This window comes from Tiliqua scincoides, chromosome 7, assembly GCF_035046505.1.
Source record: "Tiliqua scincoides isolate rTilSci1 chromosome 7, rTilSci1.hap2, whole genome shotgun sequence".
Classification (NCBI taxonomy): Eukaryota; Metazoa; Chordata; class Lepidosauria; order Squamata; family Scincidae; genus Tiliqua; species Tiliqua scincoides.
Window position 1 is genome coordinate 45,506,177 of NC_089827.1, and position 60,948 is coordinate 45,567,124.

At 44.8% G+C, this 60,948-nt stretch overlaps 1 protein-coding gene and 3 pseudogenes across 1 annotated transcript; 2 read left to right on the forward strand and 2 right to left on the reverse strand.

Moving 5' to 3' along the window:
• Window positions 1–4,963: 4,963 nt before the first annotated feature.
• LOC136657868 (5S ribosomal RNA) lies at window positions 4,964–5,083 on the reverse strand (annotated as a pseudogene).
• A 6,678-nt stretch (window positions 5,084–11,761) lies between these two features.
• On the forward strand, window positions 11,762–11,881 carry LOC136657913 (5S ribosomal RNA; annotated as a pseudogene).
• Window positions 11,882–33,123: 21,242 nt separating this feature from the next.
• LOC136658229 (5S ribosomal RNA) lies at window positions 33,124–33,243 on the reverse strand (annotated as a pseudogene).
• A 7,780-nt stretch (window positions 33,244–41,023) lies between these two features.
• STMP1 (short transmembrane mitochondrial protein 1) lies at window positions 41,024–60,650 on the forward strand. The gene is made up of 3 exons (XM_066634291.1): window positions 41,024–41,115; window positions 56,968–57,021; window positions 60,135–60,650. Exons 1-3 carry the CDS (start codon window positions 41,101–41,103, stop codon window positions 60,210–60,212), a joined length of 147 nt encoding a protein of 48 aa, XP_066490388.1. The 5' UTR covers window positions 41,024–41,100; the 3' UTR covers window positions 60,213–60,650.
• The last annotated feature ends 298 nt before the right edge of the window (window positions 60,651–60,948 follow it).

A 60,948-nucleotide genomic window follows, 5' to 3' on the forward strand; every position in this document is an offset into this window, starting at 1 on the left:
TCGTGAAACCGGAAGTGGGTTGCAATAGTTACTTTTAGTTGTTGTGAGGTGTGGGGATCCCAGCAGAGGGGTCTGTGGACTCCCCACATCCTCTGGAGCATTGGCGCTGCCACTGGTGGGTACAAAAATAATCCTTTGTCCCGAGCAGTGGCATGATTGTGGTGGCCTGGCAATCATGTCCCTGCCGTTGCCATCGTCCTGCCCTTTAAGGGAGCAGAAACAGGGCTTCCATGGCTAGGGAGTCATGATGCCCCAGTTTGGGAACCCCTGATGTAGAGTAATGTAGTTTCTGAGTGTGCAAAGTACTTCTCATGATGTTGCCTTGATAACTGTGTGGAGTGAGTGACAGCCCAATCTTATTCTGGGTCATCCCAGAGCATGCAGGAGCCTGGTGAAAGAAGAGTTAGGTTTGAAGGGGGGGGGAACTTTCTACTTACCCACTCTACTATTGCCTAGTCCCCAATGGGCTCTTTGGCTGCTGTAAATTGCATTCAAGGGGAAATGTTGACCACAGGCTGGGGACATATAATATCAGTGCCACTGCTACCACTCTCACTGATATCTACCCCCAGCCTGCCCTCAACACCCCCATCACCCAACTTAATCCCTGGACCATATTTATTATTATCCCCATATTTCAGACATGGAAGACTGAGGCTGAGAAGAAGTATCTTGCCTAGGGCTACTTCCTGTGCTTATGGCAGAGGCTAGATTTGAACCAGGGAAGTCCTGACAGTCTCTTAGCCATTACACTACACCAGCTCCATGAAACGTAACCTGCTAACTTGGCAAAGAGACACTTTTTCAAGTGGTGATCCTCTTATATGTGGCAGGGGAGACTAACTATCCCTCTTCACCCCTGCATGGTGTCTTTTCTCGTGGTGTTTCTTCTGCATGTCTTTAGACTGTGAGCTCTTTTGGGACAGGGAGCTATTAGTTATTTGATTTTCTCTGTAAACCACTTTATGAACTTTTAAAAAGTGGTATATACCGTATTTTTCGCTCCATAAGACGCACCTGACCATAAAACGCACCTAGTTTTTAGAGGAGGAAAACAGGAAAAAAATATCCTGAACCAAATAGTGTAATAAAATATTTAATAAACTATAACAGAATAACATTTGAACCATGTAAAGTGAACAGCAGTCAACAGTGGCATTAAGAACCATTATCATTGTCATTAACAAATGGAGAGACTTAAAGGTTTGAGTACTCTAGTTTTCTGGAAACCCCAAGAACTCATCATCGCTAGAGTCAGAATTTATGAAGCTCACAAAAGCAGGTGCACACAAATAGGGGATCACATCATCTTTCTACTACAATGATGTTCTGCCAAATCCCAATCCACTGGGCCTTGTGCCCGCTTAAGGCTGATCAGTCCCCCTTGTGCAACTCACCAGTGCAGCAAGCAAAAGTGAGTCCAGTTCTAGTCCACAGATGCCAAGTAAATCAGTCCCATCAATCAGAGTTGCCAAATCAGAGTCCAGAGCCAATAAGCCAAATTACAGTCCAAGGTCAGGTTCCAGGTAGGTTAGTCAAATCCCTCAGGGTATCCAAGTCCAGTCACAATCCACAGTCAGATTCCAAATTCAATAAACCCAGTCTCCTCTCCAACCTGCACTCCTTCAAAACCCACAAACCCTTTCTGCCTCAGGTACTCCTTATATCCCTGAGGGCCCTATTGCCTTCCAGTGGCTGCAGCTGTGCAGCACACTCTGCTGAATGCCCAGGCCTTACCCTTAAAGGGGCCACTGCTGACACCACATCTACCTCCTCGCCAGTTCTTCCGTGATTCCAATACAAATGAACAAGTGGAAAGTCCAACCACAACTTGAATTCTCAAGACAAAAAAAACCTCTGGATTTATGGTGATTTACCTGGGGCTTGTGCAATAAGCAAACACTGGCATTCTGACCAAGGAGACAATTTTTCCTTTGTGATGGGGGGGGGAGGGCTTACATTCAGATGCTGGATGAGGTGAGTGAAAGCGCCCCTCCCCTGCTATGTGAGTGTAAGTGAGTGAGTGTAAGTGAGTGAGGGGGGGCAGAGCATCTGTGTGTGTAAGAGAAGGGGGCAGCCTGTGTGTGTGAGAGAGGGGGGAAAGTGTTTGTGTTGCAGAGAAGTTGTGATGCTCCAGGCTTGGGGTGGGGGGAAAGAGAGGCTGTGATGCTCTAGGCTTGGGGGGGGGAAGAGTCTGTGATGCTCTAGGCTTGGAAGGGGGAAGCAAGAGTCTGTGATGCTCCAGGCTTGGGGGGCGGGAAAGAGAGAAGCTGTGATGCTCTAGGCTTGGGGGGGAAGAGTCTGTGATGCTCTAGGCTTGGGGGGGAGCAAGAGTCTGTAATGCTCCAGGCTTGGGGGGGGAGAGAGAAGCTGGGATGCTCCAGGCTTGGGGGGGGGAGAGAGAGGCTGTGATGCTCCAGGCTTGAGGGATCAGAGAGAGAGGCTGTGATGCTCCAGGCTTTGGGTGGGGGGAGAGAAGCTGGGATGCTCCAGGCTTGGGGGGGGAAGAGTCTGTGATGCTCTAGGCTTGGGGGGGGGGAAGCAAGAGTCTGTGATGCTCCAGGCTTGGGGGGGGGAGAGAGAAGCTGTGATGCTCCAGGCTTGGGGGGGAGAGAGGCTGTGATGCTCCAGGCTTGAGGGGGGAGAGAGAGAGGCTGTGATGCTCCAGGTTTGGGGGGTGGAAGAGAGAAGCTGTGATGCTCCAGGCTTGGGGGGAGAGAGGATGTGATGCTCCAGGCTTGGGGTGGGGAGAAAGAGAGGCTGTGATGCTCCAGGCTTGGGGGGGGAGAGAGGCTTTCCTGGGAGTAAGCCCCCCTGACTTAATGGGATTTACTTCAGAGTAGGCATGCACAGGATTGGGCAGCGAGACTGCCACCCCACCCACGCTTTCCTGGGAGTGAGCCCCACTGATTCTGAGACTTACTTCTGAGTAGACACGCGGGCTTGGGCTCCCTCCAGTGCTGCCACAGTCCGGGGGGGCGCTGAGGGAATGCAGGAGCCCCCCAGCCAGCTCAGCCTCTGACTGCCCGGGCAAGCAGAGCAGAGCAGAGCAGAGCAAGTGGCCAGGGCCGGGGTGAATTTTTTTTTTTTTTTTGCAGTATTCGCTCCATAAGACGCACACACTTTTCCCCCCACTTTTTGGGGTGCGTCTTATAGAGCAAAAATACGGTAAATATTCTTATTACTAATGATAATAAATGTACAGTATAACAGGAAAAAGTTAGTATCACATAGGTGACCACAATTATTACGAATGTCTTAAGATAACTGGAAATGCATTAAACCACACACAACATTTTTGTCAGCCAGAACATTAGACCTAATTTATTCTATAAACAACCCCAGTTATAGAAGACAATGTTCTGAACAAGCTATAGAACACAAAGCAGTTGGGCTGTGAATAGTAAAAACTGTTTTGTTTCACTACCATATCAACGGTACTTGGAACTGAAATGGCAATTTCCTGATGTCCTTAAAGTGCTTCCCATATTACATCAGTAATCTTTTGTACAATTGTGTGAGGCGGTCCTCAATTTTTGGGTCAATCATATCCTCCCCTCTGCCAGTGCAGCCACACTGAAAAGGTTTGCACTGTGTCCAGCATGGGGGGAGGTGGAGCAGGAAGCTTTGGAAGGGAAAGGGGATTAACAGCACATTCATGTACTTGGCCGTGGTGCCAGGTGCAGCAGCATCAAATGGCTTGTGCTGTATCCAGCTGCACAACCAGGGCCACTGAAGGTCTCCTTGGAGAAAGGGGATTTTTAGCCCCTTCCCCCAAGGAAAGCCCCAAGTCCTGCAATGGGGCTTCACAAGTCTGAGCTGGCTGTTTTGTGGTGCAGACTTCAGAAACTCTGTGTTGGGCTTTGCATCCCAACATGGAGGATAAGATATGGCAAAGCAGGTCTCCAATAGTCCCACACCCTCCTGTCCCAGTTCCTCCCTTGCCCTGCCCCCCCCATCCTGGAACACTTCCCCCCGCCCCCAAGTCCCTCACCAGCTCTTACTGTGATCTGGGTGGCATCTGCGCAGTGCTAGGCCCAGTGCCAACTGGCGCTATGCTGGTGCTTCCTCCTCTCCGGGTGTTGTGGACATGCCTTACAGCACGTTTGCAACATGCAGCACCGGTGCTGGAGCTCAGCATCGGCACTCAGAACCCATAGGTTTGGGATGTAAATTGTCTTTCCCCTCTGTAAGTGTCCTGCCCCATAATGGATCTCATCAGACCTACACCAGTGAGTTCACTGGTGCAAGTCTGAGGAGAGAAAGGTTTGCATCTATGTTTTTCCCCCCTATTGGTTCATGATGGTTGGTACCACTAGGCCTGACAGCCATCCCCACAGGTAAAGAGAACATGAAAAAATGCTACAAATGGTGCAAAACTTCCTTCTAAATTGCAATTGCAACTGCCTTCTAAATTGCAGTCTCAACAGGTTCTCATAAAGATGTCACTACTGAGGGATTGATACCATGCAAGTTTTTCATTTCGAGGCCAGACATTGTTAAGCGTACATGTCTAATTGGCCGACCGCCCAACTATTTATCAGTCTTGACCACTGTTGTGAAGTTCATTTTATCTTGTGTATTTTTGTGCCTTGAGTTCATCTTTTACCCTTTTATGCCAAATGCTGATTTATTTATAACTTCTTCAAATACCATTCCATGAATAAATTATAGGAATGAATTTGGATACTTCTGAGAAACCGGCAATGTGCTTATGGTTAGCCTCTGCTCCTTCCAGGAAGTAAGCTAATGTTCAGAAGTCTAATAATTGGTTCATTTTCTCCTGTTTACCCACCTTGAAGGCAATATACACAACAAGTTCAAGGCTTTGGGGTCAGTGAATTAATTATGTTTAGCCATTCCTTGCTCTGTGCTTCAAGCAGAGCAGGATTAAAAATAATATGTCTTACATAGTGTCGTGCCAAATGGTTGGCAACCTTCAGTCTCGAAAGACTATGGTATAAGCCTACAGCACCCGGTATTCCCAGGTGGTCTCCCATCCAAGTACTAACCAGGCCTGACCCTGCTTAGCTTCTGAGATCGGACAAGATCAGGCATGTGCAGGGTAACAGTTGCTGCATTTGCCTGCAAATATCTTCAGGATGGCAGGGGGGCTGAAAGCTGATCAGAATATTTCCTGGAAAAAGGAGGTGGGGAAGTGGGGGTGGGGGAGTTTGTAGAGATCATTCTTTCCAATCACATGCCTGCTGTGAGCTCTGTTGTTGCTTGGGGGGAGGAATCCCCATTGAATGACAAGCTGCAGTGGGACTACATCTGTGTACAGCTGCTAAGGATTGGGTCAACCAGGTAAGCCTCGCAGCTGCTGCACATGACCTTCCTCCATCTTGCTGCTTCTGTTCCGGCTCCCACACAGTCTGTCCCACCCCCTCCTGCTCTGTTTATAGATGGGATGGGATAGCAGGGGAGTGTTTAAAGAGAACTATCACACACACACACACACACACACACACACACACACACACACACACACACACACACACAGCAACTCTGTTTCCCCCCCCCCCCCGAGCCTGACATGTACATCAAAAAGACTCATGACTTGAGTCTTTTCGAGTTGCAAAAACACTCCAGGGGACTTGGAAAGTGCCCCCGTTAGGACTCTTTTTGACTTGAGCCATGGGGGCGGCAGAGACTCATGACTCGACTTGAGTCAAGCCATGCTGGATTTGCCCATCCCTGGCAAACACAGTCTTATCCTTTTCACAACACTGCCCTCCAAGAAGTTACCCAAAGGGGCAGTTCCCTGCTGATAAAAGCAATAGCTTGTGTGTCCCCTGTATTTTAGCAGAGCACTAATCTTACATAAACATTAAGGTGATACAGTCTTACTCCTTCAGGACACACAGTTTTAGGTGCCTATACTTTATTCAACTCTCTCTCCCCCCTGGTGGCCCTTTAACATCATCTTCTGAATTTCTTGCTGGAAACTACTTCTTTTGACCATGGCAAACAGAAGCCAAAGGAAGTAGCAATCAGACATTGCATTGGTCAATATCACCTGCTAAAGTGAAGTTACAGAAGTCAACAGCTTCACAGCTACACACCGGATTCCCGGGAGAGATTAAACAGTAATATAAGTTGTTTATAATGTACAAACATTTCAACACTGAAGCAAGTCAGTATAGCTAGAGGACAGATATTTCAAAGATGGGATTGGAGAAAACATTCATAGGTTTGTGAAAGACTTTACCATTGCTACTCAGCAGCTAATGAGATTGGCCATCAAACTTCACCCAGCTCAAATCTGATCTGAATCCAGATGTTTTTATCCTGGGAATTTGGAAGGAAGTGAAAAGTTTCTATAGGGAAATGTACTGTGAAGGTTTTGGATCTGTCTATGTTGCCACAGAATTCCGCAAATTTCAAAATGTTTTCTGTTTCAGTCAGACATCTGGGTATTTTTGAGAAAAGCTTCAGGGGTTCCAATGCTACAATTCTGGAGGAACTCTGGCTTGCACACTCATAGTGCAAACATGACAGAGATGGCTTCTACTGCTAACTGACAGGAAAATGCAAAGCTGTTATAGCTCTGTCCCTGGACCACTCTGATAGTGACATGGAAGGACCCATCCCAGTCAAACTCACTTGAGACAATCACTGATTAGGAGGACTGGGGGTTTAGATCCTTCAGAAGATGAATTTCAAATCATGTTACAAGACTGCTCCCTGTAACGAATGCCCCTGGCCCCATCAGCTGCCTCTGGGTAGCCCACAGGTAGGAGTTGAAGAAGGCATATATCTCTCCCACTGTTGCATCCCAGCAATTGGTATTCCGAAGCATGCTTCTTGAGGCTGGAGGTAGCATACAGTCATTGTACATGGAACTCTCTGTTAGGCTTGACCCTATGAATTTGTCTAATCCTTTTTGAAGTCATCTAAGCTAATGGCAATTGCCGTACTTTGTGGTAGTGAATTTCACAGATTAATTATTAGGCAGTGAGTGATAATCAACCCACTCGACTCCAAATCTGAAGCCCAGGAAAGACTGGGGGAAGTCAGAAGGGAGGACAGAACTCTTGAACAAGGTCTGGGCAGATGGACCCCTACAGGACAGAAGTTGAGAGTAGAATGTCTCACCACCTGGTAAAATAAAATTCAGGTGATTTTTAGGCTGATATAACAAGATAAAACAGTGGTCGAATTACAATTTTGCTGTAAGAGGTGTTACATATTTGTCAAAATACCTAATCATACAAGGACAAAAATGTGATGCCTGGAAAAAAAAAGAAAAAAAGAAAGGTCCGTGAACTAAAAGGCAACTTGCACCAGTGTACCTGAGCAAATTAACACAAGCCTCAATAGGAAACCAATGAGAAAATTGTGGCAGTACAATTCAGCCTTCTTGTTAGGTAATGTACATTAGTACACAAGCTCATTCTTCCCCCAAAACATTACTGGCAAATAAACAACAGACACCACTTGCCTCAAAGGTCACTGACAAATCGAAAGATTATGTAATTTTTTTTTTTTTTGCATTGGGTCTAATACCAATTTAGTCAGCACAGCCTCAAGCTTTCGCATGACTTGAGACGCGCTTAGAGAGACGACGAAGGACGGTGAGAGAGAAGTGCTGCGTCTGTAGGCGAAAATTACTGCTTGTGGAAAGCAAGATGCAAAATCAGTATACTAGATCTACATCTGTGCCAGCTCCCCCACCCAAAAAAGGAATACATCCAATCACCCATCATTCTGATGAGATTCAGATTGGCCCCATTATCATGTAATATCATCCTTCTACAACTGACCCTTGAAAAAGTTCTAATATTCTGTTACAAGAAACAAGTCGTTGCCCTTGCTTAGTGCTGGGCTGCCCCCTGCTTCAGCTGAAACAACGGTCTTAAGAAAAAGCTTCATCACCCACCCAGCATTTACTGTACAAAGACAAGTAAGTAATTATACCTTCTCACAAGTTTAGGCGATCAGGTTTCGTAGATTACACAGGATCATGGTTAGGTTAAACTGTAGAACAGGACGTTCAACCTCGCTTGTACTTTTCTTTATAGTAACAAAAAAAAACAAAAAACAGCCTCTTCAGTTATGACTGGCTGTTTTCTCAGAACACGTTTTTGTGGAGAAGTAGAAAGAAAATTCAGCCTGGAGCTCTTTTTTGAGCTCAGTGGGCCACATAAATGCCAGCTGCAAGGGAGGGCACCAGGATGCAGGTCTCTTGTTGTCTTGTGTGCTCCCTGGGGCATGTGGTGGGCCACTGTGAGATACAGGAAGCTGGACTAGTTGGGCCTATGGCCTGATCCAGCGTGGCTGTTCTTATATTCTTATGTTGTTGTGCCCTAGCAACTTGACAGGGCCAGTTCTGTGTTAGGGAAGCCTTATCTGGCTGCTACCACCTCTCCATAGGCAATTGTCCCAATGCTCTTGTGGGCCGTGTATTGGCAGATTTCTTATGCATTTCAAGGGTTTAGTGGTCTGCACAAGTTCTTCCTGACAGTCTATTCTGTCACGTTTTGGGTTAATCTTTCCAAAATGGTTGAGTCAAGCATTGCTAGCTTTCACACCTACTTGTAATGATGCCTCCCTTGCCTTTATCATATCTTGAAGTGTTCTGGGCTAGAGAGAGCTCAGGGTTGAATTTTCTTTCTACTTTTCCACAGAAATGTGTTCTGAGAAAACAGCCAGTCATTCTAATTGAAGAGACTGTTCTTTTACTACAAGCCAAGCCAAGGTCACACACCTGGATGAGGCCACATCTCAGGAGATTGCATCACACACTCCGCCTTTGAAGTTGTATACAAGAGACTTGGAAACACCATTGGTCATACATCTGGTGTCTGCATGGAACAAATGCAGATGTGCCCTGCAAACCTGCCCATGGGAGGAAAGGGTCCATAGGAGGCGGTACCACTTCTATTTTGAGGGATGTAGGTACACTGTATTTCATTCTATTTGTCTGGGGGGCTGTTCAACCCAGTCCCCCAGAGCGAGGCTATTACATCCACTGTCTGTCTTTCTCCCACTGGTCTGTTCCTGAATTTCCTTATGGGTCCCTTTTAGGGAGAAGGGCGGGATACAAATAAAGTTGTTTATTATTATTATTATTATTATTATTATTATTATTATTATTATTATTATTCAAAAAAGAACCTTATCCTTCTGGCGATACAGACCCTTTCATCCATCCTAGAGAGGGGAGGGGGTCACAGTGTTATTGGTTACTGCTCTGCAGGTCAGAAGGCAGTGGTTGGCCCTTTCAAGATGCTGAGGATTCTTGGTTGAAGAATTCCTGGTACTGGCCCTCAGGGCCTCTGAGAGGAGTTTTATCAAAGGATATAAAGTTTCTTTTGGGCCCCTTCCAAAAGGGGGAGGGGGCAATGGAGGAAGGCAGAATGGGGAAAAAAAATAGGGCAGGGGGAGGGTGCTGACAGCCAGAATAGTCCTTGGAGCCCAGGTCTACCAGGCTTCTTGATGTGGAGCCCAGGTCTACCCAACCATGAGACATTGGCAGCTAGATAAAGTAATATGGAAAACCAAACACATTCCTAAGTTTCTTTAAAATCTTTGAAATCCACAAAATCATTGCCAAAAATTAGCATCAATGTATTTAGGTTCACACTAGAATGGACAGTGTCCTGTGTGTACCAAAACATACTTCTGCAGCAGCTGTAGCTTTACAACTGTGCCCCTGAGCCCCTATACACTCCTTCATGGTTATCAGATCCACAAGTCAAAGAGCTACTGCAGCAGGCCAGTTTACTCCCAGATTTGACACTGTGTTAAGGAGGGTCATGGATGCATTTCTGGGCCCAGTGCATATGGTTTGCAGCAGCAGTTGCCACTGCATGCCCACAATTGTGCCCCCAGCATCATGCATATGCAGTGAGTTTGGATGAGATCAGAAAGTGTAAGATCCCAGGAACTTTCTGGGCCCCCTCCTTTAACTCCTAGGCCCCCTTTCTGACCCTGGACCCGGGTACAAATTACCCCCTTCACCCCCCCTTCCTAGGCCCTGCTGGCCCTGTAACTAGCCCTATCCAACCATAGTAGATGTGATTTCGTTCCATCACAGACAGCATAATGGGCTGATGCCATACAGTGGCTACAAGCAGAAACTATGAAGCAGGAAGTCTATGATACAAGTCATAGGGCACAATTCTAACCAGGTCTACTCAGAAGTAAGTCCCGTTTAGTTCAATGGGGCTTACTCTCAGGAAAGTGTGGTTAGGATTGCAGCCATAGCCTCATTAGACCTCAAGCAAACCTCTTCTGTCAGCTTCAGGCCCACTCACCCTCCTGAAGTGTGGGGATAATCAGCAAGGCTTGGTCTACACTCATAGGAACTGCTGACCACTGCTGTGATGTGATTGAGGGATCCTTCACCCTTATCTGTAGCTAATCAATACTGAAATGTTGCAATGGAGGCAGGGGATCAATCATTCAGTGCTGTGCCCCAGGTCCAATTTCTGCCATCTCCAGATGCAGTCTTGCCTATGGGTAGTTGTGCCGTGGCACACAGGTGGGCCACAAATGATCTGCAGGTGTGCCACGCTGGTTGGAGTTTGGGGGAGGTCATTTATTAGTAGGGCCATTGGGGGATGTGAGCCCCCTCCCCCACCAACAGCATGGTGTGCCTTGTCAGTTGTCAAACAACTGATAGTGTGCCTTGACAATTTTAGTACCTTGTCAGTGTGCCATGAGATGAAGAAGGTTGAAAATCACTGTACTGGGGATTCTGGAGTCAACAGGAGGAGAACTGCAACATATAGGAGTACAAGCTCCATGCATCTTTCAGCCAGCAAAACTAAATGAGAGAGAGAGAGAGAGAGAGAGAGAGAGAGAGAGAGAGCAGTCTTGAAAATTGCATCATGAATGGCTCTTTTTCATTGAAGGCCTCACAGAACAATAAACATTTTATCCAGAGGGTCTATAGATCACCGCAGCAGTAAACAATCTGAACAAAGAGTTCAAGTCCAAACATTTGCTTTCCTGTCAACTTGAGCCTAAGTAAAGATAACATCTGGAACAGAGTGTGAGAGTAGTATTGTTGTCACAGCATCATGCTTGGGATCAACAGTGAGATCCTGCTCTACACACAGAGGCTGCAACATGGAAACCATGGTCACCTCACCTCTGAAAAACATGACTTACCTATCAAAACATTTCCAGCTTTCCTTCAACTGCCTTGGCTGCCTCTCATGGGAGGAGGAACCTCCACCTCAAATGCCACTGAGGAAAAACTCAATAACAACCTAGGCTTGTTTAGTACCCACCTGAGAACTACTGCAATAGTCATCATAACTCTGTGGTTATTATTTGGGATCCTTTTGAGACATCACTTGAAAAAGAAACATCAAGTTTGTTTCAAATGTGGTGGAATGTGGGTGGCCACTTCAGTTGCAACTATTGCAAATCTCAGCCAATGGTATAACATAGCCAACATCAGGGATGGGCATCATTGAGCACTTGAAGAGGCTTAACATCCCATTGGGAGGTCCATTGCTGGAAGTCTTCTGGCCCTGCTCCTGCTCTTCTGCCTTGTCACTGGGACCCGCTCACTCACATCTTCCTCTGGCACAGAAATAGAAAGTGTTAGAGCATGAAGTGATGGCAATGTGGAGAAGGTGCAGCAGCTGTGGCCACCACCCACCACCCTCTCTTCTGGGTGGCAGTGGGGCTTGGGCCAAGAGAAAGAAACCAGGTGGACAACACCTGCGAGGAGGAGGTGGGCCCACTGATGGGTTCACAGAACTTGGTGGAACTGACACCACCAACCATATGATTGCACATAATTTGCAGCAACTGTTACCCTGCACATGCCCGATTTTGTCTGATCTCGGAAGCTAAGCAGGGCCAGGCCTGGTTAGTACTTGGATGGGAGACCGCTTGGGAATACCAGGTGCTGTAGGCTTATACCATAGTCTTTCGAGACTGAAGGTTGCCAACCAATTTGCAACATGTAACGTGTCAGGTTCAGCACTAAGGCTGCTGTTGAAGACCCTAACAGACCTCCTGCCTCCTGATTCTGTTGAATAGTCTGGGTTTCTGTTAACCTTTGCTGAATTCAGTTCAGAAAGGAGTGGTGTTGAACTTATCCGACAATAATAATTTTTATTGCCTCCTTTGAAAATGGAATCACCTCCAGAATAATCCAGAACAGCCAAAAATACATCAAGGCAGCATGACTCCTGTTCAATCTCTGTTGTAGGTGGCCATGGTGTAACTGTTTCTTACCTTAAGAGCCCACTCCTATCCATCTCACCCACCCCCACTGGGGCAACTTTGCCAAAAAGCACAGGCTGTATCCAATGGGGAGAGGGGTAGATGGGGAGGAGATTTAAATTCCCTTACCTCTCTGTAAGCCTTCTGCTCTGCAGTGGGTCTCCTCGAACCTGCGCCAGCTCTGTAGATGGTGCAAGTCTGAGGAGTGAAAGGCAATGGGGAGATTGCTGATGGAAGGGATAGGATCTGTTGTGTGCCATCACCACCAGATCCAGTTCCTCCTGCAGCCTCCCTGCCCCTGTTCCTCCCTGCTCAGTTTCACTCCTTCCCTGCTCCTGCAGCTTTCTCACCTACTCCAGCAGCCATGGTGGGGACCTTCGATGGACACTGGACCCACCTCTTATGACAACATTCCCAAAATGGCTGCCGACACCGTGTTCTGTTGGTAGCTATTTTGTGACAGGGGAACTCTGTTCCGCTGTCGCAAAAGCTTTCATATGACAGCCCAATCCTGCATGGCATTGGGGTGTTAGTTGGTGAGGCAGCAGCAAAATTAGATGTGACCTGATCTCATTCATAACACTTGTTAGAAAATGCTTAACCAAGGCAATGCAGCTGGGTATCAAAAGTTCTCAGGCAATACATCCCACTAATGGAGAAAAGAGTATCAACATTTCAAAATTAATCATGTCATAATCACATTTACAAGAATAAAAAGAGATTGAAAACAGAAAGGATTATAAGCTTCCTAGTACTTCCTCCCTATGGAATACAAAAATCACTGAGGAAGATGTAGGCTAATCTGTGAACGCTGTCATTTGAAAAAAAAACAACTAAAAACATGCAGAATTATCCCCGCCACAGCAGCGAACACAATCTAGCAAAAGTGATCCTCTTTTAAGGACCCAAGTTGATGCAATGCCAGTAGATTTTATCTTAATAAAGGCCTACCCTGATTGTGTATAAAGCAGGTTGGGGGGGTCAAGCAGGTTGGGGGGTCAAGGAGAAAATAGGGTACCACATGAGTTGTATTAAGCCTTCCATCACCCACAGCTTATCTGCCTTCAGACTATTCCCCAAGTGCTTTTCCCCCCCATAAGAGCTGACTTTTGGTATCATGATCAAATACGATGTGATACTTTGGTATTAGAGTGAAACTAAGAGAAAAATGATGGGGGGGGGGAGGAAACAAACTGTGGGGTAGTTAGAACCACTCATCCACATATTGCTAAAGAAAGAAAATCCCCACATCATTTTATTTCTTATTATTTATTTTCCCATTGACTCTTCTCTCTTCAATGAAAATTTCAAGGTAGTTAACAGTAAAAGATAAAAACAGAAATGATTTGAAGAGTTGAAAGTAAATCCGTAAAAGTACTCAGAGTGCAACACGACTAAGGGCCCAGTCCTATTTGGCCTGCACTAACCCAGTGCCAGCGCTCAGTGTTGCAAATGTGCCGTAAGGCATGCCTGTGACACTGTGCCGGTCCAGCCTCGACATTGGCTCAGTGTGAGTCTGCGCTGAGCCAGCGCCAGGCAGAGGAAGGAGGTCCAGTGCCTGGAGCTCTGGGCAAGCACCAGGTAGCAGAACGATCCGTTGGGTCCAGGGTGGGGGGAGGGCGGGGGAAGGCATGGCAGGGGGAGGGAGCAGGTCAGGCGGAGGTGGAGATGGAAGCAGGCCCTGCTGCCATATCCTAACCCCCCTCCCAGCCTGGGAGATCCAACATGGGTCTCCTTGAATCTGTGCCCACTCAACAGCTCCCTTACCCTGAGTAAGCACTGCTTCCCAAGCCATTTTGGCACCACTGCAGTCCTGGATGCTGAGAAGCACAGGATTGGGCTGTAAAACTCCAGTACCTGTCCATCCATGAGCCTCACTAAAGCTGCCACATTAGGCAGCAGATTGGTGCGTGGGGGGGGGGACTCTTTTCTGTCCCTCTTCTTGCCTCCACTGCCCCTCCTTCTCCTTCCACTCCCTGGATTGTAAAAGAAAGAAGGGGACAGGAAGGAAGACGGAATGTGAAGGGGAGGAGAGCGTTGAGCTGCAGCAGTGGTATTCAAACTGGGGCATTGCGACGCCCCAACCTGAAGGCCCTGGCCTCTGCCCCCTTAGGGGGGAAGACAACAACGTAATCCCCAGGATTGCATCGCGCAGGGGCTGGGATGCACTCACCAGTCCCTGCAGAAGCCATCCTGGGGTGCAGGGAGCCCTGCGCGAGTGTCTACAGGGCTCCCCAGGCTTCTAAAAGTGAAAGTAGAGTGATTGCACTCCACCTCCGCCAAACCAGAAGTGAAGCGCTTTTCAGGCTGCTGCAGGGACTGGTGAGTGCATCCTAGTTTCTGCAGCCCCTGAGCGACATGATCCTGGGGATCGCGTCGCTGCCTTCCCTCCACCCCTGCTGCTTCCGTCCCCTCCCCTAGAAGGACTTATTGTGGTTTCCAAACTCCCAGAGAGTTTGAAAACTGCAGAGGCAGAACATCAGAGAGAATGGGAAGAGGGGAGGCTGGAACATCATCAGGTAGGGCGGGGTCAGGATTTGGCATGCTGTATCAGGCATCAAGAGATCTTGGGCCAACCCTGCCAGCAGCAGACATACAACTCTCCCAAACCAGGTTCACCCCCAAAGGTCTGAAGAAACAGAAGTATCTTGAGAGCCTTCTTAAGAGTGAGGAGAAAGAGAGAATCACAACTCTCAACAGAGGTAGGGAGTTCCCCATCTGTGGGACTTTGATCTCTATAGAGAGGCAGATTCATATGGCAGTTAATACGTGATTGAGGCAAGCCTGCCTTTGAAGTGATGATCCTGTTACCCTTGCAACTGCTGGAGCCTCCTTGCATGACCACTTTGATTCAGTAGCACTTAAACATGGTGATGAGTCTCATGAAAGTGGCATACCTCCGACATTCATTCTGAAACTTCGGAACGGGGCTTATCACTTTATGGAAAACTTCAAAAAAATGTACATTGGGCAAGGTGCTCCTGAACCATGGCCACGACGCATCTTGGAGATGTGCCAGTGAGTTCTCTTGTTGTCATTCTGACAGTTGAATCAGAAAGTGAATGTTGTCATCACCATAGCAAACAGTCCAAGTGCTCCAGAGACATATCAAGGGGTTGATAGAGAAATATCAAGTGGCCCAAAGACAAGATCAATTCTGACCCTCGTCACCATGGCACGTACAGTGCTGATCACCCATTTGTTTACAGAACATTGAGAATGGTAGAAGTAATATTTGGGGAGGGGGACCAAACATGATACATTGTACCATATGACAATATCCAGCACAAATCAAGTTGTGGGACTGTAAGTGCCTGGGAAAAAAAAAATCACGAGAAATCCATGTGTGTTGGCAACCTTCAGTCTCAAAAGACTCTGGTATCGCGCTCTGAATGGTGGTTTTGGAACAGCATCTAGTGTGGCTGAAAAGGCCAATTCGGGAGTGACAATCCCTTCCACACTGGCAGCAAGTGCAGTCTGTTCCTACATCCATACAGACACTTCATTTCACTGCTCTCAAGCATCTGTATGATTTCACCCACTGGAAACAATTTCTCTTGATTTACCGGGCAGTACATTTAAACAGTGGTGTTAGCAGCCACTGGTGAGTCCTCCCTTAGCAGGCCATTCTCAGATACTAAATTGGAAGGGTCAATACTTGCACAGCTCAATTTCCTGCCTGGCGTTACAAGGGCTGACCTAAACCTTTTGCAGCGGAGAACTACAGTTTCTTATTGGACTTCAGTTTACTATAGAGGAAGGCAGGTTTAAAATTGGAAGGAAGGGAGGGTTTGTATTTCTCATCCCAGATAATCATGTGTCTCATTTTTTGCATGAATGCTTTTTCTTTCCCAGTGGCTGATGGGATTTCTTTTTTAAAAATGTGAGTTTGCTTTGTGCCATATCCCAATGGATTTACTCAGTATTATTCATGAAAACCAAAAGAACTGGCTTGGTCAAATGTAATTTTGGACTGGGTTTTATCTCTGGAAAAAAATTATATCAGATGCAATTTTGAGTTGCACAAATGTCATGCACAAATTTTAGATTCCGCATTCCTCAGCCTTTGTGTGAACTACTTTCTACCCCTACCCCCCAACAGCCAAACCAAAGTGTATGAGTGGTTCTCAGCACCTGCCACATGCTTCCTAAATCGAAATGAAAAAGACAACTCTCATTTACATTCAGGAAATAGTCTTCTGTTCCTGTATAAGGGAATGAGGCTATCTGGGCATCTTAGAAGAAACATCTGCAAACATTTTACATGCAGGCCCAATGGAAAAGTGATGTAGAAGAAAAAAAAAGTGTGCATGCTGCATTTTGATGTTGTGCCTTTTGCAGCCCAATCCTATCTAAATCCACCCCCCCCCCACCACTGGCTGATGCAGCCATGCCACCAGAGTGCGCACTGCATCCTGCAAGGGGAGGGGCAGTCCCAAAGGTTTCCTCAAGATAAGGGAACATTTGTTGCCTGGGAGTAAGCCCCTGCTGCCTGAATGGGTCTACTCAAACCTGTGCCAGCAATTTTGGAGTGGACCCAGGAAGATGGATTGAGGCTGCCGAGGGGGATAGGATATTGGTGGTGCTGCAGTTGCTGATACTGCCCCCTTCCTGGCCTTGACATCCTCTCCCTGCCCCACTCTCCACCCCATTTTCCTTCCTTCATTCCATCTATTCCGTTTCGGTGTTGTCCACACACCCTGCACCCCCTTGTGACACCCTGAGTTATATGGAACACCACCAGGAAGAGCATGTCAAGCATGAAGGGTGTCCGTCACCTTAAAAGTGTCTGCACACAAATAGAAGCCAGGCAGTGGCCTCGCAACAGGGCTGTGGGATTGTGGGCCGCACCAGGTGACGTGCACAGGGTGGGGGTTACACCACTACTGGCCAAAATTTTTAAAATCTTGGTATTTTTGAATAATACCATCATGTATCATGGCACAATTTCACGTAGAACGTAATGAAACAAACCACGTTGAAATATCTCTATTCTATCAAAAGCTTTAGCCAAAAAAATCAGCAGGAGGTGTGCAATGGGGCATCATGACACCCACCACCTGTGGCATTCCTCTGCCCGCTCCATGGGAGGAGGTCCATCATGGGGGCACTGCTCTGGCCTTCCACACCAGGTGTTGCAAACCCTAGTGACACTGCAGCCAGGCTCAGACTGGAGATGTCCAACTTAAATCAGCTCCACGATTCTGTAGCCTGTGAATAAGTGATTTTAGGATTGGAGCGGAAATTCTTTCTTCTTCGTGAAAAGATCTTTCGGGGATGCAGTGGTTATTAAATGAGCCCAGGGGACATGGATTCCCAACTGCTGTGCAAACTTTCCAGTCCCGCTTAATATATTGCTATCTGCATGACTTTTTCTGAAATGAAAGCCAGTGAAATTGCTGTCAAAAGAGCAGGCAGCACAATATAATAACCAAAGGCTTAGCTCCAGGTTCCTGGAACAGGGCTTTGCATTTTCTGTAAGCCGTCCTCGTATTCCTTTTAATACGGCCAGAGACACTCACAAGGCAACAAAGCTTCAGCCAGCTCACTCTGCTTTATGGTCTTAACCTCTGAAGAAGTCAGCAAGGCTTAGCTAAGCTTCCCTACTCTGTCTCAAGGGAGACCCCTGAAGGTCTGGAGACCCCCAGCTTTTCAACAGATGCATCTTAATTCGTAAATCCAATATTAGCTCATCTTTTCTGTGGATCCTTTGACATATTTATTGTGCAAAGGGCTCAGTGTTGTGGAGATCTGTCCACACGGATCCATACTGACTTGATTTCTAGCCAATGCACAGATTGTACTGAGACACTAAGAGGCTAAGGGCCAGTTCTTATATGGCTGGGGGGGGGGGCTTGGCTGTTACTCCCCAGCGGCTCCATGTAACACGATCTGTTCTGGAAAGCTTGCATGCTGTACTGGCAAAGAGCATGGATTGTGCATCTCACCTCTGGCACACACTCGCAAGGTGGCTTTAGGCAAACCATTATCTTTCATCTTCAATCCCCTGATCTGCAATATGGGTAATACTGACTAACTGATACTGACAAACCTTACAGGCTTGGCGTAAGGATTACAAAGATAATACATGCGCAGCTGTGCATATTTCCTGATTTGAAAAAAATCCAGAACCTGTGCCAAGGAAAGCTGAATTCTGCATCTGATATATATTATGCAAATGTTGTGAATGATTTATTCCATTACTTTGCATAATATATTCTGGTTTTGCTAGGGACAGGGTGGGAGTGAGAGCAAGCCTGTCAAAGCCTCTCTTTCCAAGCACTGCAAATGTAATGCAGAGGCTTCCATGGGGTCTGCGAGATTTTAACATCCGTTGGCCACACGTTTTCAAACATTTATTTAGGGTTTTGCTCTTGTTGCTCTTTTGGCTGTTTTTGTCCTAAGATTGATTTACGCTTGTCGCATTTCAGTGTCCGCATCTTTTATGCTGTTAGCCTACTTGAGCATCAGCGCATGGAAAGGCCATTTATTAATTCTAATCAGTAATATAAATAAATAATATTTGCATTCATAAGGACTAGAAACTTGAATTTTTAAACAATGGGTCTCAGAATGCTGAACCTATCACGTTCTGCATGTGTTCTGTACTTCTATGGAATTGTACTGCACATAAAGAGCCTTCAATACATGTGAAATGCTTCACATATGCCAGCTGTTTGTCTGTCCCCCTTCCCCCACCCAGCGTAGCTAATGTCCATGATCTCCTCCTGTATTACCAAGCAGATAAAAGTCTGGGAGGTCTGGTCTAGAGGGTAGAGCCTCCATTAGCCCGAAGATACATCTGAAGGTCACCAGTTCGAGGACACCGGCAGCTCCCTGAACGGCTGAGAATGGCAAGACCTTGAAGCAGCTGACAAGCCCAGCTGAGTGATTGCACCTGCTCTTGGTGTGAGCAAGAAGCGTCTTGGCTGCCCTCCATGTGAGAGATGGAGCTGCTTGAGAACTGGAGGCCAGAAGTGAGACCAGACCAGGAAGATCCATCTGAAATGTTGTTGGTTCTTGAAAGAGAGAACCTCTATGATTGTAAAAATCCCCTTGAGGGATTTAGAAATGCCTGCCTATGTAAACCGCCTTGAATAAAGTCAGAGGAGTAATCCGATGACCAGAAAAGGCGGTATATAAATACCAAGTTATTATTATTATTTTATTATTATACAGTTTTCTACAAATCCTCAGAAAGAATGTTATATAGCAGGTCTCTCCAAATCCCAGCCTGCAAGCCAGATCTGGGGTTTGGAAAAACCTCCCCCCTCCATACCATTCTGCATCCCTATGCCCAGATCAGCTTGAAAGAAATGCAGCACCATGGAAGAATGGTAAGCACCACTCGGGATGGGGAGGGAGACCGCCTCTATATAACTAGGCAATAACAATAGATGAACAGGGATACTGTGAGAACTTCTAAAGCTCTATGTCAGAACAGCGACATGAAAGTTGAAACTATTATCATGTGCTTTCCCTAGAAAAAAATTGAGGTGATTTTGAGACCGTTCTGAACTTCAAAGTGTTTGTACTGATTGTGTGAAATAAGTGAGGAATAAAGACCAAACAAATTTAAAAGCATGCTTGGAGCAAGCCCTTCACCTTAGAAATGGCACAAAGATACTTTCACAAAGAGCCCCCCTCTCTCCTCAAAAAGAAAATAAAGTTAAGAGTCATGCCTTTCTCTTGAGAAAGCCCGTGAGATGTGATATTCTGCATCAGTGATCCCATATAGGCCAACATTTGGTGTGGCATTTCTTTCTCCGTTCAGGATAATTGCTGTAGGATTGCTACATCGTTCCGGTCTTGTTCTCTGAATCTGGCTAGATATCAATCTGATGAAGATGTTTTGAGAGAGAGAGAGAGAGAGAGAGAGAGAGAGAGAAGGCCTTTATGGTTAAAATAACAGTGAACTATGAAGCAACTTTCAAAGGCACTCCGAATGGCAATGATTCTCTCCTGGAGCTGCAGGAAACTATTGCAAATAATAGGTAAATTTTCCAGTTTAACAGTTGCATTGCCAGGCTCCGGTGGGCCTGGATAACATCATAGGGGAGGGTGGCAACCCCTCACCCACACAACTGCACTGTCACACCCTCTCCTGTGTATTCACAGCCCTTGACTTTGAAAATGGCTCCATTCGGAGCCGTGCACAGTCAAGGGCGGGCAGCTGGAAGGGCTGATTCTGCAGCATTTGCCACCTGCCTGAGGTGAGTGCTATTATACCCCCCCCAGCAGAGATGGCGGAAAACTGCCACTCTGCTGTGGGGGGGCATGTACCCCCCCGGCCCTGCCTCAGTTATGCCACTGCATTTTGGCGATTTGGATTTTGACCTCAGTAATTGACCTCTAAATTTCAGAAGAGGATGCAAGGATATGCTTTTTCAGGATTGTGAATATATTCTCTGATCTGCCTGTCCTTTTTTGGGTAATACATGAAATTAAAAGAACAGGACCACCTTCTAACCATGTCTGCATGTATATGAAGCGTTTTGCAGAGGCTCTTCTCAGAGGTCCTTCAAAACTCATGAAGGGGGAAGGTGAGTGAGGCCCAAATCCTAACCAATTTTCCAGCACTGGCATAGCTGTTCCAATGGGGTGTGTGCAGCATCCTGCAGTTGGGTGGCAGTCACGGAGACCTCTTCAAGGTAAGGGATTGCTTGCCTTGGAGCTGCTTTGCTCTTATGTTGGTGCTGGGAAGTTGGTTAAGATTGCACCCTGAGTCAGCTAGCTATACTCTCATGTGGAGGGGGGAGGGGGAGGAAATAATGCAGGGGGAGGAAATAATGTTTGGCAGGTCCCCTTCCCCCTTTCGCCCCCTTGGGCGAAAGATGAGCTCCCAGACTCACACATGTCCCCATTAGGCAGTCATCAACACAGCAATGGTGGTTCAGGTATCACATTTCCCCCATGCAGATGTGTCGTCAAAGCTTCTTGACCTGATGAATCCTACAGAGCTGGAACTATATCTTAGGGTGCAATTCAAAAGTGCCCTTGGGCCGACGCAAGTCCCTTACACCAGCCCATCGTTGTCAAGAAAGTAAAGCACTTTCATGCTGACTTTAAAGCAGGGAGGACGGTGCAAGGACATGCACTGGCCTCCCTATGCTGATGTGCACCCTGGGCTTGGTACGTTTGCACTGGTCATTCTAGGCTGACCCGGGGATATGGGGTGGGCATGGAGAGGGCATGGAGGAAGCACTTTGGGGTGGGGGAGGGCGGGGAGACAGGCGGGACCATGGGCAGGCGGGCAAGGAGCAGGATCCAGCACTTATGCAGGGGCTCAGATGCTCACTTTTGCACCACTGTTTTAGGTGGCACAGATCCGAGTAGTCCCATTGGAGCCTCAGCCAGCCCAAACTTGCACTGGATACTTGCACTGGATACTGCTGGCCTGCCTGTTACAGCACAAGTTAGGATTGTGTTATAAGTCACACAATGACTACAGTACAGTATACAATGCTACAAGTGAAAATTAAAAAAAAGAACACAAAAACACCGCAAACTCTCTGCTATCTTTGCTCACTCTTTTGACAGAGAAATGCTCCTTTGATGGACAAGTTTAATTTGGAATCATCCAAGCATGCTGGGGTCAGGGGCACAAAGGTGGTGGAGAAAAATAAGATACTTCGAGAATTGTTTATGAATCTGCTATTCCTCCAGGATCCTGAACCAGTACCATTATTTTTGAACACCAAGGAGAGTTACCCTGGAGGAGAAGATCAAGGTGACTACAGACATGAGAACAAGCATCTTGAAATTAAATTGGCACAACTACAATTCCTAGGAGAAATCACTAACTTTGCAATCTTGACCAGTTCAGAAATGTACAGGCATTTCCGTTTTGTTTGGACTCATTCCTTCCTGCTTTTAGTTTTTTAAACCATTATCATACTATTTTTTTTCTACCGGGGGGGGGGGGGAGAAAGAGAGAAAATGGTTGGTGAGTTGGACTAAGGCAGAGGTTCCCAAACGTTTTTGACTGGCAGTTCCCTTGAACTACTCGGGCCACTGGTTGTTATTCCCCATTTGAGCTACAATCCTACATATTGGATTGGCGGGTTTTTAGCAAGAATTCCATGGTTCCCCTGGCTGATTTCTGAGGCTTCCTGGGGAGCCACGGCTCACAGTTTGGAAACCATAGGACTAAGGACTTGGGCGCAAGTCCAAGGAGGCGAAGGGAGAGTGAAGGGGACAGGCAACAGTGTTATGATCCTGTGCACACTTGTGCTGCTGAGATCCACCCTCTCCATCTCCCATTCAGCCTCCTGCCTATCCCCTCCCGGCCCAAACTCCCTCAGCCACACTAGATGTAGTGCTATCCCATTCTAGAGCCTGTCCCAGAACCATTGTGTTCTCCTGTCTATTCCAGCCTTCATTTCCTTCCCCTTCTTCTTGCTCTCTTTCTCCCCTTGTGGCGTTTTCTAGATTGTAAGCTCCTTGGGGAAGGGAATGGTGCTCTCGTTCTCTGTGCATGGAAGGTGCTATATAAATCATCAGGATGATAATCAATTTTCTGGGAGATGTAGTGTACCCATTACTGCTGTAAAACAGCCTCCACTCACGCAACACAAGTTATGCTGCAGGGGGGGCGAGGCAGGGATAAGATTGGGTCATCAATTACCTGGGCTGCAATCCTAAATACCCTTTCCTGGATGTAAGCCCCATTAAATGGGATTTACTTTTGAATGGACATGCACAAGATTGCGCTCTCACACTGCAATCCTGTACACCTGTGATTCTCAAACTTTTTAGCATCAGGACCCACCTAAAAAGGCAGTTTCACTTTGCCCGCTGCTCCAGCCTCTGTGACTATAATGGTGATTAGGCAGCAGTGCTCCCCCCTCCAGTAGCAGGTTGTTTAACTCCTGATGCACATAGCCTAATCTACCCGGTCAGTTTTGCAAGCCACCAAATATTGGCTCACGACCCATTGGTGGGCCACAGACCCACAGTTTGAGAATCACAGTGTACAGACTTACCTGGGAGTAAGGCCCATTGGACATAGTGGGATTTACTTTCAAGTAGAAATGAGTAGAACTGTGCTGTCTATCACTCACTTATCCTTCTCTTTCCACCTGCAGTGCTTTTAGCTCCTTATTCCTCTTGAATGCGACATTTTAGGATTTATAAGCTCTTCTGCAGGCCAAAACTTTCAGCATTTCCAGAACAGAGTTACCATGAGCGAAGGTGATTGTCCTTGTCTTGCAAGTCCACCAAATAGTTCCCCATCCCATGTGGAAAGAAAATCAAGTTTCTGGGTTTTGTGTCTCCTCCCCTTTGATTCGATATGCACTCAAAGACCACAGGAAAACACATGACGAAGGAGACTCAGTGAGTGAATTGGCCTAATCTGGCAGCAGTCCTGCTGGCTTCATAATTACGGTCCTTAAGCGTAATTATTTTTTTTTTCTTACCCTCTTTCATCTTAATATCAGTATTATGTGCTATTATGTAAACCCGGCCACGATGTCCCTCGCACAGTGTCCCTGCCCCGTGTTTGCTCCATCCTTCGCGAGAACAGCTTAAAGCGACTGCCAGCTTCGGAACAAAGCTCAGTCTGCCTAAAACGTCACCTTCCGATGTTAGAAAGGTAGCAGATTGTGATGATAATGAAAAGCTCCAGCCTGTTGCTATGCTACCAGTCGCTCAGAACTGACATGTCAGGATGAACAGCAATAAAATGAATCCTCACTTAATGGCTGTGTGCCCCCCACCTCACCCCCCCATACACACACTGAAGCTTTATCAAAATAAATAGCCTGTTGGTTGTTATCGTAGACTCTACATATTAGGATACAGAATCATGGTTGATCCTCAAGGAATGATCTCTGGCCTAAGGTTGGGTCACCACATTGTCCAGATGGGGTTGGGACTACCAGATTGTCCTTCTGGGGTTCACTGGAAGGCCTTGTGCAGCAGAATGAGCAGGCACATTGGACCAGACTATTTTAAGCCACTCTTGGTGATCACATTTTGGGATGGTCCTTTACATGAATAACAGTCCAATCCTAACTAAACTCCCTCCCTGCCAATGCAGCAGCAACAACGGAGCAGGTGCTGCATCCTGTGGGGGGCAATCGTGGGGGTCACCTCATGGTAAGGGAACTTTTGCTATTGTTCCTATTTCCTAGCTTGCTCCAGGTACCAATAGTAACTTCTATGGATGTGATCAAGATCAGGACCAAATCTGCTATTGTTCCTATTCCCTAGATTGCTCCAGGTACCAATAGTAACTTCTATGGATGTGATCAAGATCAGGACCAAATCTGCCTCGTGCCATGATCCTAATCCTGATCCATCTTCTCCCTTTTTACATGATGCAAAGCATGCATGGCCAATCTGTGAGTATAACATGTATTTAAGCCCTTGGTCATATTTATGCCGAGAAGGAACAAAGTATCCACCCCCTGCAAAGCTAATTGAAAAAAAGACAAGGCTGCAGCCTTGCCAAAATATAGTCCTCTCTCTGGCTCATAGACATTTTGACATAAACACACCACTCTTGGCACACTAACAGTTATGTCAAGGCGCACAAATATTCACAAGCACACAATTTGGCTGCAATCCTATCCACACTTACCTGGGAGTAAGCCCCATTGACTATAATGGAATTTATCTCTGAGTAGATCTGCATAGGATTGGGCTCTTGGGACTGGCTGGTATGAGATCTGAATGCAAGGCTCTGGCCTCAGGGCTCCCATGCACTTTCGTGATTGCACACTGATGCAGTAGACAGGTAAAAGGAGTTACTGTGTAGACCTACTGAATCATCAACTCCACTCTCAGACAAGGTTTATTGTGCTTTTCTGAATATCTGATTGCTTTCCTTGGCAGAACAATCATCTCTCTACCACCAGTTCTGTTTCTGAGATTAAGATTCTATGCTGTTTTTACTCACTGGGATTCATCACAGGCTCACAAACAGTAGAATCAAATGTGTATACTATTCTTGATATCGATAAATTTGTCTTGTCATCTTATTTCAACTGGCAAACGGCCTTGGAAACAGTTAGCATGTCCCCTAAATGGAAACATATTTTTTTATAATCATGCTTTGCACAGTTTTGAATGCTAGCATGGAGTCATTAAAATGCAATTTGGTGTAACTAGATAGATAGATAGATAGATAGATAGATAGATAGATAGATAGATAGATAGATAGATAGATAGATAGATAGATAGATAGATAGATAGATAGATAGATAGTTTTATCTGTTTATTTTTTGTTTATCTGTTTATCTGTTTTATAGGCCTTGAGCTGTCGTGAGACCTTCATTCATTCACATAAGTTCCATCTGTGATGTATTCATTTATGTAAATTTATTCAAATTATAAATGTAAATTAAATCTTTTTTTTTCCTGGTCCCTGTAAGGCACTGCCTTTCATTTGCTGTTCTAGACTAGAAACTTTGCCTAAATGGATCCATGGCGGGGGGGGGGGGGGAAAGCTATGACATTTCTTAAAGCCGCCCAGATACCCTCAGGCAGGTATTACCCTTTCCTGTATGGCACTAGCTTGTAGAGCAATGATCGGCTTGAACAAAATATTTGTATAAGATTATACATTGAGTGGGTGGATTTGTACAAGGAAGCAATTTTGGCCCATGGATTGGAACTTTGACAGAAAGCCAGTATTCGCTACTTAAGGATTTATACACTGAGAAAATGCATTAACATTCTGGGCTTTGGTCAATTTGTGTCAAACTAGCAAGGACTCCTGAAAACATTCAACACAGACAAGAATGCAGCAAAAAAGATGTGCTTTCTAATGGGTTGGCAGGGCAAAAATAATCCTAAAACAGTTCATTCTGAATGGATCCTATAATGGAACACCACTGAGCTGCACAGATATAAGTTAGCATGTGCCCGTATAGATGGTCCAGGGCCTATTGGGGGGGGGGGGTAAAGGAGGTAGTTTGTACCAGGCCTGGGGTCCAAAAGGAGGCCTGGGAGCAGCAGCATTCCAAAATTATTTGGCACTCGAGGCTTGTAAATTTTTGGCAACCCCCCCCATGACAAAATTATTTTCATTAATAGTCATGACATGAAATGAATAAAAATAATAATGACCGAAAAAGCAGCACAATGAATGTTTTCTTTTATTGAACTTTGTATATTTATGTTTGTATATTTATATATAATTAACTTTGTATATATAATCATACCAATAAACATGCTTCTCTTGCGGGTGGCTGCAGCCAGTGCTAGCCAAATTGTGGTTACAGCTGGGGTCACCCCTGCCACTGCTGCCATCTTGAGGCAACCTATCTCACATCCCCCCGCAGCCTGGCACCCAGGGTCATGCCCCCCTCGCCACCCTTTTTGTATGCCACTGCCTGGGAGCCAAAAGAGGGGGCGCAGAGTGGGGGTGTACATTTTCCAGTGGTGATCCGAGCGCTTATAACTTCCAATCCATGGGAGGCATGCCATGCAGGATCTGACTCTCTACAGGCTGCCACCCTAACTGGATGGGCTGGCCAAGTGCTGACACTGGCTCCAACCAACCAACTGGCTTCCTATTTCCAGAAGGCAAAGCTGTGGCAGCCCTACACACAGGGCTGGGTCATGAGGCGGCTGTGAGGATGGGCATGATGAGTTTTGTGCATGTGGCCTGCTGCTGGCAGCATATGACAGATTGCAACTATGATGCATCTCCAACACAGGGCCCTAAAAATTTGCAACATTTTCATTTTCAAACAATTTTTAAAAAATTGTGGCAACACATCGCTGGGCTAACAAAGGCTAGGCTGTGTGGGTTTATTCATCAGTGTGTGCATATTCTTATCTACTTTTTTCCCCCTAATACTTACCCTGCACATGCCTGATCTTGTCTGATCTTGGAAGCTAAGCAGGGTCAGGCCTGGTTAGTACTTGGATGGGAGACCGTCTGGGAATACCGGGTGCTGTAGGCTTATACCATAGTCTTTAGTCTGTAGGCTTATACCATAGACTGAAGGTTGCCAACCATTATGTCTTCTGATGTTTTGATCTGCACTGCAATGTAAAAGGGTGTTTCAATGTAAATTCCTTATCCATACTGTAGCACAAACAAAGATGTCTAAATCAAATGTACTTTCTTCTCTCTAATCCACTTTTTAAAATATTTATTGTGGAGGGAGTATAAGCAGGGCCCATGAGAGTTTTGTCGTCTCCCTGCCCTTTTCTGCTCACCCTGTCACCACACGCCCCCATCCCATTTTGCCCCCTCCCCCTTTGGGAAGGGGTTCAAAAGAAACTTTGTACCCCCTGATAAAATTCCTCTTGGAGGCCTTGAAAAAGTCACCAACGCTAACTGTAATGTGTCTGTAATATGGGGGTGATGGTACAGATTGATCTTACTAAAATGCCCTAATGGCTTTAGACATTGGTACCTCTTCTCAAATATCAAATGGTTTAATTTTGATTTTAAAGGCTTAGTTTGAAGGTTTGCTATAGAAATCTAAATCATGCACATGAATGAATGAGGGTAGGTAATAACTTGGCATATTTTCTAGTATTAGCTTTTGCTATCTTAGTCAACTGTACCCACAGCTGGGTACTTATTAAAAGGGAAAGTCCAGCGTGCCTTGACTCGAGTGGAGTCAAGAGTCATCGCCCCCCTACGACAGGACTGCTTCCGGGTTCTCTCTCTCTTTCTCTCTCTCTGTGCACATGTGTGTCGGAGTTCTATTTAACTACTCCCCTGCTGCCCCATCTGTAAAGAGGTCGGGGGGGGGCTGAGTGAGAGCAGGGACAGAAGTGGCAAGAGGGAGGAGGGTCATGTGCAGCAGCTGCAAGACTTATCAGGGTGACCTGATCCTTTGCAGCCCTATTCAGAAGTAGTCCCACAGCAGCCAGTCATTCAAAGATGCTCCCTCCTTCCCACCAGCCATATGGTGCAAAGTATTATCACAATCAACTGCCTCCCTCCCTTCCCTGCCTCCCCCCCCTCCCTGGGCTTCTCAAATCAATCGTAAGGCAAGAACACCCTTGGCTTTTCCTCCTGCCCTCCTTCAGCCAATGAAAATATCAGAATGCCCATCCTTTGTCCAATGATCATCCATTTCTTCCTTCCTATCAGGCATGGGAAAGAAAACCCAGTCTCGCCTTCCCCATTCATTGCAAGAGGAAATTCACCTTTCCTGCCTCCCAGCTGGAAATTCCCTGCTGCTCGCTCCATCGGAATGCTGGCCCCATGAGGTTTTTCACATTGTGAAAACAGTAAGGAAGCACACCTAGACACAGGCAGACTGGTGTCTGGACATGTGGGGACGAGTACCAAGTCAGGGGAGCCTTGACTTGAGTTTTCTTCAGAGTCTTCCATGCTCACGACTCACAAACTCAAGTTCCCAACCCTGCTTATTAAAGCCCAATCAGAAAAATATACAATGGGATGTTTAAATTGGAATGAGAGGAATTTGATCGTGATCATTTCCACCAAGTCCAGTTCAAAGTTAGTTCAAAGTTCAAAGTACAGTCCAATTCAAAGTTAGCCATGCTGAAATCCCATGAACTGAGAATGGATGGAGCAACTGGGACTTCTGCTCCAGCAGCAAAGGTCAGGAGAACAGCAGAAGTCCCAATAGTTGCTATCTAACTCTCCTATGTGAAATTTCAAAAGAAACAGGAACCCTTTCCAGACTAACGAGCAGCAACCCTGCACATGGGCTCATGTCCCAGTCTTCATCCCTCCCTACAATCAGTCTTGGTGAAGTAAGTTCAACTTCAAGTCCAAAGAGTTCAACAGGACTTACTGCCCAATTCTACCCTCTGCCACATTAGAGAGTGCAGCTGAGCAAATTGAGGCTTCATTGCATGCTGTGGTGGTGGTGAAGAATCAGATAGGCTGCAGGAGGTAATTTTTTATGTACCCCTTGGTAGGCTGTCCATTTACCTATGGGTCTCTTCAGACATACTCCAGCCTTTTTGGTGGCATATGTTTGAGAAGAGAAAGGGGGCGAAGCGGTTTCAAAAAGAGGGGATGAGATCCAGAGCTTGCAACTATATACAAATTTATATAACTTTAAATTTTTTATAAATCTGATGTTCAGTTGATCAAAGGTTGTTTTTTCAAAAAACCAATTTATCTAACCAATTAATCAATTAAAGGCTGCAGTCCTAATTTCTCCATTTTATAGAAGTCTACATATTTGGGGTTAACAGGTTATGTCATTACACCAAAAATACAAAGTGACAAAAAAATGACTCTACACATGCTGTACTGTACAATAAGGCTCGTTAAGTGAAGTCTGGAATTGTGTATTCGCCTGCAGAGCTGTTGTGTTGTGCTGACTGCAAGCGGGACCCAGTGGCGACAGATCAGTCAGTGTGCAAATATTTTTTCATTTTGAAAAAAGAAAAAAAAATCAGATCTAAAGTCCATCTGCATCATTTTTACTCAGTTGATAACCCAACGGGCAGCCCAATCTTGAGCTGCCTGGGGCGCGTGGCTGCCATGGCGCCGACAACAGCTGCCGCTACATCCTGTGTGCCGCAGCCTGCCGCAGGCAGCGCCTCAGGAGAAGGGGACTTTCTCTAAGGGCCCTATCCTATCCAACTTTCAAATACCCATGCAGCCACAACGCAGTCCCAAAGTAAGGGATCAAATACTCTGTCTCCTAGAGGGGGATTCCTTGACTATTCTCCCATCACACAGTTCAGTGCTTGCCCCTTTGTCATGGCTGCATCAGGGCTGGAAAGTTGGATAGGATTGAGGATAGAGGCATAAGATGCGTTAGAGCTGGATCCAAAGTGGCTGATAATAATTATGCTAAGTACCTGCTCTATTATTAAGGGTGCAATGCCAACTGCCTGATCAGCCGGCGCAAGTCCCTTGCACTGGCTGAAGAGTGCCACTCTGAGGGGGGAGAGGTTGGTGCACAGATGTAGGTTGGCCTTCCTGTGCCGACGTGGGGCCAGATCTCATGGAGGTCTCGGGAGGGGGGGTGTAAGGAGGGCAGGGAGGAGATGGGAGGGAGGCATTTTGGGGCAGGGGAGGGTGGGCAGCGGGCATTCCCAGGGGCAGGCGGGCTGGGAGCAGGAAGTGGGGCCAGGATCCAGCAGTTATGCTGGATCCTAGCGCCGTTCCTGGTCAGCCCAGAGCAGTCCTGGGCAGCTTGGATTTATGCTACCTCTTTAGGTGGCACAGATCCAAGTAGACCCATTGGGGCTGCTGCGGCTCTCTCCAGGGTATGGGGAAAAGTTTCCCCTTGCCTCAGGCCAAGCCTCAGACAGCCCCCAACTTTTGCTGGATACAGCACAGGCTCGCCTGCCTGCCTGCCTGTTCCAGCGCAAGTTAGGATTGTGCTGTAAGACTTCTTCATTATCAGATACTCATGACCAATTAAGGCACTACATACTGAGGTCTATGGTTGCTGTTGAAAAGCACACTCCTATGGGCAAGCTCCATGCTGTTGCAGCAATGGTGGGAGCTCAATCATATAGTTACTTTCTAGACTGTGGGAACAAATTACTCTCATGGCTGTGCAACCAGGATTGGGGACAAGGATAATAACTAGGTATTTATATACTGCCTTTCTGGTCATCGGATTACTCCTCTGACTTTATTCAAGGCGGTTTACACAGGCAGGTGTTTCTAAATCCCTCAAGGGGATTTTTACTATCATAAATGTTTCTCTCTTTCAAGAACCACACAACATTTCAGATGGATCTCCCTGGTCTGATCTCTCTTCTGGCCTCCAGTGCCTCCCACGCAGGCTGGCAAGTGGTTCCTTCATCTCTCACATGAAGATGCTTCTTCGCTCATACCGCAGAGCAGATGGAATAACTGCTCGACTTGTCAGCTGCTTCAAGGTTTAGCCGTTCAGGGAGCTGCTGGTGTTCTTGAATTGGTGACCTTCTGATGTTATCTTTGGGCAAACGGAGGCTCTACCCTCTAGACCAGAGCTCCTGCCCCACAAGGATTGAGGGCACTTCAGTATTAGCAGCTTGGGTGCTAACAGTGGTGCAGGCTTGGCCTAACATCTCCTGGGGTGGCCTGCTAAATGCTGCACTCCCATTACCCGATTACATGTCAGCCTCTGCTCTTCTCACTGTTCAGTGTTCTAGTCCAGCTCTCCGCTCCACAGTTTTTCTTCTGCTCTGTTTCTCCCTTCATTTTTCACACCAGGTGATGGGAGGAGGAGGAGGAGCACTAGAGGCAAGTGAACAGAGATGAGCACCCCCACTAAGCCACTGCCGGAAGCATCAGCATTATGGCAATGATGTGCAGTGAGGTCCAGGGATGGGGTGGCAAATACACTCGCCCTCTACCTCCCCCTTAAGCTCAGTTTCTGAAACACACACTCTCTCTCCCCCCTGCAGAAATAAAGTTCAGTCTCTAAAACACAGTCTCTGTCCCCCCTCCCCCCTGGAAATAAATTTTTCAAAACTCCTCACCTCTTCTTCCCCCATTTGGAGCTAGGGAAAAGTCAGCAACATGCCCCCTGAGGCAACAGAAGAGTTGCCTTTCTGGGTGCTACACAGAGCAGTCCTTTGCGCAGGCTCCCTGCTTTTTTCATTGGGTTTAAAAAAAAAGAGCTGAGGCAACACTTCCTACTGCCTCCCGAGAGATTGCTGATGCAGGTGTCCTGCTATTTTTTGATTGGAAGCCAGTCACCCTGCTTTTTTTATATTGGAAGACACCCATGAGTACAGCCTAATCTGATGGAGGCAACTGCTGCCACCACAAAGATTGCTGACACTGGCACCCTGCCAGTTATTTTTGCAGAAGGATAAGTATTCTGCAGTCCTGGCCCTGGGCAGTCCATCAACCAGGATCACAAGTGAACCTAATGTCATGTGAACTGATTGTTGCTTTTAAAGATGTTACTGAAATACCATCCAATGCAAAATTTAAAGGTAATTTGAGGTTTATTCCCTGCCCAGACAGCTAAGGAATTTCAAGGGGAGCTCTTACAGTTGACACAAGACTATTTGCGTGCATTCCTGGTCCCTTTACAAGCACAGATTTTATCTGAATTATGGTTCTATGAAGTTAAATACACTGGTCATTCAAAACAATTGAATTGAAATTGAAACTCTGGCACAAATTTGGGGAAGAAACACATCATAGAAAACTTACTAAGACATTTCTGCTTTTATTAATTCCACCATGGTGTACCATTGGCGCAAAAAGCTCCCTGAATTTCAAAGCTCATAATATTTTGTAAGAGCTGTTCTTTCCTTGCAAAGGCAAACAGTGCCACCTACCCTCTACAATTTCAACATGCTTTGATTTGATGATTTGCTTGCGCGCATCCATTTTCAACAGCACCTCGCTTTGTTCGGCAAGTCCTGAAAAGAGTTTGGCTGGCTCGTGGGAACATTTTGTTGCATGATTTCACCGGGACTTTGAGCCTCTGCTGGAGCAAGCTTTCTCTGGGGCGTGTTGCAACAACAGCTGTACACACTATAGAGCAAGGGTGTCAAACTCGTTTCATATAGTGGGCCGAACAGCATTCATGGAGCTTGCTGAGGGCCAGAAGTGACATCAATAAGCAAGAAGCTTCATGACATCATTAAGCACATGACAGCCAGAAATAAGCACATGGTTCTCACATAGAAACTCATTAGCTGCAAATGACAGAAAACATGCAAATTTTGTTCATAATTTCAAGATATAAAAGAACCCAATTATCACATTTGGACAGTCCAATTATAATAATTTGCTTCTGGGGGTTGCATTCAGCCCACAGGTCTTATGTTTGACACCCCTGCTACAGAAGGTGGCTGAGTTGAAAATAGTAGCGGGTGGGGGGGGGATTTTTGGCAGGAGCAGGGAGAAAGGGTCAAATAACTGCTCCCTGCAGGGCATGGTCACAATCTTGGTCATGACTCTCAAGGACTGTTGTTTGAGCAATGGCCACTGGTGGTTAAGCGCAGGATGGCAGATGGTACTTGATCCCTTATGGTTGGCAACCTTCAGTCTCAAAAGACAATGGTATAAGCCTACAGCACCCAGTATTCCCAGGCGGTCTCCTTTCCAAGTACTAACCAGGCCTGACCCTGCTTAGCTTCCGAGATCAGATGAGATCAGGCATGTGCAGGGTAACAGTTGCTGTCTACTTGATCCCACTGCAATGGGGATCACCTGAAACTGCTTTACCTGACAGCAGTGACTGGGCTGCAGTGCCCTGGCAGACTGCAGTAAGGCTTGACCCTTTGATGACCTGGCCCTTGAAAAGAGATGCAAGTTGGGATGGAGGGTTGCAAGTTGGGAACAGAGAAGGGATTAGGAAGCAGCTGATCTGGAGAACTGGAAAAGCTCCTTCTTCACTCCAGGGAGAAGAATAGGGCAAGCCGCCCACTTCTATGCACAGCATCCATTGCTGGTGCCAAGAATATTTGCAAAGGTGGGAACTTGAAAAGTGAAACCAGCAAGAGAAAAGAAGGGCTGACAAGTGCTGCTATGCACGATAAGATTTTTACAGCACAATACTATGCATTTTTTTCCCTCAGAAGTTCATCCTGTTGTCTTCATTGGGGCTTACCTCCTGGAAAGTTTTTATAGGATTGCAGCCTTCAACTTTTGGGAGCAATTATCTTGAGACAAAATTACAGCTCTTCACACTTGGGAAATAAAGCATTTTCAGTTCCAACGTCCAATCAGGATTCTAAACATTTCAAATGAATGATACACCTGATAGGATGCTCAGGTTTTTATTGTAAGCTTTGCGGTTCTTTATATATAATTTATATTGACAGAGAACTATCAACTTTTTTTTGTGATACATACTCTGAATTTATATTTGTACACTCACACACACACATCGAGTGAGTGAGTGAGTGAGTGAGTGAGTCAGAGAGAGAGAGAGAGAGAGAGAGATTCTTATCACATTGAGTACTCCACCCTTTCCCCACCTTACAGCAATTGAATTTCACAGAACCAAACTGGAGGCAGCATGGGAGATATGTTAAATGTTTTGTTTTTAAATGTTTAAACATGGTTTAAATGTATTTTTTCTCCCTTCAAAACTGCAGGTAAATTCTTGGTGAGTAATCAAGTTTTTGAGCAACACATTATTTGGTAAGCCAGAGGTTCTCAAACTTTTTAGCACCAGGGCCCACTGTTTACAATGACAATCTTTTAGGACCCACAGGAAGTGATGCCATTAACCTGAAGTGATTCATGGCTGGAAGTGACATTATCAAGCAGGAAAAATTTTAATACCCTCATATGACAAAAATTTAAGTAAGTAAAAGTTTACAATAAGTATAAGTTTAAAAATTTATTTAAAACAAAGGAGAACCCTCCCAAGCAGTTACTGATCTGTTTTTAAAAAAGTTCCCCAAACATCCCTGTAGGGGCCTGGAACAGGCTTGTTCCTCCCCAGGGAGGCCTCAGATTGGCTGGAGGGAGAGGGGGTTATCCTTATCCTCCTCCCTAGCAGAGCTGCCAAACCTGGCCTAGGAGCTGTTGACCTCACAGCTCCCTGCTTCATACTAACTGCCTCTCATCCCTGGCCTCCCTGTTTTATGGAGCAAGCCTGCCCCCTTTGGCCCCTCCTCTTCCTCCAGGTGGGGCAGAAAAGGCCTTTCCTGGTCCTGGCTTGTTTCCTTCTGTGTTCCTTGTTTGCCCTGCCAGCCCCCTCTGGCTGGTTGAGGTGAGCCACCCTGCTTTGCCCCCTTTGGGGGCAGTGAAGCCTCCCCACTCTGGGCATGGGGTGCCTGCTCCCAGGTAAGTCGGGGGTCAGGGCATCTGGGAGGGGCCCTGACAATCCCAAAGACTGAAATCCTATCCAAACTTACCTGGGAGTAAGCCCCATTGTTAAAAGCATATACACAGTAAGCTGTTAAAAATACAGATTTGTAACATTTCCCCAAATGCAGTCACATACCATGGTAGCATCAAATCTAATATATTAAAAATAAAATGCACACTGAAATTAATGGGGACCTACCTGGAATTGGCTCGCAACCCACTTAGTAGTCCCGAGTTTGAGAAACACTGTGGTAAGCAGTTGTTCCTGTGACCTATGCACCCTGGACAGGAGGAGGCCGGAGCAAAGAAAGACACATGTGGAGTGTGGCTATAAATCCACATGTATATATGTGTATATACATCCTGACAATCAGCCTGAAGAAAACACAGGTCATGGTTCAGGATATGGACTCACCTCCCTGCATTACAATCTCTGCGCATGAACTGGAGGTTGTCCATGACTTTGTGTACCTTGGCTCAACTATCTCCAACACTCTTTCTCTCGATATTGAGCTAAACAGATGTATCAGCAAAGCAGCTACCACATTTTTCAGACTCGCAAAGAGAGTCTGGTCCAACAAGAAGCTGATGGAACATACCAAGATCCAGGTCTACAGAGCTTGTGTCTTGAGTACACTTCTGTACTGCAGCGAGTCATGGACTCTTCACACACAACAGGAGAAGAAGCTGAACACTTTCCACATGTGCTGCCTCTGACACATCCTCGGTATCACCTGGCAGGACAAAGTTCCAAAAAACACAGTCCTGGAACATGCTGGAATCCCTAGCATGTATGCACTGCTGAAACAGAGACACCTGCGTTGGCTTGGTCATGTCATGAGAATGGGCGATGGTCAGATCGCAAAGGATCTCCTCTATGGAGAACTTGTGCAGGGAAAGTGCCCTACGGGTAGACCACAGCTGTGCTACAAGGATATCTGCAAGAGGGATCTGAAAGCCTTAGGAATGAACCTCAACAGATGGGAAACCTTGGTCTCTGAGGGCTCTGCTTGGAGGACGGCTGTGCAGCATGGTCTTTCCCAGTTTGAAGAGACACTTTGCCAACAGACTGAGGTAAACAGGCAAAGAAGGAAGGCCCATAGCCAGGGAGACAGACCAGGGACAGACTGCACTTGCTCCCAGTGTGGAAGGGATTGTCACTCCCGGATTGGCCTTTTCAGCCACACTAGACGCTGTGCCAGAACCACCATTCAGAGCGCAATACCATAGTCTTTCGAGACTGAAGGTTGCCCACAACAACCAACAACGATACATCCTTTGTGATTAAAGACTGGTGATCACTTGCCTTGGCTGATCTGAGTCTGAACTAAAGTCAGAAATTTCTAGTTTTGTCCATTTGTGGAAAAAAAGGAGTTTCTATCATCACATAAGAATCTATTTTCTATGTAAAGTTGATTTTAGCTAACTTTAGCTAAGAATATTGTTTGCTAGAAAGATATCATTGCTGCTGTTCTTGCACTAGCTCTCGTGCAAAAAAAGCAAAAGCCTCCTCCCTTAGGCTGCAAGCCAATACACACTTACCTGGGAGTAAATCCCATGGAACTCAATGCAACTTACTTCTGAGTAGAAACAGAATCAGAATAACCTGTATTGGCATACACCCCAATAACAACCCAGCAAGAAGTATTACTGCTAGGGTAATGATTTCTTACAATTTCATACAACTATGTCAGGTTATAAGATTAAACAAAGCCTAAAATTATCCTTAATAACTACAGAACATAAAATAAAAGAAAAATGGTAAATTAGACCTAAAACCAGAAATATCAACCTTGTGTTAACTGACACATTTCCATACCATCAAGGAGCTTAAATGGTACACAACCATCACAAATTGTAAGACCTCCTTCAATTTCTGCAAAAGGTGAGCAGATATTCATAGGCTTGGGCTTCTAGATCAAACATGTATTTGAATATGTAAAAGTAGACAATTCCCCTAAATTTATCCAGCTAATTAAAGAGTGAAAGACTCTTTTCATGACATCATCCAGTTAATGTGCACAGCTGTTGTTTAGCAGAGAAAAAAATTGTTCAAGCTTCTTGCTGACAAACGCTTCTTATCTGCTATTTCTTAATTCTGTTCTTTTCCTGCAAGCTGATGCCTGCAATTTTAATTGGTCATTTGAAAGATGGTGCGTGGTTTTGCAATATCACAGGGCTGGAGTAGTCATTTCTTGCAGATTTATACTTGCCCTCTTCTTGATTCTTCAAAGTCTTTTGAATAAGCTAACCAAGTTTATCCAGACAAATTGGAATATCTGCAGTCAATCACAACCCTCCCACCCTAGTTCTTCAACTTTTGCTGGAGAGACCATAACTTTGATGATAGAGTGTGTGGCATGGAGCTATACCTCTCTGGGCTTATGGTGTGCACACTTTGAGCACTTATAACTCCCATCCTTTCTCACTGATCCCACTTTCTTCCCCTTTGTCTGTGGTCTCCTGTGTGTCATGTGAGCCACTTGGGCCAGAAAACTACTATCTTCCCATTCTCTGTCAAGCATTTTAGGGTCCAATTCTATCCAACTTTCCAGTGCCAATGCAGCCACAATGAAGGCCCAAGGTAAGGCAACAGACATCCCCTTACCTTGAGGAGGCCTCCATGATTGCTCCCCCACCCCAGGATGCAGCATACAACCCATTGGCATGACTGCATCAATGATGGAAAGTTGGACAGGATTGGGCCCCAACACTTGGAGGTGCTAAATAAATGCATATGGTACATGTGCTGCACCCTACAAAATACCAGCCCTGGATTGATATTCTAGTCAGTACTGACTGGATTGGAAAGCAGTTAGTGTAGAGCAGCAGTTCTCAAACCTTTTGGTCTTCAGAGCCCTTTATGCTCCTAACAGAGTCTCAGGGAGTCTTACTGGTGCATGCACAGAGTTTCAGGGAGTCCAAGAGCACCAGCACATGCAACACTGAGCAGATGGTGGCCACTTATGGGTGACCCCTGCAAAGTCACTATCTCTGAAACAACCTACTTCTAAAGGTTAGCAAAAAAATCTATACATGCTGCCCCACAATCCCCAGAAAGAGGCAAGGTACATGCCTGACTCTGTGAGAAATGCTTTAAAATCCCTGATGTAAATGAAAACGCACTACTAAGGTTCATTTATATCCAGCCATTCTTCCATGCAACTAAAGGAGTGTCCGTGAGGTTCTCAAGCAGTCTCCCATCTAGGCACTGCTCAGACCCACATCCTCTTACAGCTTCAGCAAAGTGACTGCCTTCAGGCTGAGCCCTCCTTAGAGAATGAAAAAAGGAGAATAAAAATGGGTTTCGGTGACCGACTTAGAATATCTCAAAGAATAATTGAAGTTTGCAGTGCTTTTTTGTTTCCCTCCCTGTGCAGCTTCTCCCCTCTGTTAAAAAGCCATTTAAGAACAGCCCCACTGGATCAGGCCAAAGGCCCATCTAGTCCAGCTTCCTGTATCTCACAGCAGCCCACCAAATGCCCCAGAGAGCACACTAGATCAGGGCCTTGGAGAGGGGGGTAAAGGGGGTAATTTGTACCCAGGTCCAGGGTCAGAAAGGGGGCCCAGGAGCCAAAGGAGGGGGGTCCAGAAAGTTCCTGGGATCTGACATTTTCCTATCTCACCTGAACTTGCTGCCAGTGCATCATGGTGGGACACAACCACATGCATGCAGTGTTAACTGCTGCTGCAAGCCATACACGCCAGGCTTAGGAATGCATCCATGACCCTCCTTAACACAGTGTCAAATCTGGGAGGAACCCGGCTTGCTACAGTAGCTCTTTGGCTTGTGGATCCCATAACCGTGAAAGAGTGCATAGAAGCTCAGGGACCTAGGTGCGGGGCTATTCCTGCTGCAGAAGTTCATTTTGGTTCATTCTGTGTGAGCCTAAATATGATGATGCTAATTTTTCTGCAATTAATATAATAATAATAATATACAGTATTTATATACCGCCTTTCTTGGTCTTTATTCAAGACTTTATTCAAGGCGGTTTACATAGGCAGGCTTATTAAATCCACGCAGGGATTTTTACAAATTGAAAGAAGGTTCTCTCTTTCAAGAACCACCACATTCGAGCTGTTACACTCCGATCTGGTTTAACATCCTGGCCTCCATCCTCCCACGCTCTGAGCAGATGGAACAGCTCAGCTGCAGCTTGCCAGCTGCTTCAAGGTCGCACGGTGCCGGTGGCCTCGAACTGGTGACCTTGTGGATGTTAATCTTCAGGCAAATGGAGGCTCTACCCTCTAGACCAGACCTCCTGCCAATTGATTTTCTATATTTCAAAGATTTTAGATAGACTTAGGAGTGTGTTTGGTTTTCCATATTACTTGATCTAGCTGCCAATGCCGCATGATCAGGTGGGCTCTGCATCAAGAAGCCTAGTAGACTATTATGGCTGTCAGCACCCTCCCCCTGCCTTATTTTGTTCCCTGTTCTGCCTACCCCATTGCCCCCTCCCCCTTTAGGAAGGGGCCCAGAAGAAATTGTACCCCAGATAAAATTCTTCTCACAGGCTCTGCACTTGCATCGTGGTGCCCTCCCTTACATCTGGCATTCTGACATAGCCCATTTCTAAAATCAGGAGGTTGCACATACACATCATGGCTTGTAACCCGTAATGGATTTTTCCTCCAGAAATTTGTCCAATGCCTTTTTAAAGGCATCTAGGCCAGATGCCGTCACCACATCCTGTGGCAATGAGTTCCACAGACCATATACATTTGTGCCCATATACGCAACAGGGATCATATGTGTACACCTGCGGGCTGGGCACAAAATGGGTTATTAAAGAAATAAAACATTTGTTGTGGGCTTTTGGCGCCATCTTGTGTTTGTTTCAAATAATTGCATTAACTTTCCCTGGACAAAACTATAAAATATACTATCCCCAGCATTTCTTAATTAGGAGACTTCTAGCGCTAGCCTATGGATGTCAATTCAGAAGAAAGTCTCACTGAGTTCAGTGGCACTTACACTTAAGTAATTGTATAAGATTGCAGACCTATATGACACTTTCTTGTTAACAAGCCCCAATGAACTCAATTGACTTACTTTTGAGTAAACCTGCATAGGACTGTGCTTTAAAGTAATTTTACCAGACCAACAGCCCAATCCTATCCACACTTTCCTGGGAGTAAGCCCCATTGACACTAATGGGGCTTAATTCTGAGTAGACATGCATAGGGCTGGGCTGTTATACAGAGTAGAAGAGGCAGCAGTTGTGAATGATGATGCAATGGCTACTCAGGAGTAAGTGGCTGCTGCAATTGCTCTTTTTTATTTTACCAACAGAAATGCAAAAGTTAATTGTTTTAAACTGTAAAATTTGACATTGATTCACCATCAGTTACAGGATCTCACCATCATGCATGACTTTAAAAAATGTATTTTAGCAACACCAAAAGTGCCCAGATCACACTGAATGATAATAATGCACATGAATGGGCAATTGTACACATTAATGTGCATCAGTTACAGAATCTCGCCATCACGCACGACTAAAAATTTTTTATAATGCATTTATTATGAATAAAGTGCACAGATCGCATTGAATGATAACAATGCAGATTAATGTGCAATCAGATGCAATTGATGTGCAATGATAATCATGCACACCTGTGATCGCAGTGGCAGCGCACGATCTCGAGGCAAAATAAAGTTTTTGTTAAATTGCGGGCACAAGCCTAACCAGGTCTACTCAGAAGTAAGTCCTATTCTGTTCAGTGGGGCTTACTCTCAGGAAAGTGTGGTTCGGATTGCCGCCCCAGTGGGTCGTGGAGGGAGTGTTCATAAAGCACGTGCCGAGTTCCCTGGCGCTGAAATCAGTGGGACTCCCGCATGCCTTGGCTGCAGGATCGTGGCTAAGACACACGGATGATGCTGAAATGGACTCGGCGCTGTACATGTTTCAGCTGAGCCTGGGACACAAGAAACATCAGCTTGCTACTGTTGCCGACCCTAAACTTTCCTCCGGATTCCCCAGCCTGCGTTGGGAATGACTAAGAGGAAGTGAGGCTTGCCTGGGTGGCTCCGAGCAGAGCAAGCGGAGCCCCAGATATGCGCTTCGCCAGATCCATCACGTCTCCCAGCCAGTGAGGCTGCAGCAGCCCGGGGGAGGCTGGCCTGGAAGGCGGGGACCCGGAAGGCAGCCGGCCCTCCTCTCGTTTGCTCTTGCTGGAGTCAGGCTGGCAGAGGCGGGCAGGCAGCAGCTACCATGTTTCAGTTTTTGGTGAGTTGTGCAAGGCTTCCCGTTGCTGGGGGTGGCAGACTGAGCTCTCAGGGTGGGGCTGGGCACAAGAGATGGTGAAAAGCAGTTGTGAAAAAGGTTCACAGGGGGAAAGAGAGGCATGGAAGAGTATCCCAGTCCTTAAAGGCGGGTGGCAACAAGATCAGGGATTGATCCTGAAAGTATTAGGGGGTTTTCCCTCCCTCTCCAACCGTTTTGCACCAGATTTCTTTGGGGTTTTATATTCGGGTTCGCCCCCTTCTCCAAATTCCAACTGTTTTGCACCAAGTTTCTTTTTTGAAACCAGATTCTCCAAGAATGCATGCTTTCTCCTCCAGTTTTCCCCATTGTACTGTAGCTCAGTGTGGATCCTTTTCTCAAGGGTGGAGTTCCCCCTTCTAAGACTGTTCTGTAACCTGCATTAGGTCCCAAAGATGCTGTAAAGCAGTGGTCTAACCTTTTTTGTACTATGACCTCACTATATAAGTAAAGTATGTGACTGGGGACACCTCTATTAAATCTGCACCCCCTCCCAGGACCCTATCCTCCCAACCCTGCTCCCTTTCCCACCCACTCCCTGCTCCTGTAATGCTCTCCCAGTGCTGTTCACTGTAACCAAATATTCTTATTAGAAAAAGTCCCCTTAAAGCCTGCCACTAGTGAAAGCTGTTTTAGCACAATTGCTAAGAAGTTGAGCAGGACTGGAGCACAGTCTCCTGCTGCCTGAAGGGGTACACTGAATGCCTCCCCCTTTTCCAGGTGGTGCTCTAGTCCAGTGGTCTTCAGCCTCTTTAGGTCTTGTAAGTTGCTGTGACCCCACAACTGAGACTTTGCGGTCCCACTGGGGTCCTGATGCCAAGGTTGAAGAATACTGTCTAAAGGTACTCCCCAAATGGATTAAGGCTGCAGTCCTGTACACTCCTACCTAGGAGTAAGCCCCATTGAACTCAAGGGGACTTACACTCAAAGTGTAATCCTGTGCACCTCCACACACACAAGTGAGTGCACTTGATTGTGTTTGCAAATCATAAGAATGTAGTACAAGTTTCTCAGTGTGTTGGCTGGAACTTTGAAATACGTAGTTCCTTGCCTGGTTGTCTCTGGTCTCCAGATGATCCAGTTAGGAGATTTCACGAGAACCTATTTTTCCCTCCTAGGCCATGTATAGGTATGTGTAAATGTGCAGGTTGGATTTTGATAGGCTGGTAATTCTTGTGCATCTGTCTGCAAGCCTGGTTAGCACATATCTGGATGTGTTTTTGTGTTTTTAAGCCAAATTGAGCAAGGGCAGAACTACCTTCCCATGTGTTTAATGTGATTAAACTACCTGCTCTGTTTAATCTCTCTTCACATACATGCTTTGTCTTAGAATATCAGTTGCATGCAGCCTGACCTCGCTTTCCAGAAGTCATGCAAAGCACCCGCCCACCAGGTCTCTTAAAAATGACACAACCTTCTTTCTCATAGTTCTAATCAAGCCATTTAAAATCGTATTATATGTTGAGCTGTCATGAATGAAAGAGGAAGCTCAGCTGCGCCTCATATTGAGTATTTGGAAACCACAGGAATGCTAGGTGCTGTACTGTACTGCACAGTGCTGTACACTGTGTTCAAGATGTGTTCCTCATTATCTGAGATGCAAGAGCCCTGCTGGATCAAATGAAGTTTTGGCTTCCAGTACTGGCTAATCAGGCACTTCTAAAAAAAAACCTACAGTAAGGCATGAAGGTAATGGCCACCCCCCAATTGTTTGCCCCTCCTTCAAACAGGCTGGAGGCCTATAGCCTCTGAATCTGAAAATTCTATTTACCTTTATACTGGCCAATATCCATTGGTAGACCTGCCCTCCCTCCTGTGAGCTATTATTAATTATTTGGCTAATGCCATCCTGGTTCTGCCAAAATCTAATTCATCTTGAATCCTGAGCAACTTTGGCCCCAATCCTGTCCAAGTTTCCAGCACAGTGCAGGCACAATGCAACTCGGAGGTAAGGGGGAAAATGTTTGCTTACCTGGATTACATCTGTGACTGTCCCCCACTGCAAATTGTGGTGCCCGCCCAGTTGGCATGGCTGCATGGCTTTCAATAAGATTGAAAATTGGATAGGATTGGACCCTTCCTTTTCGATTAACGCTACACTTTTTTTTTCACCAATTCATTTTAAATCATTCTTGAGCCTTTTGTCCCTGAAGTTTATTTGTGTATGTTAACATTATTCGTATCCCTGTGAGTTCTCTCTCGCATAGGCCTTCTGGCTATGTGGTCAGAGTCTCTCATTTTGCTGATGTTGTTTGCAGCATGTTTAAGCTCCTCCTGAGGAGCTTTCCTTGTGATAACAAAGACAAAAGCAAGTTGAAACTGAGCCTACACCCAAAGTTCAGTTTGTCCTTATCACTCTGATAAGGTGCTTGCCTGCTCTTCCCCATTTCCCTTGCTGAATAGCTGAAAAGTGCTTAAGTTTTTCAGGTTTGTTTTTGATGGTCTTTGAGTTGGATTCTGTGCTTCTTCCAAGCCCATCCAGAAGTTTAGACACATACCAAGCTCAATCCTCTGCATGTCTTCTCAGAAGTAAATCCCATTTTAATGGAATTTGCTCCTAGGTAAGTGTGGATAGGATTGCAGCCTTAGATGTGCTTGGATAAATCTAGGAACCTTTGGATTTGAGCATACAGTGCAAGGAAATATAGGCATATTTCAATCTCGGTAACTGCCTTGTAGTCTCAATGGTGCAGAGTTAAGCACCTGTTTAACGCTCACATGGAAAGGAATGGGACTAAAAATGTTTAATTTTGACTGGGTGGTACCCAACACATTTCTGGCATGGCCCTGAGCAAATCATGACAGCCCTGCTTGAAATATAACCCTGAAACCTTTTCTCTACTGCCTTTGCTCTGAGTTCTGGCTCAACACTGACTTTTCATCAGGCTTGCAAAATTGAGAATGACTGTCCTGTGCCTATGTAAACACCCCAAATGAGCTTGATGACCGTGATCATGTGCAAAAGGCAGCTGGGGCAGCATCATGAAAGATACTTAGTGTTTGAGAACAGATATGCAAGTCCAGTATATATATTTATGAGGGTCACGCATTCTGTTTAAAGGCAATGTTTCCTGTTTAAAGAACGTGAGAATGATGTGCAGGAAAGGACCCATATCTGTCTGTATTGAATATCTAGCCTGAGTTGGAAACTGCCTCAGGCAGTGCTTTTCAGGACCTTCAAAAGCCTTGCCACTTGATGGCCCTTGTATCTTACGTAGAACTGCTGTGTGTTTCAGAGGATTTTGAGACATAGGCTACTTTGAGCTGTAACTGCTTTTATTTCTTTGCAGCTCTTGCTTTTAATAACTATCAGCGCAATCCTAGTCATGTCTACTCAGGAGTAAGATCCATTGTGTTCAATGGGGCTTACTCCCTGGTAAGTATGTATAGGATTGCACAACTTTTAGTCTACTTTAGTCTAAGTTTAGTCTACTTGGACAACTTTTAGTCTACTTTATAGTTTGAAGTGTTGCATAAAGGTCATGTTGTAAGCAGTTGTGAGAGGCCTTGTAGTGGAAAAGCAGGATAAAAAAAAACATAATTATTTTTATGATTGATAAAATGAATAAGAGTATCAATTTGGTCCAAGCAGTGTGCTAGCCAGGTTTTCTCGGTCTTGCAAAGGCTGAGATCATGTCTTTGAGCATGCCCAGTGCCACACTGCAGACAAAGATCAGTTGTGGTGTACTAACTATTTTTCAGGGAGACTTGTCTTCCATTGCTGATCTTGGCATGGGGGGGGGGGTTTAACAACCCCTGATCAACTTCCAAGAATCACAGCTCCTGAGTGACCATTTGTGACCACTAAGTGTTGAATTCATTGTGTAACTCAGAATCCAGACTGCCACCTTGTGAAATCAAATGTATTCCTAAGGCTGCAAATTGCACAACATACCCTGGGAGTGAGGCCCATTGAATATGCATGACTGACTTCTGAGTGTGCATGCATAAGATTGTCCCGCAAGTGATTAGGTTACCCTTTTACTATGGAATGATTTAAAGCAAACTAACTAGCAATTAAGTGAGAAGTGCAGGATTAATTGTGGCCTTTACTGCTGCAGGATGCAACCGTGGCCATTAGCTTAGGACGCTTCAAGATGCAATTGGACTTCTCAAATTTGTCAGTGACTGCTAATGCTGTGACTATATGCTACCGACAAGTTCAGAGGCTACATGTCACCAAGTTGTTGGAGAGCCACAGTGTGAGGGGACTACTGTCTCCTGCTTGCAGGTTTCCCAGAGGCATCTTGTTGACCACTGTGGTGAACAGGGGTTCTGGACTTGGCTTTCATCAAATCCAGTAGACTTTTTCTTATGAGAAAAATGAATGTATACAATGATAATGGGGGCAATAAGCTAGGAAGGACTCTGTGCTCCTGGAACGAGAAGGCGGGAGGGGATGGGCTGCCTTGTTCTCTGCCCTGCTGTTGCAAAGATGTGGAGGGGAATTGTCTGGGCATGGGACCAGAAGGTATTGACTTGCCCTCCAGGGAATGGGGTTTATTCCTCTCCAGGTATTTGCTGTTCCTTTGGAGAGTACTGAGTGCATGGTGTTTCTTATCACACCATGAACAAGACCCTTGTATTCATTTGCATCCTTGATGAATCCACAGAGGTCATCAGTGCTTATGCACATGCTTGAGTCCATATGTAAAATAGCTAACACAGATTTAGAACTCTGTTTTTCACCCTTAACCACAGGTTGAAAAGAGTGGGAGGAAAGTTATCCTGATAACAGCACTCACTGTAGTTACAACAGAGCAGTTAAAGGTATTGAGAACAAAACAGCTAATATTATAATGCTGTTGTACAAATCTATGGTAAGGTCACACCTGGAGTATTGTGTCCAGTTCTGGTCGCCGCATCTCAAAAAAGACATAGTGGAAATGGAAAAGGTGCAAAAGAGAGCGACTAAGATGATTACGGGGCTGGGGCACCTTCCTTATGAGGAAAGGCTATGGCATTTGGGCCTCTTCAGCCTAGAAAAGAGGCGCCTGAGGGGGGCATGATTGAGACATACAAAATTATGCAGGGGATGGACAGAGTGGATAGAGAGATGCTCTTTACACTCTCACATAACACCAGAACCAGGGGACATCCACTAAAATTGAGTGTTGCGAGAGTTAGAACAGACAAGAGAAAATATTTCTTTACTCAGTGTGTGGTTGGTCTGCGGAACTCCTTGCCACAGATGTGGTGACAGCATCTGGCCTGGACACCTTTAAAAGGGGATTGGACAAGTTTCTGGAGAAAAATCCATTACGGGTTTCAAGCCATGATGTGTATGCGCAACCTCCTGATTTTAGAAATGGGCTATGTCAGAAGGCCAGATGCAAGGGAGGGCACCAAGATGAGGTCTCTTGTTATCTGGTGTGCTCCCTGGGGCATTTGGTGGGCCGCTGTGAGATACAGGAAGCTGGACTAGATGGGCCTATGGCCTGATCCATTGGGGCTGTTCTTATGTTCTTATGTGTTGAGGAGTCACTTCTGTGATGGGACCATTTAGGAAAGTCCTATTTGCATGAACAGAACTTGAACATCCAGTCCTATACCTCATTACTCATCACTCTAAGTTTGCTCAACAGACTTTATTTCCAAGTAAAAGTGCATAGGATTGAAGTTTGAGTTAAGGCTTTGTCATGCCCACATTGATGTAATTTTAACAGGCTGTATACAGACATGACAGTGCTCTAAATAGCTGTGCACGAGGACCACTGATGCCAAGGTCAGGTTGTACTCCCTTGTATCTGGAATTCAGGGAGAGCCTACTTCTAGAACCAGGAGGTTACATTTTCTTATCATGGTTTATTACCGATGATGAATTTTTCCTCCAGAAATCTGTCCAGTCCCTTTTTAAAGGCATCTGGGCCCAATGTGATCATCATATCATGTGGCAAGGAGTTCCACAGATTAATTACATGCTGGGTAAAAAAAATTTCTTTAACTTGTTCTAACTCATAGTCGTACCTGTGGGATGTGCCAATTACAGAGTTGGCAAAGTCAGGGAATTCTGGTGCACTTTTGCCCTTCAGTGGTGGGAGGAGCTTTGAAATCCAGGCTGCCCGAAGCCGCTCCACTCTTCAGGGTCCTAGAGTGCTGGATGCATCCAACAAGGCCGCTTAACTTTTTAAAGCGCACTTCAGCTCCTTGCATGGTGTTCAGCTTAGAAGTGGCCTGTTAAGTGTTTACTGAATTGGTATTTTGTTTTCTGTAAGTCCAGAGAACACAACTATATTTTCAAATAAAATTGAAAGTAATCAGACTTTCTCCGATTTTTAATTTTATTTTTCCTTTTTTGCAGCTGAATAGCTCAGATCTGTTCTCTGTTGAGAGTCTTTGCTGGTGTTATCAATTGTTTCTCACTTGTTGCAGTTCAAACAGAACTGGAATCTTTCCTTAAGGACATCTGAATTTCTTCAGGCTTAGAATGTCTTTGTTTTTTGGGGAAACAAACAATGGATAAGAGCCTTTGGACCCTTAAGAAGGAGTGCAGCCTGGCATGTAAAGCGAAAGCCTGCAAGTGTTCGCAAATCCATGATAAAAATCACTTCTTAAGACTTTCTGATTAGTGTTTGAGAACGTAATAAAGGAAAAGCTTATATATTTTTCTTTTCTCTGTTTAATAGCTCCCTCTTCTCAGACTCTTCTTTCTGGTTAGGACTGTTGCAGAGAGATAAAGGGATAATCATATAAATGTGCTTTTGTTTCATTTTTCAAACAACTGAAGGAAATCTGTTCTTGTTTTTAAGGCTGTACATAAAACTAGGATAACTACATAGGGCTTACCACGTTCTCACCAGCCCTTTGCTGTCCTAATTTGACGTGCGAGTTGCCAATCTACACTTTATCTACAGTTTATTTCTTCCTTTGCAAACTGTTCTGATTCTGATCAAAATGCTGCAGTATTAAAAAAAAATACTTTCAGAAATGGGCAGTACGTAGATGTCATGAGAGGGATCGGTGGATGGGAACATAGCCACCATTTTAAACGTGGAGAAGCATTCTTGTGTGTACACTTGTGAAAATGCTGCAAACTAAGTTTGTGTAGCAGCCCTCAGCGTGGCAGGCATAAGACTGGTATTGCTCTTGCTGTAGGTATCAGTGCAGTGATGTGAGGAAGTTCCAGCTGCCAGGCATGGAGGAAAATGATGCTGTTGGACCAACTGTTAAGGGCAGTGAACACACTGTGCTTGATCATATGTGCTCAAGGGACATCACCACATGGAACTGTTTCCACAAAGGGGAAATAGTCCTGGTATCTGCATCCACTTTTTTAAATAATTTTTTTTAAAAATTTTTCCAAAAACAAAATAACCAACACACATAATACAAGACATAAACACAATATTGAATGAATGAATGAATGAATGAATAAACCTTTATTAGGCATAGGTAAAGAAACCGTAAAAGCAAACATAATCAGTCCTAATCCCGTTTATCAAAAACGGAGTTAAGTTACTAAATTACTAATAATACATTTACAGTTCAACATAAAATGTCAATTTTTTGACAGATTACATTAAGAAGGCTTAGAAATCGCTAAAAGTAAAAATTTAGAAGCTCCCTCTAGCACATCTAGTGAGCAGTCATTTAGGAGACGCTTCGGTTTTGCCTCATCCGAAAGACCATTCATTTTGCCGAGAAGTGGAGTCATGTAAGTATGGCGGGATCTAGTGTGCCGAGGACAATAAAAAAGAATGTGTATGATGGATTCAATATTTCCCAGATTACAAGGGCAGAGGCGTTCCTTATATGGCATTTGCCTATATCTGTCTTCTGTGACCTTGGATGGAAACATTGAATCTTGCCAAGGAGATTGCACGACGTTCAGAAGGGTTGATCAAAACACAATATTAGAGGGTGCAAGATATCATACATCACTATAACTAATAAATAATTACATATTTCCTAATCCAGTTCCTCTTCTATGTTAGTCTCTTAATATCATTTATCTATCATATCATATATAATATATCATATATATTATACATTCATCTAAATGCCCTATCTTACACTTCTACAACTTTATTTTCAACCAAACATAAAATAATTTTCATTACTCAATCTATATCGGTTTCACTGTTGATCCAAGCTCTCTAGAAATCTGTCCATTTCCACCACATTCATTATTTTCTCTGTTAATTCATCTTTCACTTGGATCTTCGTGTCTTTCCAATATCTAGCATATAAAATCCTCACAACAATTAATATCATAATCCAATGTCTAACATACTAAATTCTAATAACTTTTAATATCTTAATAATTACATATATCATTTCTCTATCTATAACACCCAAAATTAATATATCCTCATGACTAAATATATAAACATATATGTAAACACCCAAAACAGTCACCTAAAATTAATTCTAATTCATTAAAATTATCCTCTAAAATTCTAACATCTATTAATATCAAACTAACTAAAATTTTTATACATATTACATATCACCTATAAAGCTTATATAAATTCTCATAGACATCTAATAAGCTTTAGTTTCTAATATACAAAATTAACATATTACTGTCTTTCTTTTTATCTATTCTCTTGTCTCCAACCTAAATATCCACAGGTCTGCCAAATCTCTTCTCTTCTCTAGACTTTAACTTTCCATCTTTTTTTTTCTAATAAATTTCACATGAGTTCCTCTTAACAAATCACGGTTTAATGTACTCGCTCTTCTTGCTAAATCAACATCTTGATGAGTCATCTCCTTCACTTGATCATTCTAATCTGTCAGTTGGTTGAAGTATTGCTTCTTCCTTCACTTGATCAATCCAATCTGCATCAATTAGTCGAAGTATTTTTTCTCCTGGTCTGGTGACTTTTGAGTCTTTATCTTCCAAGCTATCTCCATTAACATTATCTCTTCCAATTGTTTGTTTTGTCCTGTCTCCAGTGTTTTGAATTTATCTTTCATTTCTTTGCCCTTTTGTTGATCCTCTCCTGTTTGTTGCATATTAGACTCATTTGTCTGTTGAATTAAGATTTCCAGGCTAATTTGGATTTCTAATTTCTCTAAATTGTCTTGTATTGTCTGCTTCCATTCTTTCCCTTTCAGTTCCTCTTGTATTAGTTTTCCCAAGTTGGACTCCGGGGCAGAAGAGCTCCTAACTTTCTCTCCTTTTCCTGCCATCCTTTTTCTTCCTTCTTATGTCTTCTTTCTTCTTACTTCACTTGTCAAGTCCTGTTCTTGTGCTTGTAGTTTTTTTTAGTCCACTAGATGTCCCTGATGTTCTTATTTCTGTTTATATCTTATTTCTGTTATTTATATTTGTTTCTATGTCAACCGCATTCTTTTCCAAGCGATAACCAAAGGAATGTAAACAACCACTTTTGCAAAACAAAAAAAAAATGCAGGTCTCTAGCCGCACTCCACAAGCTCTCCACAGGAAAATGAAACTGAACACTCCACAACAATAATTATATTCCAAGATGGTTAATTTGTAATCCGACAAATTTTAGATTTATAAAGTTAGAGTTATGCACATATTTCCATAACAAGCTCAGCAGATCTCCTCCAAAGCTTTTTCTCACATCAATAAACAAATAAGCAAAGAAAGCTTCGTCCTCCTTCCTCTTCTCCCAGGAGGGGGAAAGCCTGCCCCTCCTCCTCCTTCTCTCGGGCAAAAGCATAATGAGGCAGTCAATTAATGCCAGACACACACAACGGAGCAACACTCACTTGCTTCTTTCAGCTTCCTTCCCTGTATGGAGCCTTCGGCTTAATTTCAACATTTTATCCTCACCTTCACTGACATCAATGGCTGGGTTCCCTTGGAGAAAAAACAGTCCCTGGCTGGACGCTTCTTCTCCGAAACCATGCACCATCTTTAGGATCGAGGCCTCTCCTGACCACTGATCCTTGGATCTCATCAGATCCGTGATTCTGGGAAGAAATAGCGTGTTTTCCAGGAGCTTTTCAGGAGCTCAGAAAAACACAGCCACCTCAGGCCCCACCCCCCGTACCTGCATCCACTTTGAATGTGGTATCAAATCTTTCCTTGGTGAGCTTCCCAAATCATTTTTGTGTCAAAATTGCCAATTTACCACACTGAGAGAAAAATGCTCACCGTTAGGAGCTGTGACTTTACATGATAGTGATTTTATGCAAAAGTGTCCCTCATTCCCCTTGTCCTGAGCCACTCAAGTCATTGTGCAAGGGCTTTCCCACCTCGGAAGTTAATGTATAAATTGGCCATAAGTTCCATTTTGTGATTATGTAAGAGCTTGGCAGGGATGCGCATGAGTGCTGTTATATGAAGTGGTGCTCTTTTCCAAAGTTCTCCCTCCCCTGCTCTTCTTTTAATGGAAATGCTAGTGGTTCTATTGCGGTGAGCTTGATTCATCCCCTGAATGACTCTTCTGCTGGTTGTAGAGAGAGAACAGAAAAAAATATACCTTAGCAATTTAACACTCAAGTCTTTGAGAAGCAAGAACTGGCCAGCAACCAAAGTGGTTTGTGTCTCTTTCCCGCATCCAGAAAGCGGCAAGATGGGACTTGCTGATCCAATTTGGACAGAAACGAGAAGAGAATGTGCTCCCGCCCTTAAAAATTCATGGTTGTGGTGATGGGGCGGGGGAGAGTTGAAGGTACATTGCACAAAAAAGACAACGGGAGCTTATGCTATTGACTGGAGACCAGGGGAGTGTTTGTGTAGCCTGGGGGAGGTCATGGGTGGTCCTGTGTGTGCGTGTCCAAATAGGCAGGGCTAGCTGGGAAGAAGGCTGCTTTTTTCATATAGGTTTTTGATCTGTGGTTTGGCTTGCAGCGTTCTATAAAAACCAGCTTACTGCAGGCCTCAAGCAGCTGTTTTGCAAAACCCGAGCACAGTTGGTTTTTCCAACCACGGATCGATGGAACACTGCCGGTCTACATTTTCTGTTCTTTTGGCCTGTACCAGAGGAGCTAGCTGTGCTCTAGGGGCGATGAGCCATGCCGGATTATGCTGTAAGATGAGACCTTTTCCTGCAGTGTGTTCCCTTGCCCCACCCAACATGTGCAAGTGTATGCACTAAGGAAGTGAGGACTAGAAAGCTCTTTTCTAAAATGGAAGGGCAGAAAGATGATGGGGGGGTTATCCTGGAACCATTCAGAAGCAGGCCAGATGTACCAAATTCTGGATGATAAGAAAATGGGGCATTTAGGTGCCAGGCATGCTTTTTCGGGTTTTGTGTGTGTATGTGTGTCTTTGAAATTGGGGTGCTTACTTATGAAGGGGGAATCTTAAGTATCAGTTAAACACAAATTCAGTGTCTGTGTGAAGCATTCTGTTTTGGGAGAAGGGAAATTAAAGCAGAGGCTGCCTTAGCTGCCAACTAGACAAAATGTCTCTGTGCCACCCTGAGGCATAGCGCCATTTCGGATCAAGGGGTGCAGCAAATAATTTTGGAGCACACTGTGTGCTTGCGAGTGCACATTCATGGGCATGTGTTCTTCATGGACTATATTGAGAAAGTTGTATTGTGAAACCCTGCTTTCTCCTGTCTGCAAGTGGGTGGCTTTGGTTGAGATATCTGCCAACCCCCCCCCCACCCCACGTATTGACCTGATAGAGTGCAAGCAGCTGGGAATCCATGGGCTGGCCTGACAACGCATGTTTCGGGGGATGCTTTTTGACAGCTGAAGTAGCACACTGAGCCTTAGGTTCTGTTGCTGTCCTGCTTGGGGTGGCTTCAGCCACATATGAAAGGAACTGCTGAAAAGCAGGTAGCACAAGTGATGTGGGCACCTGCTTCTCAGAACTTTTTTAGAAAGCTGTGTGTAGTGTCTCTTCACTGTAACTCTTGTCAGGTAGAAACAACAGCTATGGCAACTAAGGAGAGGGCAAAAATATTGGACAGTTAGGCCTCTTTGGGTGCAATCCTAACCCCTTATGTCAGTGCTTTCCAGCACTGGCATAGCGGTGCCAATGGAACGTGTACTGCATCCTGCAGTTGGATGTCACTCATGGAGGCCTCCTCAAAGTAAGGGAATGTTTGTTCCCTTACCTCGGAGCTGCATTGCCCTTATGTCAGTGCTGGAAAGCACTGACATAAGGGGTTTGGATTGCACCCTTTGTCATTCAGGTTTGCATAGAAAGCCTTAGCTGACTGGCAAGGGAGCAATGCATATTGCTTTGCCAATAAATAAGTCTGCATAATGTTGGGTAACGTGTTTGGACAGTATTTATTGACACGTATTAGAAAATATTCGTTGGGCTCTTTTTAAGAAGCTAAAATCCGCAGCCCTAAGTGCATCAATATGTACTGGGTTCCACCCCAAAACATTCTGGAACCTTCTGAGAGGCAGCAACGAATCCTGATGTGTGTGGGGCTAGGACAGCCATTTTCAACCACTGTGCCATGGCACACTGGTGTGCCTCGGATGGTCTGCAGGTGTGCCACAAGAATTTGGTGATCATTTGTCAGTAGGGTCACTGGGGGATGCGAGCCCCTGCTGTCAAGAGTGTGCCTTGTCGATGGTCAAAAAACCGATAGTGTGCCTTGACAATTTTAGCGCCTTGTCATTGTGCTGTGAAATGAAAGAGGCTGAAAATTGCTGGACTAGGAGTTTGGGCTTTTTTGAATGCAATCCCATATGAACCATTTTCCATATAGCCTTTCATGCCATTTTGAGCGATTCTTTTTGTATTCTTATTGCATTTCATTTTGGTTCTTTGGAGCCTGGCTAGGGCCAGAGGCGTGTTAGGATTTGCTGTCTTTCATAATGAGTCTTTGTGCATTCCCCTGCAATGTTACGTTCTCTGCGTCCCAGTCCCTTCCTCCTGTGTGTTCTTTGGTGCTAACTAGGGAGAACAGCCCACTGGAACATTGGGGGGGGGGGAGAGGATGGCGTTCTGATGCAAGGAAAATTTCTAAAAAAAATTTTTTTAAAGCAAATTACTGCATTCCAAGCCGAAGGAAACCACAAGCCTCATTCCCCCATTGCTTTTGCTTCCCTTTTGGCAGAATAGAGGAACTAATACAAACTGTGTATGTAAATCGCATCCAGCACCTTGCAGGCTGTACTACTGCCTCCCTTGCATCCATTGGCAGTAGACAGATGCCGGTTAAATATGTAGCATATGGTGGTCATATTTGCAGAGTTATAGATCCAGGTGGATCTAACCTGAGGCTTTCTCCAGTGCAGGCATACTGTGTTGGTCCATTAAGGATGCTGCTCAGATAGTTTTATAACATTAAGAACATAAGAAAAGTCCTTATGAACATAAGAAAACCAGGCCAAAGGCCCATCTCTCCCAGCATCCTGTTTCCTACAGTGGCCTATCAGCCGTCTCTAGGAAGCCCACAAACAGGAGAGAAAGACACTTCTCTTCCACCAGTGCTCCCCTGCAACTGGTATTCAGAGGCAGACTGTTGCCAGACCTGGACAAGATGCTGGACCAGATCAAACTTTGGCCTGATCCCCCAGGACTGTTGTGTTCTTAATGCATATGCATGGTGAAAAAGGAGCATCACCCTCTCAACAAGTTGTGTTGCAATCATAATTGTGTCTGTGTGGAGAAAAAAATGAGCACCCCACCTAGATTTTTCCATGGAACATAATGACTGTGCTTGCCACGAAAAGCATCTGTTCATGACCGTGATGGAAGGTGCAAACTGTGCTTATTATTCTGTGTTGTGCGTCCTTCCTAGCTAGGTGTTGATTAGAAAATCCTCCTGGTTAATCTTCTCTAAAAATAATAATAAAATAAAAAAAGGTTTGTTTTATTCTGGGACACCAATTGCAACCCGCAAATGACTATATTAACACATGCATTATGTGGGTACAAACATAGAATTTATGTTGCATTTTTTGACCTATACGTCTTCCCCCTCCCTGTGGGACTCATATATATTTAAATACAGAGATTGAACAATGAGTTTCCTCTGAAGTCCCCCCTTTAATCACATCGGGGAGGAGCATGTGCCCCTCGCACTACACCAGAACCAGGAGACATCCACTAAAATTGAGTGTCAGGAGAGTTACAACAGACAAAAGAAAATATTTCTTTACCCAGCATGTAGTTCGTCTGTGGAACACCCAGCCACAGGATGTGGTGATGGTGTTTGGCCTAGATGCCTTTAAAAGGGGATTGGACAGATTTCTGGTAGAAAAGTCCATCGTAGATTACAAACCATGATGGATGTGTGCAACCTACTGATTCTCGAAGTAGGCTACCTCAGAATGCCAGCTGCAAGGGAGGGCACCAGGATGCAGGTCTCTTGCTGTCTTGTGTGCTCCCGGAGGCATCTGGTGAGCCACTGTGAGATACAGGAAGCTGGACTAGATGGGCCTTTGGCCTGATCCAGCAGGGCTCTTCTTATGTTCTTAATATTACTTCAATTTAGAATTAAAATTGTGCATTGAGGCAGTGGTTTAGATGAGCCCTCCCCACTCCAGTGTGAGACTTGTGCATTCACATACTTTCACTGTGTGTTGAGAATGGTTGGTTTGAAGTATCACCTGAACCAACCCAATAACAAAGGTAGAATGACAGCAGCAGCAAAGTAAAATCTTGGTTTCAAGGCCTGGAAAAATAATTTTTTAAAAGCCTGTTACCAAAATATAAGACCCTGGTATAATAGTGTTGGAAGGTCTTGAGGACTGGGCTGGTTTTTCCCAAAAAGGAGTCATCAAATTGTTTGTCTTATGGAAAGCACCATTAACATTAACTGACATGCATGCCTATAGGGTAAATTTTATTAAGTATGTAATTGTATAGTATGGGTGGGGCCTCTTTATCCATGGATTCATCACACTGTGGATGCCAAACCCCCCCAAACAGTCACTTAAGACCTTCCAGGCACAACTGGAACCTTGTTCTGCAGCCTCTCAGAGGCTCAGAATGCCACCTGGAGCCTTTTTTTCATAGACTTTTGGTTTAGAATTGCTCTGGACATGGCGCTCCAATTGCATTGAGAGATCAAGTGGGCTCAGAAAACCGCAGATTTCGTTTTCCTGGGGGGTGGGGGGTTCTGAGAACGGAACCCATGTGGATAAACAGGCTCTACTGTATGTGATAATACAAGAAGCTCCAAAATCCTGTACACTTTGGTGGTGTTTCTTAAGGACTCTCTTCTCTTCCTCCCAATGTATGTCACAATAGACAAAGTATTAGATGGTCTCTTTAATCATAATGGTGACTTTGCAAGGGCATATTTTTAAAGGCTCTTTCTACCTCCTGTGTTAGTAAAATTTGCAATTCTTTTGTGGCTGAAGTGTAGACCCTTGTGTGTTAAAATTACAAACTGACGGCATTGTAAAATAAGTTTGTTTCCTGGCAAAATACACTACTTGGTTCCTCTGTTAGCATGGCCAGGGTTGAAGACTTAACCAGATGGATAGGAAGATGCTTCAGGAGCACATGTGAACACTCATTCCAGCAGGTCGGTTGGGAACCTCCTTGCATTTTGAATTCTTGCGTGTAAACATGGGTTGCTTCCAGTCAACCTAGGTGATGCTAGGCTCTGATAGCACTTAGGTCTGACTTGGGATAAGACAGCATCCATTATAACGACGCACAAGGAAGTGTTGGAAATGGGAATCCTCCAGCATTTTTTTAAAAAAAATTGAAAGTAGTTACTGAATGGTTTAATGATTTGCCTGTAGTGTACATGGAAGACAGAATTGTAAACAGTGGAAACAGCCTGGCAAAAACATTGCCCACGAGACTCTGGCAAAGGCTTTAATGAGGAACAGATTTGTTTTGAAACTGGCCACAAGACATTGATAAAAATTCCAATGGCAGAGAAGTTAGATTTCTCAAGCCCGTGGCAAGGAAGAGAAACATAATTCTTTTTGTCCATCTTTTTCGTTTTTGTTCTTTAGGTCGGCTTCGCACTTGGCAACATATTTGGGATGTATCTGGCCCAGAACTATGATGTAAGTATCTTTTTGTTGTTCCACCGTTTACGCTACCATCGTGTGTATTGGCTTTCTGCATGTGATCAGACCCCTCAAATGTTTGGGTACTTCTGTAGAGCAGGAAGCATCAGATACTTTCAAACCTGGACCCCACCTCTAATTCAAAGCTATACCGTGGGGCTTGTATTGAACATGTTGTCATATGGCTTGCTGCAGTGGAACTGTAAGGGGTAAGTAATTGCTTCAGCGACACGGTTTTCAGTGGGAAAATGGTGTGATGGTAGAGGGTTAAGTATCCCTTATTGCCGCACTGCAGTCTCAATCCAAATTTGTGGCCCTTGGTGGCTACTACAAGAGTAGTAGCACTTTAAACAGCCCAGTCCTAAGCATGTCTACTCAGAAGTAAACCCCACTAAATTCATTAGAACCTACTCTCAGGTAGGTGTGTTTAGCATTGCAGTCTTAGAAGATAAGATAATTTGTTGAGAGTGTCCAAGTCCACGTATTGATAGCTTCCATTTATGACAGCCATTTTCAGCCACTGAGCCATGGCACATTAGTGTGCCACAAGTGGTCTGCAGGTGTGCCACAGGAATTTGGGGAAGGTCATTTATTAGTAGGGCCAATGGGGATGTAAGCCCCCACTGTCAGTGTGGTATGCCTTGTCAAGTGTCAAAAACCTGATGGTGTGCCTTGACAATTTTAGTGTCTTATCAGTGTGCCATGAGATGAAAAAGGTTGAAAATAGCTGATTTATGGTATATAGGTTGTGCCTTGTTATCCACTGGGGTTCTGTTCCAGAACTCCCAGTGAATTAAAAAAAAAAAATCAGTGGATACCAAATCAGTGGAATTATAGCTTTGAAAACCCAGATTTCTTGTTCCTTCATTGTCGCCCCAGAATGCATTGGTTTAGACACTATGCCACATTCAGCCACTAGTTGGGGTGAATAATGGAATCTAGTAGAACAAAATTATAATTATTTATTAGCGCAAAGGTAGGAAATTGGATTTTGATGCTCTTTTCCTTGTTACAAGGCTTTTAAAGATGGACCTCGCTAGTAGTAGTGAGTCAAATCAGTGGATAGCAAATCAGTAGATACCAAAGTCCCACCTGTAGTTTCAGTAAAGTTACAGACCTTTGAAATATTGATGTTTCTGAAGGTAATGATAGGCTATGGTCTTCCACTGAGCTTTCTACTAATCATGGATTGTGTAAAAGATAAATAAGCAAAGCCAAGAATTCAGTTAAGTATCCAAACTGGATTTGATGACTAGAGAGGAAGCATCTGAAAGATTTAGGGTGCAATCCTAACACCTTATGTCAGTACTTTCCACCACTGGCATAGTGGTGGTAATGGGACATGTGCTGCATCCTGCAGTTGGGTGTCACTCACGGAGGCCTCCTCAAAGTAAGGGAATGTTTGTTCCCTTACCTTGGAGCTGCATTGCCCTTATGTCAGTGCTTATGTTAGGGTTGCACTCTTAGGGCACAAGCCTAACCAGGTCTACTCAGAAGTAAGTCCTATTTTGTTCAGTGGAGCTTACTCTCAGGAAAGTGTGGTTAGGATTGCAGCCTTGGTTTTTTCATCACCATCTTATGCATGTTTATCTAGGGCAGGGGTCTCCAAACATTTTGGCCACAGGGCCAAAATATCTGGCACGGTGCTGAGGGCCGGAAAAAAAAATTAAATATAAAATTTATATAAATAAATTAGAGATGGAACTTAGCTGAGTGAATAAATGAATGAATGGGCTCATTCATTCAAACTCTGTGGCCCTTAGAACACCCTCCAGGTGCAACCAGAGCACAGTTCCAGTCAAGTTCGGCCAAGTGGGCCAGAGGCTTGGAGACAAGAGGCTGGCCACAGGCTGCATCTGGCCCCTGGGCCGGGGTTTGGAGAACCATGATCTAGGAGTAAGTTCCTTTTAGTTCAAAGGAGCAACAACTGAGGACAGAAATGATGGTTTTGAAAGTTGGAATAAATAAGAATGAATGCCTTTTGGAAGCTAAGCAGGGTCAGGCCTGGTTGGATGGGAGATTGCCTGGGAATACCGGGTGCTGTAGGCTTATACCATAGTCTTTCAAGACTGAAGGTTGCCAACCATGCAAGCACTTGGAATAATTTACAGAAAATGTAATTCTGCTGCATATAGTTTCAGTGTGGGCAATACATTCTGCAACACTGTTATCTATACAATTTTTTAAAAAATTGCGCCCATTTGGTTTTCTTTGTCCACCTTGTTCTTTAAGCCATTTCTGCTCAACATTGCATATACACACCTGGGACCAAATGTGAATACATGTGTGCTGGGCAGAAATGGGTTAAGAAAGAGTCAAGCACTTCTTCTCATTACAGAAAGGGAAGAAGAAGCAGGAACCAAGGGCTTTTTTCTGTGAAAGAAAGAAGCTCTCTACAGGTATCCAGGATCTGCTTTTCATAGACGGAGGCAGTCTCATAGGGAGAAGGGAGGGACAGACTCAGTTTGGTTATGAGAGCTGAGGGCCAACCTGACGATACATGATCTAGCAGCTTGCCTCACTGAAGCTTAAGAAGGTCAGGACCTGATTAATATTGGAATGGGTGACTACCTGGGAACTCCATGAATATCATCTTTAGTCTCGGCAGGGAAGAAAGGTGGAATATAAATATAACAATATATCTTTGGTAGGCCAAGCTTCTGCCAGCCAATCAGAGATGTTCATTCAAAGAGGAAATTAAAATACTGTATATGTGAAGTACTGACCATTCCACATCCTACCTTCTTAGGACTCAGCTGAAAGTCCCTCTTTCAGCTTTACAGACCACTCACAGTCGCTAACATCACTTATTGAATAGGATAAGGCTGTAGTTGGAGAAGCTGATTTAGCTGCCTGCTACTGGGTATCAGGCCTTGATCCACAAAGGGAATGGTGAATGTGCACACATGCTGAAGAAATTAAAGAGCTGAAAAATGGCCAAAGGAAGTTGGTCAGGTTAAGCTGGTGGAAATAACTAGCTCAACCAATTTCTGCTGCATTTGTCTTCTTTGTTGTCACATTACATAGTTCTCAATTATTTTGGTCCTCTTCGTTGTCATGTTACATAGTCCTCAATTATTTTGATAGTTTTTTTTTCTGCTTTTTAAAAGGTTCCAAATCTTGCAAAGAAGATTGAAGACATCAAGAAAGATGTAGAAGCTAAAAAGAAGCCTCCAAGTGATAAATGATGTTGGCTTGGCCATCTCTGTATTAGCTGTAGATGATGATGTAGTCTTGTCACCAGGCCATGGATGCCAATGCGACTTTTGAGGATTTTCTCTTGTTCTAGTCTTGGAGAACCAGACGGCTCTTGGGCTGGAGTGTCACCACACACTGTAGGACCTTCCATTATTTTCCAGCTTTGACTTTTTAAAATCCCTTTGTGTAATAGGAAAAAGAGAACTCAGAAAGAATTTGAACTATTCTCAGTGTGTGTGTGTTTAGTAATATTTTTTATTCAGTATTCTCGAGTATTAATGTTTAGGTATAGAATAATGAAATTCCTGTAATTTTTCCAGAATAATGAAATTCCTATAACTTTTCCAGCCCTGTGATCTGTAACAGTCTGATTTTTTTTCAGTGACTCGTGAAAGAAATTAAAAGTGCATTGGGAAGTTGAATCCAAAGATTATTTTTTTCCCTGGACTTATTTGGTAGCACAATTTTACAGTCCTCTTGCACAAATCTATTTGTAACGTATCAAATGTCTGATCAAAAGTTTTCCTTGTTGTACTTAAGTGAGTGCGTTCTGATTTTGAACTTGTCAATTGCACACTGCAAACTGAAGAGAGATGGAAGCTGTCAGAAGAGCTTCAATCTACAGTTCTAGATTCTCCATTTTCTTAAAAATGAGACATGTCCAATCTCACAGAGTGCTAACTGCCTAACCATGGTACTGGTGTATGCTATAACATTTTAATCCTC

Bases quoted from the DNA above. Each gene is read 5' to 3' on its own strand.
- STMP1 (XM_066634291.1), top strand. The intron at 57,022-60,134 runs GTAAGTATCTTT...GCTTTTTAAAAG, and splicing joins ATCTGGCCCAGAACTATGAT to GTTCCAAATCTTGCAAAGAA.